Raw genomic sequence first — 72,089 nt, 5'->3', positions numbered from 1 at the left:
CACTCACCATTGAGTTTATAGTTTTATTTACTTTTTCTTAGTGTGACTCTTTCCTTGCTTCCATAGTTAGAATTCATTGTTGTAGCATGTATTGGAACCTTGTGGATGTGGTTGGAGATAAAAAGTGACCACCCATCCAAAAGTTTGATTATGTAGAGTAATTTTATTCATTTTTCACACTTGCTTACCATGTATCTCATCATTCTAACATATTAGTCCATATGCTTCAACTCATGCTCAATCTAAATGAGTGAAAGGGGTTGTTTCATAGGGCTATTTGGGATGATTTTTGAGATTTGATGTTGAGAGAGTTGTGTTTCCATTTTGATTGATTTGTTGGAAGTAAAGTAAAAGATTTTAGGTTAAAAGTGTTGAAAACTCCATTCTCAATCATTTGTGAACATGAAAAGGCGTGAAAATATTCTTGTTCCATGAATAGAAGAGGAGTTCTCAATAGCCTTTCATGAATCTCATACTTTACAGGCAAAGCTTCCACTAAGAAATGATGGGCATTAATCTACTCTCTGAGATTGATAGCATGGATTTGGGTACTAACTTGCCTTTATTCACAAAAAGATTATTGTAGGTTCCTATCTATTTACTAGGCTTGAATTTATTCTTGCTTTAATTCATTTAATTTAATGATTTGTCGTAAAAATCTATTGTATATAGTCATTTGTGTTATTGTTGAGGGTTAAGGCCTATCTACTTCTTCTTTAATTGTTTTTTCTGTAAAAGAGAGAGGTAGAAGGGATGAACACCTCATAAAATATGTGTTTTGCTTATATTCTGGACTTTTTGCATAAAACGGAGTCTTCATCGAATGATATGTTTGGCCAGCCATCTTGTTAATCAGCTAGACCAATTTGTATATAGCTGGATGAATTTTCCAAAGTAGAACATGACAATTTCTAGGGAGTGTTCTCCTAGGTTTTTTGGGAGCTGCTTGGTAAATTTTGTTATTTATTTAAGTGTGATTTGTTAGATTCAACATTATTTCAACTGAATCATTTCATTGTTGTAATAATTCCTTCCTCCATTTATCTTATCTTTTATTTGTATTATTCATTCAAGTGTCATAATAATCTCTCCCCCTCTATTTCTTTTCATTTTGAATTATTGTAATAATTCTTTCATCCCACGTCTTTCTATCACTTTTATTTACATGCTTTCTATATAATATCACATTTTATTATATCATATTTATGACTTGCATACATTTTTTATGTATTCATGTTCGGCTCATTTGCATTTGTGATTTATCATTTCAAACTTGATTATGTGCGCTATCACATGCCTTGAGATAATCCACATGTCATGTATTAGTAGTTGAGCCTCTAGATGCATATTCTGTATGTATTGTATTAGCTATTTGTATATAGGATCATGCATATATTTTCTAACCAATTCTTTTGGCTTACCACTGAGGAGTGCTAGGTGAGTATTTTTTGTTTTAGTATATTGTATGTGTATGTTATTTATCATATTCATTGCTATGCCATGCAGCTACATACTTAATTGGGATATCTATATGAATGCCAGTGGATGGAAGTTGTGTTGTTTGTGTTGGAATGCGATTGACTCTTACACTTCTGAATTTATTTTTTATTCTGAGATATACGAAAATATTTTTTTAAAATTCATGAAATCAAAGCATAACCAACACAAGTGACATAACCTATATTTGTTTGCCTTAGATAGTAATAATAACATTATTAAATAACTGGAACAGCAGCATATATCAACTATAAGAACCACATCATGACTTAGTAAAGGCCGATCCTTTGATCGGGTGAGTAGGGATGCTTAATTAATGTCGGGTGAGTGGTGAGAGGGTGATTTATGATCAGGAGTTGGGCCGAGGTAACGGCCGAGCAGATTGAGAGCCCAACGGTGCATGGGGCCGAGATGATTGACCATCCGCCAAGAAGTGGGCTACCAGAACTTGGGCCGGGCAGAACTTGGGCCAAGTGTGAGCCGCCCCGGCCTAAGAAGGAGCTCGGCTAGATAGCGCTTGGTTGGACCGAGCTGCCTGATCAGGGGATGGCTGAAGCCAGACAAGCTGAGTGACCGGCGCCCGGAAAGGCGTGGTCAACCGAGGAGACTGTTTGACCGGCAGGAAGGCCGACCAAAGGAGGTACCCGGGCTAGGCTCTGCCGGGATGCCGCCTAGCCCGGTCCTCCATGTGTTTATCCGGTTAGGCGCTTGAGTATGAAGCATGGCATGGCCGTGGTAGAGCAGCTCGGCTGCCGAGCTCCAGCTGTGAAGTCAGGCAGTTGAGATTAGGTGATGATCGCCAAGGTTTACGCTGACAGATGGGATAGCAGAGCCACGTGTCAGGAGATGACTGGGAGTGGATATGGGGCTCAGAAGGTATATAAGCATGTCTGCGCCCCCCATACGCGATACACGAACATCTCTGTAAGGAATTCTTACACTAAAACACTCTCTCCCTTCTCTCTATCCATCCTAAGGTGTGTGCTAACTTGATCGTCGGAGGGTTTTTCCGGCCACACACCGCCGGGTAGCTCACCGTTACTTGCTCGCAGGTGATCGGACATCGACGGAGCTCGGAAGAAAGGAGTACGGGCTTGCCGGAATATTTGCTCCCCATACAAGTGAGGATGCTTAATTAATGGCCTTCCCTCTTTATACCTAAGTTCTCAAGCCGAGACACTTTGGTGATGATGGACAGTGGCCTTTGGCATGAGTCATGGGTTTTTTAGTTTTCCCAAAAGATTAGGTGGCAACTCTGAGATCTGGTGAGACAGTTTATTTCTGGCATGTTTTGCAATAAAATGGATTTTCTATCAAAGTTGTCAAATTTGGACTCTCATTTCCTATTTCACATTGCACTAATGAGACCGGATCAAAAGATCGGAAGTCTAAACTGTTAGGTGCGCTTGGTAACACCAAAAGTATCCTACAATATGACGACTAGGGTTTTTGTTTAGGAGAAAGCATTGGTTAGAGAAAGAGTGCATAAAAAGGATTTTCTTCATATTTCCTTTTCTAAATCATAAATCATGGAATCATTATAGAAAATGATAAATTATGGGATTTGTTTTTATTTTTAAATTATTTTTTAAAATAAAAAATTATAAATTTAGTATGGGATGTTGGAGCTCTCATAAACCTTTGCTTGAAATGCCCATTTACTATAATATATAGTATAGTATAGATAGTGTAACAATCCCGACCTGTGATTAGCCTAGAATCCTTAATTAAGAATGCTTGATGGGTAATTAAGGAGAAATCGTGTGTGAATTATGCATTAAATGTGTGAATTGTGTTTATATCTACCCATGGTAGGATATCTGTCTGTATTTCTGATTCGACATGCGAATTGAAGGCCTTATCAGCATCTGATCATGAAATTGACTAAGTCTCTGTGTTATTTAGAATTTTTAGGATTTTATGGTAGGTTTAGTCGAAATTCGATTTGAAACCAGATAATTAGAATAAATTAATTAGCACTAATGGCAATTATTTAGTACAAGCTTAATTGGGCCTATATAAGGCCAAAATGATTTCGAGGAATCTTATATACACTCATTCATCATTCTTGTACCCAACTAAAATGTAGAGAGAGAGAGAGAGAGAGAGAGAGAGAGAGAGAGAATGAGAGGTTTGAGATCAACATTTTGAAAAGAGAGAATTGAAAGGGAATTGGCTTGGAATCTAGCTAAGGACTTAAGAATTGGGAGAGACAACTTGGAATCCTTGCTAATTCAAGACTTTAGGTGAGCAATTAACTTCTAAACCTTGTGATTAAGTTATAACTTATGAGAAATCAAGTGAAATAAGTGATTACATACAAGAATTAAGCTTAGAGAAGTGACTCAAGAGATCATTCCTTTCATGCATGCATAATTCATGGGTTTTGAGTTTAATTCTCACTCAATTCTTGCATGCAAGTGCATATGTTTACTATCCCTTGGGAGTTCACCATGATTTTACATGAAAACACTTCATTTTGCATGTTTTGGAAGCAAGGAAATCATATCATTCATGCATGTTATGTTTCCAAAGTTTCAAGTTTTATTTTTGAATAATTCACTTGCTTTCGGATCTTGATTTTGCGAAATGGCTTTCAAATCATTATGTTACACAAGTTTAGACATGTTTTCTCAAGTTTTGGGCCCAACGGATGTGTTTTAAAGCTTTGAATTCGAGTTTTGGAGTTGGAAGTGCAATCTGGAAATTCTAGAATATGCATTCTTCGCTCGAGCATAAAAAGTTGTGCTCGAGCGAAGAATGAGAGCTCCCAGTACTTTTGTAGAGTTTGAGGGTTGGCTTAAGCGGCAGAACCTGTGCTCAAGTGACCACCATTATTTTTTATTATCAGCTTGATTGTAGGAAGTTGCGCTCGAACGTAAAATGAGAGCTCCCAGAAGTTTTGCAGACCAAGAGAGTCCGCTCGAGTGACCAATGTTGTGCTCGAGCAACCAATGTTGCGCTCGAGCGAATTGCCCTATTTTCAGAATTTTGGCTAAGTGTTTCCACTTACATTTTGGCATCCTCATTCCATCATAGGCATTCCTAAGCGTTAATTAAGACATAATAATGAGGATAAGGCTTAAAACCACACCAAGATAGAAAATAAATAAGCTAAGTGTTTTCCGAGCGTGTGTTTCAATGTATATCCATTATGTGTTTGTGTAGGTCACGCGCCGTAATCCGTCTGATCTATCTTCTCTGTCTGTTCTGTCACTGGAGTTATTTGTGAGTAATAACTCCATAAAGCTATGTTCAATTTTAAGTATTTTCTAAATGATATGATACGATCTGTTTTCTAAAATGTTATTTTATGATTAAATAAATGATTGTCCAACTTTCTGACATGTATGCGTGGCATCCTTAGCATCATGTGATATCTGTTATCTGTTACCCGGTACCGGAGGTTCCATCATGGAACTGGCTAAGCATAACCATTATCTGCTCTATATCTGCTCTATATATGGGTCTTTATGACCATCTCATGTAATCATGAGCCATCTGTTCTGTTAGCGCTAATGGATGTACCACGTATGTTTATCTGTGAACTCTGAATCTGAATATGTAAAAGAATTTGTTTTTGATCTAAATTCTAATTTCTAAATCTGATGTGGACAACATTTTTTAAACCCTTTACTTTGTTATTATTTACTGGGCTCCAGCTCACCGTATTATTTATGGATGCAGGTAACCAGGAGTGTGACCAGGCCTAAGCTGTTGCCTGAAGATTTGTTTTGTCAGCCAGCTACTGTGCCTCTCGAGGAGGTTCCCGAGTCTAAGTGTGGCCATGCTTTATGAACAAGTTTTGAGTTTTTGCTTTCTTCTGTTTGTCTAAACAATTTTTGTAAACTTTGTATATAGGGCTAAGTCCCTTGTTTATTGTATCTGTATTGGTGACATAAGACCAACGCGAATATAACGTCACATATATATATATATATATATATATAAGTTTTATATTTTCTATTCCATGTATGTCTACACAGCTCTATGGACATTATATTCTGATATTTGATTCCGCTAGTCCCTTAACTTTGTTTAATCTGTTCAAAGGCCTCCGGTAATCCCAGGATTACTGGTCGATTACGATACTAAACCTATAGGGGCGGGTTTGGCTCGTGGCAGATAGGTTTCAACAAATCAGGAAAGAGTTTCTTTTAACTTTTCATTTAAAAAACATAAATCATGGAATAATTAGTATGTTTATAATTATTACATTAATGTGTTAGCCAATAGTATTTTGGATGACGTACTAATAAATCCTAAATTGTGAACTGTTAGGTCCTCAAATATATCTTATGGATAGAAAGGTCTCATTATAGCTAATTTTACGCTTGAGGGCAATTATAATGCATGCGTATTTAAAAGATTGATGGCCAAATCTGGTATTTTATACCATGTGAAATTACAAATTTGGGCATCTTTTCTTATTGTGTTCCATTTTTCATTTCTTCATGGTCGATTTTGAAGTTACAAAAATAAAAAGATTCTAGGGATGAATGTGACATCGAGAAACATCGGCGTGATTCGAACGTACATGTAAATGGAAACGTTTGCATTCTGAAAAAATGTGGGACAAAAACCCTAGATTTGGAGAGCCCTAAAATGGAATTCCCATATATGACATTGATTCAAACATCGTGAACATGATTATGGAAGCGTGAATGAAAAGGTGATTGCTGATTGTTATACGACACATCCTATACCTGATTGTGGATGCATTAACGCTGATCACAGTGTGAACATTTTTGTTACAAGCCATAGCATCGAGGTGTTGAGTTTAGGAACATTGTAACATGACAATGACACATAAAGGTATGTATTGTGTTATATGTCTTGCGTATTCATGTGTAATGTTATAGGATTGATGTTTACGTAGTGCGTGTGGTGATTATTGTGGTGATATTCATTTGTATGTCATACCAAAGTAGGTGTTTTTTTTTTTTTTTTATAATTTTTAGGGTGGAGTTAAGTTGAGTATTATGTTGATGTTCATTTATATGCATCAAAAATAGTCTTTGACAAAGTGGTACATTAATCGTGTGTACATATTGTTATGGAATTTAATTGTCGTGTTGCCATGTTGCTGTGTTGATGTAATGTTATGACATTTGAACACACACGCTTGTTTGTCGATGAAAAATAGCACATAATTAACGTAATGGTGAGAATATATTTTTGGTGTTGTTGTTGCAAACCCTTTGGAAGGGATGTTTGGGATTGTTTGATATGTTATTAATCGGTGCCTTGAAGGCATACGAATGTAACACACATGTAAGAACCTTTATATGAATAATGTATCTATCATGCGTGTATATGCGAGTCATTGATTATTTTGATGATGTGCATAAGTATGTTAGACCAAATTAGGGCTTTTAATTTTATGTTGAAGTTGAGTAGATGTAAACGTGCAGTTTGACGTTTGGCAAAATGTTTCACTGATGTTTTTTCCATTTGGTAATGAATTGTAAATGCCCCGTTTGGGTTCAATATTCAAATACACTTATTTGGGTCTTCGCACCCTAAATTCATCCTTTTACAAAATGAGATAATATTAATATAACACTTATTTGAGAGCCTTGCCTTTATGTGCACGTGTCCTGTGTTGTGCCTAGAAATTGTGATGCAAGACACATATTTGTTTCCCTGTTTGTCACAATTGTCAACTCATCATAGTAATGTGGGGTTTGCAACTATGTGATACGAGCTTTGGGAATGTTTGACATTTTGTTTGGATAATTGAAATGTCTTGCAAGTATCGTACGAATTTGGTGTGGTTGTTATTTTAATCATGTTACAGATTGTAGGCACATGGGCATAAAAAATGTGATTATAATATTTTGTTGTATTTTTTGTCAAATTTTTTAACATTAAATTGCAAGGGAGTACATTGTGAAATTACATATTACGCACTCATGACAATTACTTAAACTAGTGTACTTAGCTTTCATACTCCTTGATGCAAGGATCGCCTGGAGGCAGTCACCTCGTAAGAGGTCGAATGGCGTCGCATGTGATTTTGGGGATTCCGATTTCACGTCAACAAATTTGGCAGTGAAAAGGCAGAGTAAACAATCATTTAAAACTAAGAAGCCAAATGTTTTGATGGTGAAGAAACCAGTAGTCTACCCAGCAAGACTGATGTATCACTCTCTAACATTAATATAGTCATTAAAATCGTGCTTGAGGTTAATTTAGGAGAAGACCATAAACAACATTTGCAAAGAACTCCTTTTTGGCCAATGATTGATGTCATCTGCAAACACAATCTAACGCCAAATTCTTTTAAAAAATGTAATGACACGGTATGCCACATAATACAGACATACAACCATACAAATGAGAATTTCTACATTGGTAGGAAAGGCGTGCCACTTAGAAACAGTGACATTCGCTTCATTTTCGATATCCAATGCGCACAAACCACTGGATTTGGCGCATGGGTTGAGACCCCCATCCGATTTCATATAGCAACGCTGCAACATCATGGGGTGAATTCTTGCAAAAAAAATAAAAGAGCTTATGGATAAAGCGCTACAGGCCAACAGCCATCGTGACGAAGAAGACATCACAAAGTTATTGTCTTTGTATATTTATGGTAAATTGTTTTTCACCACACCCGGAGAGGCAAGTAGGTGGTTGTTTGTTCAAGTTATTGACAAACTAAAGACGATAAGATTGTATGATTGGACGTCAGTAATATGCAACGCGCTAATCACGTCATTAAACGAGTTCCAAGACAGGCCAAAAAGGGTAATCAGATGTGTCATTGCTTTGCTCATAAGTACTTGCGACACATGTCGTATGCCATTACACATTTTGTTTATTCTTTATTTTGTTTTTGAAAAAATACTCATTTATCTGTGATATCGTACTCATCAGTTTGTAATTGGTATATAGTTTTTTGTTTGTGAACATACCAACATTATCAAACCTAAACGGCATAACGTATTACCAAGGTTCTGTAGATGGAGCATTGCAATGCTAACCATGAAAATGAAATGATTAGACTTAACGTGTGAAGGTCTATTTAAGGTGTGATGCTTTATTAAGATTTGATTATTAATGTTTACATACTCATAACTGAGGTCATTGATATATATATATATATATATATATTTTTGTTTGGCAGGTTAAGTGTGAGAAACTTAGGGGTGCAATTAGTGAACATTATAAAATTTTCGTGCCAATGGTTGAGGATAACCTTACGCCAACAAAGGGAAATGTTTTGGACATAGAACCAGTCACAATGTGTGATAGGGAGGCAAATGGGGGTTGTGATGTCAATGGTGTTAAGGCCAGTTTTGACTATTTGAAATCGGACTCGCTAACTAGTGGCCATGTTGAATTAGACACAGAGATGGACACGACAAACATCCACACCGATGGCGTTAAGGGTCCTGCAAAACAGGATGTGAATGTGATTGTCGGGGGTGAAGGGTGGCTAATACTGTTTTCCAACTTGCTGAATTTGTCAAGTACATAAGTGACGGAGAAAAAAATCTTGACAAAGTTAGTGATAGTCAGAAGATAAGAAAAGCTTTAAATAGAATTGCAGAGCTAGAGGACCAATCAAGGTAGAAATCTGTACGTGAGCGTGAGTTAGAAGGAAGAGTCATGACCATGGAACGCCTACTCGGTGTGTAAGCTACCAATTTGTTTGTGGGTTTTGACAGTGTCATCAGTATGAAAGATGCTAAAACAGCATGTCTAAACGCGGTTGTGATTGAGTTAAAAACAATAATTGCTCGGTTAGAAGACCAAGTTGACAACTACAAGTGAAGTGATACAATCGGTTAGGAATGCATCTTCAAGTCGGGGTACATCATCTAACCATGTTGTTGGCACTAACTCTGGAAAGTATCACAGTAGCGGTATTGGCAATATGCACTATGCAGCTTTCCCCAAAACCGCATCCCTTGCCGATGCCAATGACACTGCAAAAAGTGAGCTATTTGGAGATGGTGTGGATGTTGCGAATCAATACGCCAAATTTGAAAGTATCATGAAACCGACAATGGATACAGTTCAAAGTATCTGGCCACTGGTAATCACAGTCTACACAGTTCAGCCTCCTAGAGAAACGCATCCCACTTTGCTACCAATAACACTACAGACTGCGTACCCATAGGTGATGGTGGGGATGCTGCAGAGTGGTACGTTGACTTTGTGAGCATCGAGAAACCAACAATGTCATCATTTGTGCAGTGTGTGAAGAACAAAACATGATGAGAGTGGAGATTGAAAGATTACGAGTAACTTGATTTGGTTAGGCGTTCGAAACAACAAAAATATATGTGCAATCCTGGGGCATCCGTTGCTAAAATAGTAATCAACATCGAAGATGATGATGTCCCGCAGAAAACATGGGCAGGTTTTGGAATGACCAACTGACACTCGATGTAGAAAATGCTGGCTGAAGATGAATAGAAGCTTTTGGAGGTCGTGTATTGTTCTAACGATAATAGGTAACTTGTTCCTTTTAAACTATTATGAATGTGTTTGTTTAAAAAATTTCAGTACCATTGAATTGTCCTTATGTGCTTTTATTTTGGTGTAGAGTTATGGTATGGAGCACGATAGATCACGGTATACACGTCAATTTCAAAGACATTTAGTCGCTCATGCAAGAAGATGCCATCACCGGGAATGTAAGTGACATCTTCAACAATCCTTTACGTCTGCCCTTTATTGCCTTCTAATTACGCACAACATTAATATTAACAAAATGCATTTTATAGCCTTACTATGCTCATAAATGTACTAAATGTATGCCAATAAGCTATTGATGCATATGCTGAAATGCTATCTAATTTATTGAACGCGTCAGCTACTAGAATTGTAAATTTTAGAAAGCCTTATTTCCACAGCAACGTATGTTCAGTACGTAGTGAGACCCACCATTACCCTCACACATTCCCCCTATTCGGTTTTATGTAATGTGACAATGATTATGAGTTTTTTGTTTTTTGTGAATGGTTGCAAGACATGATGCAGAATCCTAGCGCGATATCTAAGGATCGATACTTGAATGTACACGCAACGACCACTTCTGGGTACATATACATCTATTTTTCGATATACCACACAAACCACTGGACGATCATGGTTTATGATTCAGACTATGGTACACGGACACACTATAATTTTATTAAATAACGTAGAGGCAGTCAGGATGATCGTTTTACCGAGGCGTTGAAAGTGGTAATTGAAAATTGTTTGTTGGCTTGTGTTATTTACAAATGTATCTAATATCAAACTTGTAGGATACACGCGTACTGTGTATATGTGCTAATCGTATCTGATTTGTTTTTCTGATTAGGTGATGTCATTTCCCCAAAAATAATGGGTGATTGATTACACACAGCGTGTGTGGCAAATTCAGTGCTAGCGTCTGGTGGATTGACATCCCAAAATGTTGATAATCCATTAAATGCCTTGGTCAATTGCCCCTAATAACACCTGGACTCATAAGTGACTGTCATTATGTAGTAAACAATATGTTCCGTAAGCGTCGTTGTAGTATTAATGTTGCCTAACATTGTTACATGTGTCACATTTACAGATCTAATTGTGCAATTATGGTCTATTTTATCATGAGAAAGTATGCCAACAGCGTGGAGATTGAAAGTCCAATGGATGGCTTGTCGCCTAGCGTGTTTAGTGCAGAAATGGTAAAAACATTCATCAACGATCCAAAAAGAAGGCTTCATAACTGGCCTTTGCCTTGATTGTAGTTGCTGCTGATATAATTTATGTTTTTTTGCCTTATGTGTGCTGAAGATAACATCATTCGATTTGGTTGACATTAATTTTTGATGGCACATTGATCCCATGTCCCATTGTGCTTCGCACAAGCTTTTAGATTGCAAGTTTATGCTTTTGTTTACTAACAACATTATGAATTTGGTGATTACAAAATTTGGTATCATATAACTAATTTAAATTTATATTCGTAACCTTACCAATTTGTGCCTTTTTGTGATTTTCCTTGAAGGTGAAATGGATGTTAATTTTAGTTTGTGTACCTTTTTACGTTTTTGTAATGGATGTTAACATCAAAAAGTGGTCAGAATCTATTTTGCATAGTACAGAGCGTCGTGTGTTGTTTATGCTCAACGTAACATCGTTCGTCTTGGTTGGCATTATTTCTGGATCTCGTACTGGTCCTTACCCCATTGTGCTTTAACATCTTCTCCTTTTGTGTATTTCATAACATTATAATTTTGATAATTTTTGTGATGATGTTCATCTATTCATTATATCAAAAATAGTGCTTGTAGTTTTAGATTGGCTTTGAGTTGGTTAGTATGAAATCCATTACCATATAGGCATAACAAATCAAATGTCGCACTTGTTGTAACAACCCCGACCTTTGATTAACGTTAATTCATGATTAAATAAGCCTAATCAATGATTAAGGTGAAATTCTGAATTAATTGCATGTGTGTGTTGTATTATTGTGCTTATATCTGTTTATCGTAGAAAGATATGTTTGCATTTTTGTTTCTTCTTGCGAATTGAAGGCCTTATCGGCATCCAATCATGAAATTGACTTGATTTACGTGCTATTTAGGATTTTTAGAACATAATTAAAATTCGATTCAGAACGATTAAATTAGAATAATTAATGCCAACTAATTAGCCAACTCCTAATTAAGCCTGTATAAGGCACCAATTATGCCTCCACTCATTCTTTTTCTTCATCTCAACACATCTTTGAGCTTACATACACAAACCAAACGTGGAAGAGAGAGGAAGAGGAGCTTAAGCTCAATTAAGAAGATTGCTAGAGAACTTGGAGATTTTGGCTTGGAACTTCCAACAATTAATCATCTAGAGCATCATTGACAAACCTAGGTAAGAATTCAACCTCTAGATTGTATAATTATGATGTATAGGACATGAACTCTAGAGAATTATGTTGGATAATACAAAAATTGAGTTAAAAATGAAGATAATTGAACCATATTATGCATGCATGCATATATCATGGCATTTTGAGTAGATTTCTAAAGAATTTTCACATGCATGTGTCTATCTTGACTTGGTTTTGAGAATTCATCACATTTCTTACCATTTGACCTTAATTGATCATATTTTGGAAAGCCTAAGCTCAAAGTAATTCACGCATGTCATGATCATGGCATATTCATAAATTGCAAGTTGGAGTTTTGGTGAATCGGCATGCTTTGGGGCCTTGATTTAGTGAAATGATTTTCAAATCATAGTATTTTACAAGTTTCTAAGTGTTTTTTGGAATTTTGGCCCAAAAAGATGAGTTTTGATGTGTGTAATTCGAATTCGAGTTTGGAGCTTGGGAGTGCAATATGGAAATTCCAGATTTTGCACGTCTGCTCGAACGGCAGAATCTGCGCTCGAGCGACCATCCTATGATCTTGCGCTTCATGCTCAAGGGACCTAAAGTTCGCTCAAGTGAGAAATGCAAGCTCCCAGAAGTTTTCACATTTTGCAGATTGTTCGAATGATAGAAGTTGCGCTCTAGCGGGGACCTCAGTCTCATGCTCGAGCGACCATCGAGCGGCCATTGAGCGGAGATTTTACATAATCAGTACTTTTGCAGAATTTACAGACCGCTCGAGTGAGGGAATTTGCGTTCGAGCAACCCCTCATATGTTTTCATGTCCGCTCGAGCGAGGGAAGTTGCGCTCGAGCGTGACCCCCTATTTTCAGTAAGTTTTGTTAAGAGTTCCAAAGTGCATTTTGGCATCCACATTTCATCCTAGGCATTCCTAGGCCATGATTAGGACTCAATAAGAGGTCAAAACCTAGAAACACACTAAGGACGAAACGAAAGAAGTTAAGTACCAACCGAGTGTGTGTTTCATTATGCGTTTCTGTTATGTGTGTGTAGGTCACGCGCCACAAATTGTCTGACTTGTCTGTTCTGTAAGCGGAGTCATTTGTCAGTAATAACTTTGTAAACCTATGTTCACGTTAAAGTATTTTCTTATATGATATGACAAGAAATGATCAACTTTCTGAAATGCTATGTTTTGTATCAATGAATGAATGTCCAATTTTTGACAAGTATGCGTGGTATCTTTAGCACAAGGCCCTTGACGGGAAGTAATAATACCGTGGTCTACAAGTACAAGGCCCTTGCTCGGGGGTAACAATACCGTGGTTTCAAGGCCCTTTCCCGAGGGTAATAATACTGTGGCTCAAGTATGATGCAAGTTTCCCGGTACCGGAGGTTCTTTATGGAACTAACAAGCATGATAACGCTAATGGATGTACGATGTATGATTAAGCATGAGCTCTGATTTCTGTATGAAGTTTGAACAAGAATATGAATATACTTCTGTTTTTTATATGAACTCTGATTTCGGAATATGTTATGAACATCATTCATTTAAACCCTTTACTCTGTTTTTATTCACTGGGCTTCCGCTCACTATTTATATTATGTATATAGGTGAGCAGATGCATGACCAGGCCTAAGGTGCTTCCTGAAGTGTTTTGTGTCAGCCAACCACTGTGCCTCCGGGGGGGGTTCCTTTCGAGAAGTCAAGTTTTGTGAACCTCATGAAGATGTTTTGTTGGTTGTTTTGCTTTTCTGTACGTTGGGCTAAGTCCCTTATGACATTATATGTATAGTGATACAAGTCTTATAGAAGTTTGACATTATAGAAGTTTAAAACTTATTTGTCTCATTTATGTCTTCACAGCTTTATGGACCTAATATTTTGTATAATTGCTTCCGCAGCCCCTTATATTTTGTTATTCTGTTAAGAGGCCTTTGGTAATCCCAGAATTACTAGTTGGTTATGTCATTAAACCTAAAGAGGCGGGTTTAGGTTGTGACACTTGTCAACAATGTTAGATGATACATACAGATGAACATCTTATAGAAACTTAATGGAACATCAAATGTGAAATTAGAAAAAAAATCATATTCCACCTAAGTAGCATTACAAAAAAAAATAATAATAAAATTGCAGCACATTCATTAACACAAAAATGTAAACCTCCCTAAAAAAAGGAAAAACGCAATAGGGTAACAGTTGTGCAATGTTTGCCCATGCGACGGTATGAACGAAATTGTTGTTTAATTAGAACTCAAATGTCATAGCACATTTATAAATTGAAAACATAATGTTTTGTGACCTGAGTGAAACGTAAAAACAGTTCAAGACGGTAGATGTGTTCGTCACGATGTGATAAATCAAAACAAACCCACAATCCAAAAAATCAAATTTAATCATATTATGGTACATCTATATCGGCTTCTTACATGTCTTCCTATTATGATTGTCTAATTTTCCACAACGACCATAATGAATACGCCGCACTACTTCGCCGTTTGATGGAATCTTCTTCCGTTTGGACCTTCCAAGTGGACGCATCACCATTGGTGACACAATGATGTAATCAACGGGTGTGAACGTCGATTTCTCCACTGTTGGAATGACATATATGATTTCGCTGTACGAATCTTGAAGCTTATCAATGTGGTAAAACCCCTCAATCAAATTGTATATGTTTCTCTCGTTGTTACAAAATGCGACAACAACATGGGAACACAAGAACCCATTTAGCTGTCACTAAAATTAAGAACATGATCGCTTGGCCACGTCAACCAACACCAATGGATGCAAGTGAACCTCATACACATTATCATTAGCTTAACTAACACTTCATGCCTTACTGTTATTGTATGTCTTTACCAATTTTTTTTTTTTTCATTTTCGAGCATATTACATCGGTCTATGTGATGGATTTTACTCTATGCTTTGCTATTTGTTCCATTATTTGGCCCTTTATCATATCAACCAACCTAGTAATTGGAAGATGACAAGGCTCACGTATCCAATTATTGAAAGACTCGGTAGTGTTCGACCACATCTCACTGTATCATTGCCCCATGAAAACATCCGACATGAATGCAAAATGTCAAAAAAATAAGAAAAATACCCCACCCGTACCATGCTACTACAAAAGACAGAAAAAAAAGAGTATTGTGGACCTTCCATGCCTATTGGACATAGTGTCATCTACCTAAAGTACGTTAATACCTCCGGTTTGGGATTCCTAGTGTTTGGGATGCAAGTCTTTCACAAAATCTTCAATCACCATCGGGTTAGACTCCTTTAATACCTCTGGTTTCTAATTAAAACATGTTACAATAGACATGTAAACACATTCTCGTAAGTTGCGCATCAACTCAATTTTGTGCGATGCATTTACATATTCCATTAAGTCACTTAAATTCATTTGAAGACATAACAAACAAAATGCGTGATGTGCCGATGGGAATATAGTTGGCATAGATTGTAGAAGACCAGCGTGACGGTTAGAGACAAACGTCAACTTCCGTCCGCCATCAACAACTTCTTTCAGATGCTGTAGAAACCACTCCCAATTAGTAAAATTCTCAGAATCAACAATTATGAATGCCACCAGAAACAACCCTATGGATATATCATACATGTTGAATTAAAGTACACGAAAGGTGTAATAAAAATGTTAATGCATTTTGTCATGTCTACCAAACCTATGTCTATATTTCAAATAAGTTCAAAAGAATAAAATGGAAATTTTAATGTATTTTACATTAGCAAATAAGGATGATACCCCCTTACCTTTATTGTCGTCCTTAGCAATAGTTGCAAGCAAATTTCCCTTAAACCTGCTGTTTAAGAACGTCCCATCCAAAAAGAGTAAAAGCAGACAATGATTGAACCCATCTATACACGTATGGAATGATATGAAATACCAAACGAATCTTTCAATTTTTTAATCAAATTCAAGGTTAATATAATTGTTTGGGTTTTTTTCCATCACAAAATCGCTATACCACCTAAATTAGTAGAACGACATAGCATGATCCCTATACATTTCACCTTTTGCTTTCTTTACCCTTAACCATGCGACCCGGTAACTAATCTCCAATCCATATTCGTTTTTCAAATCAAATACCACGTCCATAGGGCACGTTAATGGCTAATCACGCACACGATCCGCGACAACATTATATAGTAAATCAGACCTCGTACGTGGGTTCTTATAAGTTTGTACAACAGCGCTACAAGTGTGCACACTATCGAACCTCTTAACGCATAAAACCCTATTCGATACTAACACTCTCGCATACTTCGACCATGTGCAGGCCATAGACGCTGCAAACTTACATACTGTTGTAGTGCGTACGAAATCATTTTTCACATACTTGAAATCTACGTTCTACGGCATACTTGCATAGTATTTCTTGGAATTCATTAGCCCTCCCTTTGAAACATTGGCCCACATGAGTAATCCCATACACCTATTCAGTAGACAAAAATGTCTTCAATTTGTTAGGCCAATATGTTGGTAACAAATCCATTTAGTCGTTCACACTGAACGTCTAATTACCATTATGAGAAATTTCACCCTCCTCCGTGCAATCCACCACCCCACAATTACCACTCGCCCCGATATTCCATGTCTGAATAAGGACATCAATGTGATTTAGGTCAAATAACTTAGCAAGGTACGACATATTTTGGATATTGTCATTACTATCCACCTTCAACTTCTTGTACCCGGGCACATCAAATAACATATACACCACCCCTGGGACCAACACATCAAATTTCCCACATATAGCATCGACTAACTGTGCGAATGTCAATGTGTGGTGCAACCAAATAACAACATTGGTTTGTCCATAAGTGCATAATAACAAAATAGCATCATTCATTGTTATCACACAACTCGTTACAAAGTCAACATATACGAAAATCAAATGAAAAAAATTTGACGTGCCAATCACAACGCCAATTGTGCGTGTGATGTTACGAGTGCTCCGTATGATGTCACCTAAACACACAAACTTCACACCACACAATCAATTTACACAAAATAAATAAATAAATAAAATCACTAAAACATTAATGACTACCGCACGACACAAAAACAATATCACGCACAAACACAATACAAACGTGAACAACCTACAAACCTAGCACGCACCTATTACAGTGCGACCATCCAAGGCAACAAAAACAAAACTTGCAACCACAACCAAAAAGGTCATGCCATCGGAAAATAGAACATATTACAATCATCAACCCAACACTCCCTCTCCCAAAATCCAGCCAATGTTAAATAATCAAAAACCCTAGTAGACGTTAACATTTCCATTCCTAGCTAAAAATCGAACCAACCATTTTGGAAAATGAATCACACAAAGTGTATTCATATAAATTCAAATGGAACCAAAATCAACTAAATAAAACTTACCAAAAAAAAAAAGGACTAATTGGTGCATAAGAAAATTATCGGGACTAAATGGTTCAACTTTCTCTCATATAGGATTTATGGGTAAATTTTCCTAGCATTTTTTTTAAAAAAATTTTAATTTAAAAATTCAAATTTTTTTTTGAAAGTTTTGGAGCTCCCACAAGGCTCCTTATAAAAAGTCACTTTGCTATAATATATATTATAGATAGATATCACTTTCACATGTAAACATCCTCAAAGTGGTGTATGAACATGTATTGCTTTCACCCTTGCGAACCCTTCTAGACTTGTTTAAAATAAATAAACCCTGTAGATCACTTCTAAAAGTGGTGTATTTATGTGATTTTCATAATTGAGGGAGTCGAAATGTACGAGTTCGTAAACGAATGGAGTAAAGTAATTCAGTAATAGTTGAGACTCTCAGGGTTGGTTTGGGATAGGTTATTTTAATAATTTTTTGGCTGGAATAAGAGATGAAAAAAACTAATATATTTGAGGTGATTTTTTTGAATTTTTACAAAAAAAACATGCAACCAGTACAGAGGAAAGAGAATTTTTGACTTTTTAGTATAATTTTTTGACTTTTTAATTTTTTTTAGTGACTTTGACTATTATAGGAAGTTCATGAACCAAGCCTTAGTGTAATTAATCCTAATTTTTTAATACTTAAATGTATTTAACTATACATTTAATAATTTTAAATATAAATATATAATTTTTTTTACCAAAAAATATCAATAAATATGCCAAAAAATATATACATATTTTTATTTTGGTTATAAAAAAATATTCACAATATATTTACTAATTTAAAAAATAAATAAATAAATTGGCAAAGTGACTCATGAGGTTGGGAGATGAACCAAAACAATTCTCAAAAAATTATATTGTTCACATAAAAAATCAATCCAAATACAGCTTCAAAGCTACTTTTAGTATTTAATCTACTGACACTTTCAAACTAACTTATGCTCATAACAAATTGAAAATTTATGATATATTACCAATTATTTTTACTAATTGACCAAGCAATTTTTTAGATCAAATCCAAGATAAGGCTAGCACAAGATTGATATTTAGGAAAATTGAATTTCAAAAAAATTACATTTTTATGATGATACAACTCTTCTGTGTACATGGTGCAAATTCATTCCTATATTTAGTGAAACTCTTCCTGTGTGTCAGAGTTGCACCAAAAAAGTTTCTAATTTATGATGCAATTATTTTGTGACTGGCGTCTCATCTATTTGCAATTTTCACTTGATATTTTAGGGTTGCCTGATATTAGATTGTTTTTCCATACACAAAAAATGCTTAACTATTAATGTAATAATTTTAAATATAAGTAAATATATATTTTCCCAAATTTACTTTTTTTCCAGTAAATAAGCATAGTCATAAACATCTACATATTCCTTGGTTTATCATAAAAAATACTAACACATATATACCAATTTAAATATAATAAATAAATGAGTTAAATAGTTCATGCGTTGTGCATAGATTAAAACACTATTTTAATGATTAGGTTAGGTCAAGTTGACGCTGAGTTGAATGGATTCTATATCACATTTAGGAAAATTATCAGGTGTTTTAGGGTATTACGTGTTCTTATCATTAGCTAATCACCAATTGTGATGCTTCCTACTATTCTCCTATTCTCTAACACAAAATCGTGGAGACCCACTCCTTCCACCAATCACAAACTCCTTGGGGCACTACCTAAGGTGGCCATGAGCCTGATGGCCCGCCTAACCCACCTAGTTTAACTTGAAATTTTTAGGATTTTAGAAAAATATTTAGCTCATAAGGTTGAATTTGACTAAGATTTTGAGGTCATTTAGTTTTTTCGTTGGGTTTAGAATAAAAAGTTTTAACCTAGCCGGCTTACCCATTTATAAAATATTAATTTTAATTTTTATATTATTTAATAACAAAATAAACTAAACAAACAATAAAAGAAAAAAGAAAACTACATATATACTTCTTTCTATTACTTAAATTAAAATATTTGTAATTGATAAAATAAATTTTTAAACATTTTTCAAAAGATCATATTCATTTTACAATTAAATTTTATTAATGTTCCAAATTCAAATGATTATTAAAAATGTCCAAATAATTTAATAGTCTTGAAAAAAAATTTATTAAGTAAAATTAATAACTCAAATCTATTGGGTTAAGTGGTGGGTTTGAAATTTATATATTATTGTAGAAATGGGTTTGGAATGATTAGATTAGGTCATCTTGGCTTGGGTTTGAGCCAGCATCCTACTGTGGTGGAGATCTAAGTTGAGGCTGAGTCGCAGTCTACTTGTGGTATTTGGCGCTATACTTTTAAGAAAATAAAGTTAAGCTTTCGCTAGTACCTATGGGTTTGGGTAAGATGGTAAATGCTTGATCCTACAATTAATATCGGAGTGAGGTTCAAGTTCGATTCCCCTAGATAGCATATTGCTTGCGGGCAACTACTATGGGGGATTGTTGGCCTAGGTTTGGGCCATCATCCTGCCGTGGCGGAGGTCTAGGTTGAAATCGAGTTACAATTGATTTGTGGCGCTTGACGTTGTACTCTTTAAGATAATAAAGTTGCGCTTTCATCACTACTTATGAGTTTTGGTGAGATGGTAAGCACTTGATCCTATAGGTCTAATGTTGTAGGACAAGATTAGGGATGCCACATATATTTTTATTAGATAGTGTTGATTTAGTCCGAACCCTACTTGACTCGATATTTGACCACCCTTGCCACGTGGCCATGTCGCAAGACAATTGAATAACCTCTTCACATTTAGTGTCTAGCTCAAGTCTGATTTCTTAACCCAACCCTTATCCATTCTTACTTGAAAGTTATAAGGAAAACTTAATTTAATGTTTAAGGTAGTGTTTGATAACATAATTCAGTACTTAAAATCAATTAAGCCCATTTGTTAACCATAAATGGTATAACTTTAAAATTTAAGTAACTCTTAAAATGTAAGCTACAAATTTTATTTTAAAAAAATTAAGTGATTAAAAATTTTCTTAATTTTGATTGAATTTATAAATACTTATATATAAACATCAACATACATTGTTATAACCTCACAATCGTCGTTATGATCGTTGTTGTTGCTGTCGCCTCTGCCACCGCTATAACCACTATCATTGCTACCACTACCATTCACGATCACCACTACAGCGATTTTACCTATTTGATATTCTGGACTCGGGTTTCATGGTTCTGGATTGTTGTTCTGGTCTTATTCCTCTTTTCCCTCATTGAGTTTGGCTTTTGGGTTGTATTGGTTGCGTTTGGAACATGTTGGCAGCTTGGTTTTCAAACTTTTGTTGCCCAGAATTTTACTGTTCCGCTCGAGCGTCACTTCTTGAGCTCGAGCGGGCTTTTGTGAACTCTCAGTACTTTTGCAGGCCTGCAAAACTACTGGGAGAATGTATTCTATGCTCGAGCGGTGTTTCTTGCGCTCGATAGGTGGTGCGCTCGAGCGGCCTTTCTTGTGCTTTAGCGATAGTCTTCTATTTGTAAAACTACTGAGAGTGTGTATTCTACGCTTGAGCGTCACTTCCTACGCTCAAGCGGTGATGTCCTTTTTTATTGTGTCTTGGCGCTCAAACGTCACTTCTTGCGCTCGAGCGGACTATGCGTATATCAGTTCGTGATCAGGCCATTTCTCTTCACTTTTCCATCTCTCTCTTTCTCTAAAACATTTCAAAACCCTAGATCTAGAGCTTCTCTCTCTAAAACTCCCCCCTCTCTCTCTCTACGTTTTCACCTAGATTTAGTGGTTTCTCTACTCTATTCCATTTGTTAAAAAGGTAGAGCTTACCTAGAGCTTCATTTTCATCCGATCAAAGTTGAGTTTCAGCGTTGTTGAAGTTCCTTCACTCTCTCAATTGTCTTCTAGCTTTGAGATAGGGATTCTCTACACTATTTATGATTTTTAACGTAGCTATTTGTTTTTCATAAGCAATATTGTGATTTTGAGGATTTTAAACAAACCTAGGATTTCGGTTTAAAATTCAAAAGAGGGATTTTCAAATGGTTGTATGGAAAATGGTTGGGGAAGCGTAAATGAGGTTGAGTTATGAGAAAATTGTTGATTTTGATACTTGGAATGGAATTTGGATGAAAAAGGGGTTTTTGTCCTAAATGTCTCAATATTTATTTTGTATAAATAAATGAAATTAATGTTGGGAATGTGAAATTGGATGGATATTGATATGGATTGTGGAGTTGGATATGTATTGTCGCTCACATCTTGAATTTTGGAAAGTTTATCTGTATTGGAGATTTTATATCTGTTTAGAAATATCTGTTTTGGGCTATCAGTGGAGGATAGCTATGATTGTTGTAGAAATTGCATGAGGATTAGGTAAATTGAAACTAATTTCTCATCCATGTGCATTGAGCATTGTTGCTCATTTAATACATTGCAAATGTATATAATTCTAATAAAACGAGGTGAATATTGGAAATAGGTGTGGATCACCAAATTACGTTGCCCTATGTGTCCAGGGTGAAAGTCCCGAAAATGCACGTATACATGGGTGCATGTTCCCACGGACGAAATATACATAAAATGGCAATAATAGCGCTTGCATAGGCTACGTTTATATGGGTGCCGTTTGACTGTTTCCCGCGAACGAAATATTCGTGAAAGGTTGTATCAATTGAGAATCTCCCTTGCTTTCTATTGTAAAGAATACGAATTGGGAATCGTGATATAAATTGAGCATGGCATGATTTTAAGAAATGTAAACCGTTTTGTCATGAGCATTGCATATGCATTTCACCCTTATATTTTTGTTAAGATTCATATACTGTGTTAGATTATCTTTACTGGGCTTTGGCTTACCCTATGTGGGAAAAATATTTCAGGTACTGATGATATACCTCCGCTAAGGCACTAGCTTGGGAGGATCTGGAGTAAGAGCTTCTTCTGTTGTGTTTATTTTGTATAGCCAAGGGCTTTAAACGTATTGGACTTAAAGACTACTTTTGTTGTAACCAAGCCTTGTCTTGGAAATATGTAAGCCCTCAGGGCATTTTATCTGTTTATCTTCCTTTTTCTCTCTTAATTTGCAACATATGTTATAAATTCAGGACTAGACTTTATGAATGTATGATGCATATGTTTCTTTTATATATCATATTGGATTTAATAGAAGATACCCTTATTATTGTTGTTGTCATATATTGGATATTGTGGATGGATTATTGTAATTATTTTGGGACGTTACAACCATTTTTATCCCTAGTGTCATTGTTACATACACACCATTATCATTTCACTACTACTACAATAGTCACCACTGTTATTATCACAACAACTATAACTCTTTACATTCACAATCATTGCCACCATTGCCATAATCATCTCCATCACCACCACCAACAGTTTAGCACTTAAATTTGTATCAAACAAATTTTAAACTTAAAAAATTTAGCATTCATTTTTTCAAATTTTAATTTTTAATTTTCAATTTTATCAAACACCATTTAAGTAGACAAAATATTAAACTTTACAAACTAAACAATCAATAATTAGTAAATTGACAATGTGATTTGTTATGTAATTGGAGAAACGTTGACATATGATAAACTACGATTGAAAAACTTATATTGCATAGAATGTAATTTTATTTTATCATAAATACAATTTTTGTAATTTATTTATTTATTTTCTTTATTTCTACCAATTAAGCTATAAAATCTATTTCTTATTGACATCTTAAAATAAACAATTAATGACATGAAAAAAAAAATTCAATAAAAATATTTAAAATTTATTAGATTTAAAATTATTATTTTTACTTAAATATATATATATATATATATATATTTCAGTATTTACCCACAATAGATCCAATCAGTGTATTTTCTTAAACCTTCAGGGGGGTGAGTGTAATATACCAGAATGCTGTATATAGTGAAAAATAGCAAATTATCAGAAAATGTTGTTAGGGTTTAAGAGTGTAGGGGTTGGAACTACTTGGGGTTTTGCTCTTACATGATTTCCTGTAACTTCTAGGGTTTCACTTTCTCTCTCACCAAATTCCTCTCTCATTTCCACATTAGGAGTTACTGTTTCATCTCTGAGACTCCAACATCACCATGTGGGCGCTTCGCCGTGCCGCTAATCCTCTCAGGTAACACTCTCTTTTCTGGTTTCTGTTTATAACTTCGTTAATTATCGAATTTTTCTTTTCTGGGTTTTTTTTTTTTTTTAAAATTTTTTTTATAGTAACGATAAATTATTTCTGTTGGCTGAGAAAGTGGCGGAAAAGAAAAGAAAAGAAAAGAAAAGAAAAGAAAAGAAAAGAAAAAGATAGTGTAAATTTTGAGTCTTCTGGCTAGTTTTATGTGGAATGCAAAAACTTGGACTCTAATAAGGCAAATAGTTCAAGTGTTGAAGTTTTAGTTGTCTTATATTACTATTTCTAAGCAACCAAAAAAACATAAAAAAAAAAAATTTAGGTGCTCATTAATTTAAAGTGTTTATCTGCATTGGCTTCTCTTCTTATTTTAAGTTAATTCACTTCCCTACCCGTTTATTGCGCTTTTGTCCTCAGTTTTACAATCTTCTTTTATTTATTTTTGTTGTTTATTTCAGTTAATATTCGAACATGGGAATGAAACATTTGCATTTTCTTTACAAAAAAGGTTGCAGGAGTGAAACCAAGTAGGGTATTAGCTCTTGTTGTTGACTGTTCTTCTGCAAACAGCATTGTGCTGTACATCTCTTGGTTACGAACTTGGTAATTGTAACCAGCATCTACCAGGGGAAAACAGGGCCTTATTCAATCTAGAGGTTGGTTAGGGAGGAAATAGAGTACAAAGAATGCATTACAACATTTCTGAGAAAGGGAGTTCCTCCAATTTTTAAGTACCTACCCACATACAAACAAGAGAGTAAAGCAATTTTGATTACTTGCACTGTCGTCAAATCGCGAATTGAATCATGAATTTTTTTGCCAAAATAATATATAATTTCTAATATGTATATACATATAAAAATGCGCACTCAGCGCATGTTTGGTTTGTCTCTCAAAGCATGTTTTTGGAGAAAAAATTCCAAAAACATGTTTGGTTGAAAATATAAAAAAAAATTCAAAATCACTTTTCTCTCTATAACACATCAATCAATCACTTTTTCTCTCTTCTCTCTCCTTCTCAATCACTTTTTCTCTCACACTCATCTATTCAACTACAAAAAAATTTCAAATCATCCAAGACTCCAAAACTCCAAAACTATTTTCAAAATATACAACCAAATAAATTTTCAAATTTTCTAAACTTTCTCCAGAAAATTATTTTTGAAATAATATCTCAAAACACAAACCAAACAAGGCCTTAGTGTTTAAAATGAAACAAAAGTCAATATACTTAGATTGTATATGTATATATATATATATATATAACTTATTGATCTCTTATATATCTTGATAGTTTGGTGAAAATGACATTGTATCATGCATTACGTAAACAAAAACAAAAATAGAGTTGAATCACATTGAATTGAATTGCACAATTCACTCAATTTCTGATTCAATGGCACGATTTAAATTGGTTTTTGTTGAAACTCATATCAAATGATGATTTGTATGATTCTAACAACCACTCTTCCTGGTTGCATGTTTGTTACTTATGGTTATACACATGGTGATGGAACTGGTTTTGTGTCTTTTTTTTTTTTGGGCGGGTGGGTAGTTAAGTGTTTAGTTATATACCAAAAAATAAAGATATTACAATGATATGACTCCAAAGGGAAAACAACTTCAAAACAAGCAACACACAGGCCATAGGTCTGCAAGGGAAACAACATACCTAGCCTAAAATATAGATCTCTTACCGCCTGAGAGGCTAGGCGAACCAAACACACCCTAAGTCATACACAAAAAAATGGGCACGAAATAGAACAGTAACGCATAACCCAAAGAGAATATAGTACGGGGAGAATAAGACAATCAACAAAGCTCAACCCAAACATGCCCAAAAAAAAAAAAAAAAAATGCCAACATCTCAAAAGGAGACAATTGGTGAAAGCACCAGACGTTAGCTACAAGTATCCACAACCGTTATGACTCTCACACTACTTAACATGACAGTACCTTCGGCAGTGAAAGCCATCATTATGACTCCCACACTGTGCAAGAATTGGTAGTGCTCCAACAATATAAATATAGCTCTATCCGGCCTTCACCAGTAGTTGAAAATCCCTTCTAAATGCATAAATACCCATAGCCACACTTCATCAGTAATATTATTTATTATGATGGTTATTATCTTCAACGTGATCCTAAATTACTGATATTTTTTAGAAGGAATAATAAAATTGTAATTTTTTTATTTTATTTTTTTGATGCTATTGTAACTTGTAGGCTGGTGGCAATAGTCCAAGCCACCATCTAATGGTTATTTGAGTCTCAAACTACTTTGTGACGTCCTTAGAAAATTTAGACATTTGTCTCTTGCTGTATTTTCTGTATTTGCATCAGTATTTGTAGCTGTAAGTATATTTTGTGCTGTCAGGGGGATTCTTCTTCCCAACCGGTTTATGGCTACCATAATCAGGATTATTGTTTTAGCACTCTGGTCTGCTTTTTCATATTCTCTTTTCTAAATCTCTGAATATCTGACTGTTTTTTTGTTGGCATTCAGGAATCGAGGATTCAGCATCAAAACTTCTCGAGCTTCTTGTGTTAAATCAAAAGTAACAAGTTGTTATTTAGATGACAAAGCTAGTAATGGTGATTCTTGCCTTGTAATATCTGATGGATGCATGTCTTTGAAGAGATTTTACAGCTCAGCACATGGTTCTCCAAAATTTCTTATGGGTACGTGCAGTTTTTCCTCTCAGGCGGACACAAAAAGCAGTGCACAAGAAGAAGATGATCTGGAGGATGGGTTTTCTGAGCTTGAAACTCCAGCTAGTGCTGACATGGTACAAGACAGCAACGTGGACGGAGAAAATGAAGATGAATTGATTTCTGAACCAGAGCTCTCTGAAGAAGAAGATGATGATGATGGTGTGGAAGAACCTCAAAATGAGCTAGAATTATCTGATACTGAGGCAGATGTAACTGAGAAAAGATCTCCACCAAAGAGAGCTTTTTCAACATTGTTCCAGGCTATCGTGGATGCTCCGGGTTTGTCTGTTCAAAGTACTTTGGATAAATACGTTGAGGAGGGAAATGACTTGAGTCGGTCAGAGATATCCTTGGCCATGCTAAACCTTCGGAAGCGTCGGATGTATGTGAGGGCATTGCAGGTGATTTGATTCTAATTTTTTCCCCTTGCATAAGATTAAGTTGGCTTGTATGGCATGTATTTTCTTCTTTAATCGTTACTTTTAAATTTTGTAGTCTGTATCCTGGTTCCAATAAGTAGGTATATGAATTTGTTAGTCAGCTTTTGCATTGATTTATTTATTATCTTTGTTTTCTAAAATATATGGGGCTCTAAATCACGATAACGTTGTTGGGAAAATGTCTTAAAAGAATAAAGACACTTGCAAAAGTTTTCTGTCTTGAAAACTATTGTTACGTTGTAGCTCTTAATCATGATAACAATGTTGGGAAAACTCTTGAAAGCATAAAGACCCTTACAAAGTTGGGTTATTTGGCCAAAACCCCCTTGTTGAGCCCCTTGTTAGTGAAAAGGACAGCCTCAACTATTTTACTTTGTAAACCCCCTCAAGAAGTAGCGTTTCCTTCCTCAAGGACAAAAAAATTTGTTTCCATTTTTTCATGCTTGAGCTTGCCCTTCGATATATACGGTATAGATTTGAATCAAATCTTTCAACGCGCTCTTTTCTTCATCAATCATATTCCATATAGTTTGTATTCCCAACAGATTTGATCATCAACCTTACAATTCTTCAAAATTTGAAAAAAAATTCAATTTTGATTCTGATGAAAAGTACACAATTATTGAAGCTTTTTGAAATGAGATTAAAGATTGAAGAATGTATATTTCGTTTACTATGATTGTTTTTTTATTGAATTTGATTCAATGATAGTATTTTTGTTGCCATTAGATTTGTTAAAATTTTCACTTCACCTACTACCACTACCACCTCACCTACTCCACTAAACCTAACCCACTACACCACTACCACCTCCACTTCACCTACTCCACCTCTCCACCTACTCCCAAACACACTCCTATATAATAGGAATCCTTGTAATTGTAATACATACAATAAACATCAATATCAATCAATAATACAATTTCTCCATTTCTCTTTATACATTAAATTTCTACATGGTATCAGAGCAGGTTTAGAACCTAGTATTTTCGCTTCACCGGCGGGCGGCAACCTCACCTTAGCCGTCCGCCGGACTTCAACCTATTCCGCTTATTTTCTACACATACCTGCCATCACGCAAACTGAAGAGCTTAGTCAACTTCCTCAATTTTGGGACCAGCACCACTACCACCAGTAGGAGGAGCATCATCATCATCCATAGCAGTACCACCGGCACCCTGGTACATCTTGGCAATGATGGGGTTGCAGATGCCTTCCAGCTCCTTCATCTTGTCCTCAAACTTTCTTCTTGTGGTCCTCATCCTCAGCCTTGTATTTTTCGGCCTCTTGTACCATCTTCTCGATCACTGTAACTATGCTGTCAACAGCTACTTTCAGAAGAAGAGTCAAGTTACTGGCAGCTGTGATTTCACAGGCACTGCCACCACCACTCAGACCCTCACTAGCTCAACTTCTGGATGTGTTTATCCCAGCTCTGCAGGGAGTAGCACCACCCCATCAACAAGCACAACTCCATCCACAACCACAACTACTCCCTCCTCTATATTTGGCCTGGGCCCCACAGGAAGTGGCACCAGCATTACCAACACTGACAGCAAGGCCAGTGTGACCCTCCACCAAAACAAACACTTGTTTTTCTACTCTTTAGCTCTAACCCTTTTGTTCTCAGGCCCTATCTTTTTTAGGCTTTGAAAGATTATTGGGGTTATTGATGTGAGGGGGGTATGATGTGTGGATGATATTCTGCCGTGACAGCTCGAGCAAAGCATGTGATATTCTGTTCCCCACTCCTCTTTCTTTTCTTTTCTTTATTTTCCACTTTCAAACCCTTTATTTTTTTATTCTCTTTGATCACCCACGGGTAGGACCTTTACACCCAGCAGATTCTCCCCTTTCTTCTCTTTTCTTTATTTTCCACTTTCAAACCCTTTATTTTTTTATTCTCTTTGATCACCCCCATGTCTGACCAAACACCACTCTTCTTTTATTTCACACTTTTCTTTTATTTTAAGATATATATATATATATATATATTTTATTATAATCTATTTCTCCTCTCCCTACTTTTATTTTATTTCATTTTATTTTTTTTCTATCTTTTTTTTTCCATCAATATTTCATTATTATACCACTCGTTAGTGAGCATCACCCTTTTTCCATTATCTTATTATTATTTTTTTTTATATTCCACAAAAAAAAAAAAAAAAAAAAAAAAAAAAAAAAAAAAAACCACACAAGATCACCATCACAACAACAACAGATTTGTTTTCTTTTCTGCAGACGGCCACCCACCGACCTACTCTGCCGCCGGTCTCTTCTTTTTGCCTCCGTCCTGGGCGGTCCTTGACGGTGCTGCCTCCGTGTTTCCCACTCCACTGGGCACGATCACTAACCCCTGCTCCTCCACTGCAGCATATGGTGGACCTCCAAATCGGAACATCACGGTGGCCTTCCGTTTCAGCTCCTTGTTTTCCGCCTTTAGCACACTTATCTCTGCTCGCGCATCCTTATACATGCGTTGGAGCAGAGCCAGTTGGGCGTTTAACTGCTGCACCTCATTTGTCCTACTCTGCAGCCGGTTCGACAAATTTGTAACCGCAGTCATGGTTTCCACACATGACTTCAATGTATACTGATTAGCCTCCACATCCGACTGCACTGCCATTCTTTGCTCCACCGACCGCATCGGAAAGTTCAACGGAGCAAACTCCGGGGCGCTTGGTTGAGGTTCCAGTGCCACCGCACCAGTTATCTCTCTTGTTGACTCGTTGAGGTCGGGAAAGAGAGTGAGCTGACCACGGGAAGATGAGGCCATGTTCTGGGTAGCTGAACGGGAAGAAGAGGCCATATTTTTTGGGTTGCTGAGTGTTTCCGAGAAGGGTTGGATACAGAGTATTTACAGATTGTTACAGAATGGCAACAGCGTGTTCCAGAATCTCTTTCTCAGAAATGGAAGAGTTTTTTCAAAGGATTTTCGGCGGTTTCAGACTGGTTTGCACAGCCTCCGCCTCAACCTTGGTTAAATAGCCGAGGCCGACACGCCACTCTGTCGCTCACGTGCCACGCCGCGTCTCCGGCTCACCTTTTGATGGCTCGACGCTTTCTGTCAGGCACGCCTTTTGATGAAGTGGGCGCGCCTTTTGAGGGCGCGACTTTTGAGGGCTCACTATATATCTCCATATATATATATATTTGGGCAGCTTATATACACCATCCTACAGTGTATTTTTCAAGGGTCCGACAAGACTCTGTAAACTGTCCCGACATTGATTCCGGTTAGCTCCTTCATGGGTCCGACAAGACTCTGTAAACTGTCCCGACATTGATTCCGGTTAGCTCCTTTATGGGTCCGACAAGACTCTGTAAACTGTCCCGACATTGATTCCGGTTAGTTTCTACAAGGGTCCGACAAGACTCTGTAAACTGTCCCGACATTGATTCCGGTTAGTTTCTACAAGGGTCCAGCAAGACTCCGTAAACTGTCACCACAACTGTCACAACATTGTCTGCTACAACGGTCCGACATGACCCCATAAACTGTCTTCTACATCGGTCTGACACCGCCATCCAGTGTCCTATACACCGTTATGACACCACCATACAGTGTCCTCTACATGGTTCTGACACACCCATACAGTGTCCTCTACAACGTTATGACACCACCATCCAGTGTCTTCACCAATGGTCTGACCCGACCATACAGTGTCTCTTATCCTCTTTTATTTTTATGTATTTTTCTTGTTTGTTCCTCTCTCCAAACTCAAGTTGGTTAGTTCCTATCCCCCTTGAGTTTGCGGGGGGCTGTTAAAATTTTCACTTCACCTACTACCACTACCACCTCACCTACTCCACTAAACCTAACCCACTACACCACTACCACCTCCACTTCACCTACTCCACCTCTCCACCTACTCCCAAACACACTCCTATATAATAGGAATCCTTGTAATTGTAATACATACAATAAACCTACTACCACTACCACCTCACCTACTCCACTAAACCTAACCCACTACACCACTACCACCTCCACTTCACCTACTCCACCTCTCCACCTACTCCCAAACACACTCCTATATAATAGGAATCCTTGTAATTGTAATACATACAATAAACATCAATATCAATCAATAATACAATTTCTCCATTTCTCTTTATACATTAAATTTCTACAAGATTAATTTTACTTTGATTTGCTTTGGTAATATAAGTCCAGTGTTTTATTTTTGTTGATGCTCTGTTTAAGAGCGAATAAAATTTTACTCTGGTTTGCTATAGTAATAAGTTATTTGTCTATTATTTGCTGATGCTCTGTTTAAATTAACAGTAAAATTTTACTTTGTTAATGTTATTGGCCGTGTTTAGTTTGTATTTGTGAGACAATTTTGAAAAACAATTTTCTAGAAAGAGTTTAAAAAATTTGAAATTTGTTTGGTTGTATGTTTTGAGAATAGTTTTGGAGTTTGGGATGATTTAATTTAATTTAATTTAATTTATTTTTTTAGATGGGTGTGAGAGAAAAAGTGATTGATTGATGTGTAGGATGTGAGAGAAAGAGAGAAAAAAATGATTGATTGATGTGTATTAGAGAAAAAAGTGATTTTGAAATTTATTTTCAAAAAATATTAACTAAACAAATTTTTGAGATTTTTCCTCAAAAATTGTATCCGTAGATACAAACCAAACTAGGCCATTATTTCATTTTACTATGTTAAAGTTATGTTTTTGTAATTGTTTATTAACAATTATAGTGACTATGATGCTTAGTGATGATGATGGTATTTCACTATTTAAATAATAAAATTTTACAATAAAATTTATTATGAATCAGTGACAAATTTAACTGTGTGATACAAGTAAAATTTTACAGTTGACGTTAATTTTGATGGTAAAAATTTTACTATTTTTTGTTAGAGAATTTCATAGCCAACATGGATCTTATTTGATAGATCTTGATGAAAGGATTATAAAAATACTAATTTTATTTAAAAACAACATGTAGATCAACAAAGTTATATTATTTTAAAGTTTAAAATATTAAATTAGTTACTAAGGATATTTTGATAATAGTAGTGTGTGTTGGACTTTTAAAGGAATTTTTTTTGTGCTTGTTCCTAATGTATGAAAGTTTTATTATGAGGAGGTTTTGACCAAATTCTCTTAAAAAGTTATTTATCTACAAAACCACCTATAAAATTCCCCTAAACTATTTATTTTTATAAATATATTTGACCAGAATTCTAAGTTTTACTGCCATACTAAAGCTAACACTCCTGAGGTAAAGACTACCATGTGCACTCCAAAAAGGGTGTATATGGTATGCACCTTAGCACAAAAAATATATTAGCACAAAAAATATAACTTTTGTCACAAAAAGCATAATTTTACCATTCATAAATTTAGGGGTGCACATCATAATTTCGTCATTCATAACTTTTACCACAAAAATCATAACTACCATCACAAAAAATCGTAACTTTCATCACAAAGATCGAAACTTTTTTTTATGGTGTGCACCTTTTTAGGGGTGCACATTGTAGCATTTCCCTTCTTTTTCTTTGTTGGAGTCGATAAATGTTGTAAAAAATTTCTTCTTGATTAGGACAAAAATGGCAGTTTTGGAAGCTTGAGTTTGAATGGTATTATGTTTTTCTTATCTCAGCCACTTATCATGCAGTGTGTTTTTCCATGGCAATCTCCTTATATAATCATGCAACATGATCTCCTTAGTAAGATGGAAAATATGGTGGTTGTACATCTACATCTGTCTTTTTCAGTCCATTAGTTGTACCCTTTTTAGCTTTTGTTAACAATTCAATCTTATTTGTCTTCTCTTTTTGTTTTCAATTTTTTGTTTTGTTTTGTTTTGTTTATTTATTTAATTTCGTTTGTTTCTTTGTCAATAATCTTTCCTCAGATCCTTTTGGGCTTCAATCTAGCTCAGTTTTATCATGCATGTTTAATCATCTTCAGCTTTCTCTTTTTTTTTTTTTCCTTCTTTTTTTTTCCCCCTTTTTTAAATTGTTATATAGTTAACCCCCCCATAACTTGATGATAAATTGAATTCTATTCTAGATTGCATAAATCTTCTGCTTTTTGTTATTGTGTTGACACCCTCATTGCTGACAACAAATTTTACTGTGCTAATTAGTCTGATAATTCCTTCATTTTCTCTGGTGTGAGATGACTGCCCTAATAACTTTGGCTGATTAATCTGTTTATTCACCATATGTTTTGGTGACAGAACTGGCCTACAATTTTTTTTTTTTTGGGTAAGTCAAAGTTTTATTCCAAAACAAAGCAACTAATACAACTCAAGGAAAAAAATTACAAATCCAACACTCAAGATTACAGAAGCGCAGCCCTTCAAAAATTGCGAACAGAAATCCCCCAAGAAGCTAAAAGATGCCTATTATCTAAGCTATCCACAACATTCTCCCAAGAACTAACCTTGCATCTAATACTGCTAGAACTCTGTCACAATCCAATGAGTGCCCTCTGAAAATTCTGGAATTCCTCTCTTGCCAGATGTGATACACTGCAGCTGCAATGGCTAATTTTAGCATATTAGTTTTTAAGCAATCTTTTCCTTGGCTTATGGTAGCTCCCTCAAGTTCCTGAACCAAGTCACGAGGGGTTCGGAATATCTGAAGGAGACTCAAGAGCTTACCCATGATTACAGCAGAGAAGGCACAACCAAGAAAGAGGTGATTATGATTTCAACATAGAGATTACATAGAATACAAACCAGGTTGGCAGAAACTCCCCATTTATGAGTTCTGTCAGGGGTTGATAACTGTTCCATACCACCAAGCCATACCACAAAGGCCCATTTAGGAACATATCCAGGAAACCACACAGCCTTATGCTGAGGAAGAATCTGATGGAGAGTTCTGATGGCATTCCAAGCAGAGTTCACAGTGAAGTGACCATTAGCATCTGCTACCCACACAAATTCATCTTGACTATTAGAAGCAGGATTCAAAACGTGAGGAATTAGATCAATAATCTGCTGCAAGACACTAGATCGTCTGTTAGGCCACCTCCATGCCCCATTTTGGAAAACAGAAGCCACTTTACCATGCAAGCTCCTAATCAAGTTCAGGCCAATACGAACACCATATCTAGGAAACAAAGGGCCATTGGGATGCCAATTATCAAGCCATAGAAAAGTATTTTCACCATTCCCAATCTTCTTTTTAATGAGAGAAACAGCAATAGTCCTGTGCTTGAAAATTTTCCTCATAGTCCAAGACATCACTTGGACAACTTATGCACCAAAAACAATGGCTTTTAATCACATATGTATGAATCCATTTAACGCAAAGGATATTAGCTTTCATACTTGAAGCCCAAATATTTTTTAGGATAGCTGCTTTGTTCCAATCAATAAGACATTTAAACCCCAAACCACCTCCCCTTTGAGGAGCAAAAATATGCTGCGAACTAATCTTAGCATGGCCTTTTAGCTCTGAACCAGTCCATAAGAAATTCCTCATGATAGGAAGAATAAAAATTGAGGACCAATAGACTTGGATACTGAACAAAACAAATTGAATTAATTGAATGGTTGAACCCTGCCCCCATATGAGAGTAACTTTGTAGACCAATGCTTGATTCTAGCTAAAATCCTGTCAATTAACTGGCAACAATCCTCAGTTTTAAGTTGAGAAGATATAAGGGGAACACCTAGGTATTTGACAGGAAACCTCCCCACTGGAATAGGTAAGAGAGAGAGAGAAGGTATTATCATCAACTCCACATAGAAAGATAGAGCTTTTACCCAGATTAGGCTGCAGCCCAGAAAGGTTATGAAAATTCTGCAAGGTCTCTTTAATGATATGAAAGGATCCGCTATCAACTCCACAAAAGTTGAGGATCACTTCAGAATAAAATTTGATTCTATATCTTGATCTTCCAATTATTTGTTACTAAGAAGCATGGACACGGACACGTGACACGACACGAATACGACACGGACACGCCGACACGTTAATTTTAAAAAAATGCAGGACACGACACGTGGAGGACACGCATGAAATATATAATTTTATATATTTATTATATGTTATATATATGAATATATCATTCAAAGATAATAAAAAATGCAATATAGCACTATTTCCTATAAATTTATATGGTTTTTGTTTTATTATTATATCTTAAGTTGTTTTGTTCAAACTTATAATTAGTTTTACATATGTATAATCAATAGACACATGTGTTTAAACAATTGACACGTGTCCTCCAAGTGTCCAAAGAGTGTCCGGATCTTTAAAAATATTTAAAAAATAGGACACGTTTTGAAGAGTATCGGACACGTGTCCTAAGAGTGTCCAAAGAGTGTCGGTGTCCGACACGGACACGACACGGATACGTCACCTTCTTAGAAGTGTCCGTGCTTCTTAGGCCTTTATTAGTTGGTATTCTCAATTACTCCACAAAAATCCACTATTAGTAGGTATTCTCAATAACCCCACAAAAAATGCCCCAAAGCACGAGAGAGCTTATTCCTTGGCATGTCTTGGTCACGAAACTCTATATTTGCAATCATTTTGGCTCAGCTTCTGTTTTATTTTTGATATGCAGTCTAACGTGGTATTGAAGTTACTATTCTTAATGAAAGTTTCTCTGTGCTGGTGGTTTTTGAATTTGTCTGCTTTGTAATTTTACTTCAATTAATGGTATGATTGATTTTTTCTTCCACTATTAAACGATTACACATTGATTTGTAGTAGATTTCGAGTTCTTTCCTCATCAAACGAACATGGAGTAGAATGGTCTGAGCATGATTTCATGCTCACTTGATGCACTATTAGTTTAGGCAGTTTTGTATTTTCTTTATAAATTTTGTAGCTTTGGGCTATTGTCCAAATGAAGGTATGATGTATGATGAGCACAGAGGAGCCCTCATACCAGCTATGATTCTAAAATGATGTGGGGTAGTGGTGGAATGGCTTTATTAAGGTTGATTATATTAATATTATGTGGTTAAAACCTATGTCTAAAACCTATGTGGTTAAAACCTATGTCTTTTTGGGCTTCGGCGAGTCCTGTGTTCCGTGGGATCCCTTTGTTTTTGATCGCTTCAGATTGGGTGTCGGTTTGCTTTGAATAATTTGTGGTTGATGGCTTTTTGTTTTTTGTTTTGTTTTTTGGATGTATTTTTCCTTTTTCCTGTTTGAGGATGCCTCATCCTCTTGGCCTTGTGCCTTAATAAAATTTTCTTGTCTGTTGTTGATCAAAAAAAAAACCTATGTTTAAGGACATAGGGGGAAAAAGGCCTTTTGAATGTAAAACGCTGTTAGAAGTGAATGGTCCTAACTTCGCTGAGGTGATGCTTTTGCCGGAGCTGGAGGGGCTTCATTGTTGGCTGATTTTTCTGGGTGACCGATCTTTCGAATTCAATGAAGGGAGTGCAGATGGGAGTGGTAGGAGACGGGTTGATATTGTGGAATGTGGCGTAGGGCTATTGAGTTGTACGAAGTTGAGATTAAATGGGTGGCACACCAATTGCGTAAGGCACCAAAGAAGGTTGCTAGAGGGTTTTTGGGTCGGGTATATGGTGAAAATCGTAGTGTGGCTGTTTGGTTGCGGTCGGAGGAGGTAGGGGAAGCCGTCCAACTCGTGGTACAAAAGGGGGCTCACTGAAATCAGATTTTCTTACCGCAATCTTCCTTTGGGGATGCATGGGATGGTGCTGCTTCAGTGTTGGGAGGGTTTCTCAATAGGCAATGTTTGGGTTAACAGGGGGTGGGTCCAACTGAGTCCAGAGGCAAATCGTGGCCGATTGGAAGGGTTGAGGTGATCCCAGGATCAGAGGGATGTGATGTGCAGGTTGGGCCGGGGTCAGAGCAAGGGTGGCTGTCGTTCTTGGACTCATGTTTACTGGGGCATATGGGGGAGAAGGGAATGGAGATTTCTCGAATTGCAGCATGGGCAAATCGGTTATGGAGGATTAAGGGAGGGGTACAAGTGACGGCGACTGGGGGCCAATTTGTGCTATTGGCTTTTCCGACCAGGGTGGATGCTACATGAATTCTAAAGAGTCGTTGGGTTGTGGATGACAGATCTTTAATGCTTAATTGGTGGTCGCTGGTGGTGTTGTGCGTAAGGGGCAAAGACTCTTCACATGTTCAAAGCTTCTGGGTACAAGTGTTAGGGCTCCTGGTTCACTTACGTAGAGAGCAGGTGTATCGAGTGATTGGCTATCGGTGTGGAGACTTTGTGGAGGTAGATGAAGCAACATTGAAAATGGAATCCCTAGGTTGTGTCCGAATTAGGGTTTGTGGATCTCCGAATGGTGCTCCAGCGAGAGTTTGCATTCGATGGGGTCAGTGGAGGTATATTTTGCCATTTTGGTTGGAGGAGGGACCGGCGGTGGAAAATTGGGAGTCGCCGGAGCTGCGGGTTCGCTGTGGGCCAATTGTGGTAAGGAGTGATCTTCGGAGATCTGACCAACGCGAAGAAGGGTGTGATTTGAGGAAGAATATCATTATGAATCAAGGAAATGATGGGAGTGGGCCTACCCAGGTTTGGCAACAACAAGAGAAGGAGAAACGGGCCATAAATTCAAAGGCCTAAGTTTGGTTTGGGCAACGCATAAGGCTAATTAATGCTAGGCCCAAGGAGAGAGGTTAGGCACCTACCTTTATAAACAAAGGGGTGGGTTATGCTGGTGGAAGAGCAAAGGTTTGGGCTCCACTTGGAGTGGGCTTGTCAGCATAGGGCCGAGGCTTACAGGTTGGGTCTTTTACCTCAGTAACCCGTATATTCAATACACTTCATTAGGACCTAAATTCAATAGATGTGGGTCGGGTTAGTGCTTTGAGAGGGCTGAAGACGGGTCGACTGGATGCTCCATCCTTGTCGGGCTCTTGTCTTCAACAGGCAGTGAATGGGTATGAGTTGAGTCAACAATCGGAGGAGGATGGAGCTCCATCGCAGGCGGAGAGCACTATGTATGGAGATGAGGCAGTCCAATAAGGGGAGGAGGCGCTTGATGCTAACTTATGGTGGTCCGACAGATACGACACACATAGCAATAGCGTAGCTGAGGAATTGTCACTAGTGGTACTTTCGCTTGCAGTGGAAGGGGTGAATAGACAGTGTGATGAGGTGTTGGGCCAAGCGATGGATGTATTCGATGGTGTTAATGATTTCAGCAAAACTACGGAACTGCTAGCAGAGGTTGTGTCGGATTGGGTTTTGAGCCGAATCAGCGAGGTGAGACGGATGTTGGGGGTTTCGTTTGAAGGCTATGAGTATGAAGCTATGCGATTGCTTACAGCAGTTAAAGCCTCATGGAGGAATGGTGTCCCAGGTAAAAGAGGAGAGGCTTGATCAGTGGTAAATCGCAAAAGGGTCTGGGAACTAAAAAATTTACAGTGTTCTATTAATTATGATCGGGGAGGAGCGGTGGAGATGCGTGGGTCTCAAAGAGATCGGGATGGCCCTTTATTGTTCAAATGAGATTAAAAATTCTATCATGGAATGTGTGGGGTTTGAATGATAGAGATAAGCGTATGGCGGTCAGATTAGTGTTACAGGGTGCGAGAGCTGATGTGGTGTGCTTGCAGGAGACTAAAATGGAGGTGTTGGGGGGTGAGGGGGTGAGAGAGGTTTGGGGTGGTCGTTTTGTGGAGTGGTCTTACTTGCCAGTAGTGGGTACGACCAGGGGGGTTCTTCTTTGTTGGGATAACAGGGTGGTGGTTATGGACGGGGAGAAGGTGGGCTATTCTGTATCTTGCCTGTTTCAGTGTGTGGAAGACAATTTATGATGGGTGTTCACTAGTGTTTATGGTCCGGTACAGAACTCAGAGCAAGAGGCTTTTCTTTTGGAATTAGAGCATGTTGCGTTTCGTTGGTTCGAGCCGTGGTGTATTGGAGGAGACTTTAATATGGTAAGGTGGCCATCAGAGAAGGTGGAGAGTAGCAGGGTTTTGGGATCAATGCGGGCATTTTGTTCATTCATTGATGACATGCGTCTTATTGGTTTGCCTCTCAAGGAGAGGAGTTTCACCTGATCGAATGGATAGTAGATGTCTCGGATTGATTGCTTCCTGGTTACCACTGAATGGGAGTAACATTTTTCTGAGGTGGTTCAGATTTGCCTTCCTTGACCAGTATCAAATTATTGGCTGTTGTTATTGGATAGTGAGGGTATTCGAGGTGGGCCAACGCTTTTTCGCTTTGAGAATATGTGGTTGCAGTCAGAAGGCTTTGTGGACAAGGTTCATGGGTGGTGGAATAACTATGTGGTTAGTGGGACACCTAGCTGTATGTTGGCTCAGAAATTAAAGTTACTTAAAGAAGACCTGAAACGGTGGAATAAGGTGTTTGGTCATTTGAAGGTTTAGAAAGCGGAAGTGGTGGGTATTCTACAAGCATTAGACGAGCAGGAAGTTTCTGGTGGGCTTCCAGAGGCGGACATTGCTAGACGAGAGGCGGCTAGGCAGAATTATGTTCGTTTGGCTCGGATGGAGGAGGTGTGCTTCAGACAGAAATCTAGATGCTTGTGGTTGAAGGATGGTGACCGGAATACAAAGTTCTTTCATAGGATGGAAAATGGGCATCGGCGGGTAAACCAAATTGTTAGGATGCGAGTAGCTGATTGCGACTTGGTTTCTGGTGAGGAGATTAGAAGGGGTAGGATGAGAGTAGCTGGTGAGGAGATTAGGAGTAGCTAATTACCACAATAATTACAAGCAACCCTAGGTTTTTCAGGACCACAATCATCAAGCAAGGTGAAGTGTTCCCAACCACAATTTTTTTTTTTTTTTCAATCTAAATTATTAGTAGGGCATGGACAAGTTCTACCAGAATTTTTGGTAGGCATTGTGGTAGTGGCAGAACTATAGCAATAGTAGTTGATTATGTGGTTGGGACTTGCACTTGTGCAGGAGGGTTTTCACCATCAGAGCAATCATCACTTGTATTCTCTCGTCTATTATTTATTACGAAATACAAATTTTCAATGATGGTAAGTAAAATATTTCCAAGGAAAAAAAAAGGAGGCACCTATGTGTCGCACTTTGAATTTTCAGAATATGTTTTGTGAAGAAAAATTAAAAAATTAGATTCGTGAAGAAAATGAAAAATAAAGAAACATTTCTAATTTTTTCAAAAAAAAATATTCTGAAAACTCAACCAAATAAAGCATTTGGGCCCCTATTTCTCTCCGGTAGTGAGATAAATAATTGTAAGTCTTTTTCCTATTGTAAGACTCAGCCAAATAATGCATGTCTTTTTCCTATTTTCATGGATCTGGTGCTCCATCTGTCTGAAGCTCACTGTTCCCTATTTTTTTGGGTATTAAATCACTTATTTACCTACAAAAAAAGAAAAAGAAAAAGAAGCGTAGATCTTTACTTATACCTACTTCCAAGTTACAAGTGTGTGTGTAGATCCTTTTTCTGATTTTTTCTTGTGAAAATTTTAGATGGAAGAAAGTTCTGATTTTTTCTTGGTAATAGGTCCTTATTGTTGTCAAGAGACAGACATTGAGGAATGGAGAGAGAGCAGAGAGAGATCAAAGAGAAAGAGAGAGCAGAGAGAGAGCAAAGAGAGACAGCCACGTACCAAATTGGTGAGCAAAGGAAGAAGATGTGGTGGCAAGCGGAGAAGCAGTGGCGGCGACCGGTAAGGCTGGCAGCGGTGGTGGTGATTGGCAAGGTGAGGAGGAGGAGGAGGAGCAAGAGGGGAGACAAAGCAATCAGTGATGAATGCAATGACATGTTGGGGTGTGAATTAGGTTTAATTGAGAATTGATTGTGTCTGTATCTGCATTTGGTTTGATAGAATTAATCTAATGGTTGAAATGGTAGAAACCTGGATATATATTTTAAAAAAAAATAGTAAGATGGCGGGTTGGGTCGGTTAGAGTCGGTGGGTTGGCTTTCTCAAACCACTACCCGTTCCGACCCGCTAGGCCTGGAACCCCCACCCGCCCCGCCAGGATTGAAAAAATGCATGGTTCGGTGTGGTTCGGATGGTTTTGGCGGTATTTTGCACAGTTTTAATTGGAAGACTATCACTTTAGTGACCCCACTTCCAGCTCTAGTTGATAAGCTGGATTATTGATACAAATAATCTTCATAAACTAAATTTGTATGACCCCATTAAAGTAGAAATAGCTCTTGGCAAGGTCAAATAAAGAACTTATTCTCCCTCTATAAAGGAATTCTTTGAATAATTTCAAACCTATAAACTTCTTGATTTCATTACCCAGCACAACCCTTATTTCGACATGGTTCTGCATAGAATAGGCTAAGGGTTGGGTCTACAAGATCAAATTCATTTGGTGTGAGGCAATCTGTTGTGCAGATTAGGTTGGCCTAGGGAAACTTGTGGATGCCCACAGTGGTTGTGCATCTTTAGGTATCCGGTGGACTCTGTAAATCCATTCTCTTTGTGGATATGTGTGGGGCACCTGTCTTGTGTGGTTAAATTTTAAGTCTTTGCTTTTGGCCCTCTTTTGTCCAAAAATAAATTCAACAAGAAGAAAAAAGGAAGCATATACAGTTGTTATTTTTCGAAACAAACTCCTTGGCTTCAAGCACATGAAATTCGAACATGTACTTCATTTGATGAAACCTTAACCACCCCTCTTGTTTCTTTCTTTCGTTCTTTCTTATTATTATTATTTTTTATATAAATACTGCTCTTCTTTCTTTCTTCTGAGGATATATATTATAAGTTTATGATAATGAAAAATATTTCTTCATGGACATAAAGAGTTGTGGATAGAGGAGATAATTGGTAATGATCCGGAGATTGGGGAAATGATACAAGATGGGTTGTTTATTCTTTTTCCACACTCATTTATGTCCCAAATCTCCTAATTGTTGGGGTAGCAAGTGGGAAGCACCTATATTTGGGGGTGGTAGGCTTCTAAAGTACATACATTAGTGTGCTTCACGTATGTGATATTTGTTCTTCGATCACTTTGAATTCTCACTTTACTTTTTAGGTCTAGATTTTGTCCTCGTATGTAATTCCATTGAGGTTCCCGTTGAGTGCTTCCGTTGGGCTAATTTTTATTTTTTATTAGAGAGCTTGATATTTTTGTGGAATGTTGCTATTGAAGAAAAGTTTAAGCTATTGAAACCATAAGGGAAGTTGATTGCTATGTTTCTAGTGTGCTAGCTTACTTAAAATGTTTTTCTTAATCATTTTCTATATGCTTTATGATGCTCACTTTCTCTCTCTGTCCTTCCCTCCCTGCCTCTATTTGCTCACTCTTTGTTTTGCATGATGCATGGTATTATCTTCCTTTTCAATTGATTTTCCTGGTTTCCATGTATTAAAAACTAACATCTCAGTTTACTTCACGTAATCTTTGTGCATTTGCCTGTTGTTGAACTCTGTTTGCTAGTGAAGCATAATTGCATTATGAATATTCAAAAACATGGATGTCAGATGGATATTGGTGTTCCCTAGTTACCGGCTTTTACAATTCTATCATTAAAATTTTATTGAAGCAATAAACAATAGAGAACTGAAGCCAAATCGGTATCAAATTGGAAAATTCTCTCTAATTCATTAGGATGTTTGCAATACCTTGATTTGGGTATCTTTGCTCTCATTTGGTCAATTTTTTTTTACAAGAATACATGTTGGTTTACTAAAATATATAAACTTGCAATAATCGCTTCTGCTTCATATTTGTTTACATAAGATGTTGAGAAATGATGTTTTTAACTATTTTTCTTGTAATGATATGATTCCTAGTTTATCGAAAAATGAAATGACCCTTGCCATTTTTCAGTTTTATTTACAGTTCTTTGGTTTTGCAGCTCTCGGAGTGGCTGGAGTCAACCAAGCAGCTTGACTTTGTTGAGAGAGACTATGCTTCTCGCCTTGATTTGATTGCCAAGGTGCGTGGTCTCCAGAAGGCTGAGAACTACATTGAGAAGATCCCAAAATCCTCCAGGGGGGAAGTAATCTACCGCACCCTTTTGGCTAATTGTGTTTCTGCCAATGATGTGAAGAAAACAGAGGAAGTGTTCAACAAAATGAGGGACCTTGAATTCCCAATTACATGCTTTGCGTGCAATCAATTGCTTATCCTGTATAGGAGATTTAACAAGAAAAAAATAGCTGATGTGTTGTTACTAATGGAGAAAGAGAACGTGAAGCCGACTCTCTTCACTTATAAATTCCTAATAGAGACCAAAGGCCAATCCAATGAGATAACCGGGATGGATCAGATTTTTGAGACAATGAAAGCTGATGGGATTGAACCCGACCTCGACACACACGCCATATTGGCTAAGCACTATGTCTCTGGTGGGCTCAATGAAAAGGCCGAGGCTGTTCTGAAAGAGATGGAAGGAGACAACATTAAAGAGAAACGCTGGGCTTGCCGTGCTCTGCTTCCTCTGTATGCTTCTCTTGGAAAATCTGATGAAGTGGGTAGAATTTGGAAGGTTTGTGAGTCTAATCCCAAACTCGAGGAGTGCATGGCTGCCATTTTAGCTTGGGGAAAATTAAAGAAAATTGAAGAAGCAGAGGCAATCTTCGATAGGATGTCAAAAACATGGAAAAGACTATCTTCAAAGCATTATTGTACGCTCTTGAAAGTTTATGCAGATAATAAGATGTTGAACAAGGGAAAAGATCTTGTGAAGCGAATGGTAGATAGTGGGTCCCGGATTGACCCTTTGACGTTGGATGCGCTCGTTAGGCTTTATGTGGGAGCTGGAGAGGTGGAAAAAGCTGATTCAATTTTGCAGAAAGCTATCCAGCAGAGCCAGATGAAGCCAATGTTTGGTTCTTACATGTCTATTTTGGACCAGTATGCGAAGAGAGGCGACATACATAATTCTGAGAAAATGTTTCATAGGATGAGACAGGTCGGGTTTGTGGCTCGGCTTCCACAATTCCAAGCTTTATTACAGGCTTATGTTAATGCCAAGGCTCCGGCTTATGGTATCAGAGAGAGGATGAAGGCGGATAATGTATTCCCAAATAAAGTGGTTGCAGGGCAGTTGGCTCAGGTAGATGCATTTAGGAAGACGGCTGCCTCAGATTTGCTGCTCGATTGAACCAATGTTCTTCTGGGATGGTGAGGGTTCTGAGAAGCAAATAATGAATTAATCTGAGAAGCAAATAATGAATTAACCTTACATTGTTTAGGTACTTATTATTGACTCTGTTTTCACAGAACTAGTATTGATTTGTTGCAGGTTGAGCATTCGGCTTCTGTTGAAGTTTTTAACATTGCAGTTCTTGCGCACGAGGAATCTTTATCGAGTGTTCTTGTTACTCTCTCTCTCTCCCTCCCCAAATATGATTTGTTCTTGGTGTTTGGTTGGTGATAGTTTTGCTCTTTCAGATGTAGAAATGTGAATGTGTCTAGCTTCTGTAGATCATTTCGTACCTCTACTGGAGATGCAAATGAGCCATGCTGGGTAGTAAGTCTGACTGTAGTGTCATCGATTGCTGCATGACCTTAAATTTTTGAATGATAAATTTTGATATTAAATAATTGTATGAAACCAAATGAAAAATATATTTTCTTAACATGAGAGGATTTTAAATTGCTTTATTTGATTTGTTTACCAAGTTTTTTAATAACAAATTTGCAGCAAATCCTATTGTTACTAAAATTGCTGGCAGCGGTGGTGGAGGTAAAGTGGAGGTGACAAAGGGTGGTGGTAATGAAATGACTGGTGGGTGGCAACAATGATGGATTGGTGGTTGGTGGTAGTGGTGATGGTCATAGTGGAATGGCAACATATATAGTAGTGTGGTAGTTGTGGTGGCGACGATGGTGGTGGTAAGGTAGAGGTATTGAAAGTAGTGCTAACAATGGTGATGAGAAGTGGTAATGGAGTGACTATGACAGTAGTGGTGGGACAATAGTGACGACAGTGATGGTAGAAGTAGAATAGTGTTGGTGATAAAGTTGGTGAGATGATTGTTGTCCATTTTAGCAGTGACACTTGAAAGTAAAAGTAGAGTAGTGTTGGTGATAACGGTGATAGAGTTGGTCAGATGATTGTTGTACATCTCAGCAGTGACGCTTACAAGTAAGTGGTTGGAAAATCAACATTAAACATTAAATACGAAATTTGCTACTTTAAATTTTAGTTTATTTTTAAGAGGTGGTTAAATTTGCTGGTGACACTTGAAAGTACGTGGTTGGAAAATTAACATTTAATATTAAATAAAAAGTTTGTTACTTTAAATTTTAGCCTATTTTTAAGAGGTAGTTGAATTTGCAAGTAAAATGAATTGTGATTATTAAATGTCTTACATTTATTTTCACGTTTAATGTTAACTATCGAATTGATTTATTAAAACTCCTTATATGTTAAAAATTGAAATGGTTGACGTGAGTCCGAGTTGAGTTGAATTGGGCTATTAAACAACTCTTTACTTATATATAACAATTCTAAATCATTAGTTATATGCCAAAAAATTGAAATGTTGGCTTGAGTTGAGGTCAACTTTAGAGCAAAAGAGTCACAGATGTGAAATTGTCGCCACCTTAAAAGAATTTTTATGATGTCATATTTAAATTTTGGTTTTATTAAGAGAGAATATGAAAGTTATCCTTTTTGTTTTTGTAAGTAATTAAACAAAATATTTTTGGCTCAAAACTTTTATTTTTCTTCTCATTTTCGAAATTCAACTGATCCAAAGAATGGAGTTTATTTTTAATTTTTATTTATGTAATTTCATTTTATGTATTTTTCCCTCAACAAAAAGTTTTTCCTTCCCAATGTAGAGCTCTCCATAGTGCCAAAGCGGGCTCAGGTAAAGAAATGCCTCTTCAATTTAGGGCAAGAGTGTTAAACAAACTCAACCTCGGCTTGTGTTCGCCTTATTAGAGGTTTATTTTTGATCGATTCGTTATATAAATAAGTTAAAGTTGAATACTATTTAAAACTCGTTAAGTTTTCAAGTAAGTTTGAACAACCCACTACTCTATTCGATAAGCTTATACTATAAAAAATAAATTTACTCGAGCTCAACTTGTGTTCGACTCGTTAAAAATCCGTTTTAGATTAGCTTGTTACGCATACAAGCCATGATTAAACATAATTTTAAACTTGTTAAGTTATCAAAAGTTTGAACAACTTACTACTTGACTCGATTTCAACTCCACCAAAGACTTCAAGAAAGCAATCTCCTTGGGCCATAAATCGACAGTCCAAAGAACATGAATCAGACAAATGACAATGGAAGAATTACTTATCAGTGGAAAAGTAAAAAAATATTTTCAAATTGGTGATATTCTTTATAAATATTAATATGTAAAATCATAAACTTTTCCATTATTTTGTAATTAATTTGAAAACATCATCAAGAAGTAATTTTCACAAGGGACATTTATTTATAAATCTCTCTTTACCTAATTATGTTCAACTTAGTCCAAACTATTTTTTGGGTAAATTATACTTATACCTCCTAAGATTTGGATTTATACATATTATCCTCTGACGTTTGAGAAATTATACCAACCCCCCTTTCATTGTAATTATTTAAACGGAATGAAAACATTGAACTCATGTACTCTCTCTTTTCTTGCTTTGCTTTACTTCCTCTATTCCTCCATTTTTTTCCCAATATAATTTCCTCTATTTTTCTAGCAGGAGTTGTTACATTTTATATAAGTAGGGAATTTGTGAAATGAGACTATTAATCACAGAGGTGGGAATGTAATTTTCAAAACATCAGGGGGTGGAATGTAATTAGACCAAATCTCAAGGAGTGTTCATGTAATTTACCCTTATTTTTTGAGAAATTCTATTTCCACATAACTATTTATTTTAGTATATATTATTTCTCAGTACACACTTATTAATTTGGTTATTGATTATTCTTCTCATTCTATACACTTTATGTTTCAATTATACCCTAACTCATATCTTTATATACATACCACCTAAACCCTCATTCCACGCACCTTTACCCATTTGGTTGAAAGCCTTCTCCCACACACCTGATGTATGAAAATGACCCATTGAAGAAATAATGAAGACCCATTGATCTCCATTAAAGACCTATTGACATCTGCAATACCCTACACTTGACAACTCCATTGAAAACCCTCCATTGCATTCTTGAAGGTGAAGATCTCCCATCTATTTCGAAATCTTTTTATGTGTTATCATAGCCCAACTACATGGGTCTACAGGGTCTTCGTCCCAATTGTTCAGAACACCATGAGGGTCATTCATAGAATTTCTGATAGTAATCAAAGAAGAACAAGAATACTAGTTGTGAATATGTATTTGTCCCATTGCATTGTTCAGATAGTTTTCGTCCCATTGTTCAAAGAAGAACAAGATTACTAGTTGTGACAACTTCCTTGTGATAGTCTTCGTCCCATTGCATTGTTCAGAATTTCTATGTGGATATGTATGTATGTATTGAGATATATATTTGTTTTTCTCTCTATGAAATCAAAGATTACTAGTTGTAACCACTACATAGAGTAGGTGAAGAAGAACAAAAAGAGATTTGAAAGAGATTTTTGATGTGATAGAAAGAAAACAACAATATGGGTTTTAGCTGCTGTAGAATTTATGATTCTTGACACAACAAGAAGACTAATCGTTTTTACATTTTAAATTAGGGTTTTTCTTACTAAAAAGATGTGCATTGAGATATTTTTATTTTAAAAAGATGTGTATAAATAAAATTAGAATATAATATTAAAGGTGTATTTTAATGTCTATTATAGTTATTTTATTTTAAGGTATAATTGTTATTAAAATAAAATTTCATTAAGTGTGTGGACTGAGGTAAGCAGGTGTGTGGAAATAGAATTTTTCTTATTTTTTATGTTTCAATAAATCTTATGAGTGACATAGTTACCAAAATATCTCTAATAATAATAGGATGAAATGTGCATTAATATTCATATTGACAGCGTGAATGTTTGGACATTCACACAGTCAAATTTATTTAATGTGAATTTTTATATCATGGAACATTCATACTATCAAATTATTTATTTATTTGTATTTTATAAAATTTCATATTCAAATGAGATCTTATTTGATAGATCTCGTTAATTAGGTTTCAAAAATATAAATTTCATAAGAAAAATACGAACAAAAATTATGAATTTTTAAAGTTTAATATAAAAAGTACAAAATAGTGCACACCAAGTTGGTAAGGGTTCAAAAAATATTTATAAGAGTAAAATTATTCATAAAATACCTTAAATATTAGAATTATAATTAGAATTTGGTGGATCAAATATCCAAATAATATGACTTATTGAAATACAATAATATGTTATGGACTAAGGTGCAGTTTAATAAAGCTGAAAATTGAAAATTGAAAATTAAAGTATTGAAAACTGATTGCTGAATTTATTAAGTTAAAAAGTTTTTTGATAAAAATTTAAGTGCTAAACTAAAAATAAATTGTTTGATATGTATAAAATTAAATTTAAAATTTATTATTTTCAAATTATGTATTTTAATTTTTATACTGTGATGGTGGTGGTGATGGTATGATGATGATGGTTGGTGGTGGTGGTGGTGGTTGTAGCAGTAGCGATGGTGGTGGCAGTGGTAGTGGGGGCGGTAGCCTGGTGGTGGTGGTGGTGGTGATAGTGGTAGTGGTAGCATTAGCGGTAGTGATTGTCGTCGTGGTGGTAGCGGTGGCATGATGGTGGTGGTATTGAATTTATAATAGTGTATACTGATATTTATATTTAGTATTTATAAAATAAATGAAAAATTTAGTTAAAACTCCTCCATTGGACTCTTGTTTAGTGAAAAGGACAACCCAATTGATTTTGATTCATAAATCCTCTAAGGAGAAAACACATAATTGAGGAAGGACAAAGTAAAACATCTTTTTTTTTTTTTTGGACAATATTACCAGTGTCACGAGACCCAAACCTGCCCCTTTAGCTTTAGTATTATGACCAGTCAGTAATTATAGATTACCTACAGCCTCTATTGACAAAACATCCTTAATTTAATTTGCGAGACTTAGCAGAAGTAATACAAAACTTGAAAATAATCAATTAAGCTGTGCTTATATGAAACACCTCATATTATAGCTGTGCAACCATTCTTTATATACATACATCACAAAAGTTTTAAACATCTAATATAGTTGTCGAACATCTATAACTTATATTATATTAAAAAACTATCCCATTATACAAAATTAAAGTACCAAAACGAGATTACAAAAAAAAAAAAAAAAAAAAGGGTTTAACTTGCTTGTCTCTACACGGGACCAACTTGCTTAACTTTGGAAGTTCTTCAAAAAGGCTGACATGGGGTAGACTTCGAGGCTTTCCCTAACTTTGGCGTTCAACTTGCTCACCTACACACACACACATAAATAGTGAGTTAGGGCCCAGTGAGTAATAATAAGATAAAGATGTTAAATGAATGAAATTCAATAATTTTCAAAATAATTCTCATTTCAATTCCATTCAAAATGTTCTTCGATATTTCAATAATAACAATCATCTCATTAACAATTTACGTGGTACATCCATAGTGTAACAACATTACGATAACAATGGACCACAAGGGTCAATCGCTGGACCACAACGGGTTATTCAATAATCTAATGGACCATTAAGGTCTAACATCAGAGATTTCTGTATTTCAATTAATCCAATAGCCACGGTATTATTTTCCCCAAACAAGAGCCTATAATCAATGGCCGTGGTATTGTTTTTTCCAGATAAGGGCCTATAATCAATGGATGCTACGAATACAATTTCAAAAGGAACTTCATTCAATAAGGAATAATAGCACTTCATTTAACCATTCCATCAATCATATATCGAATCCGAGAACAATAACAGTTTCGAAAATAGATATAACTTGAATATATCTTTATAAAATTATTACTTATAGTGGGTTAAGTCGATGCTAGGCCTCGAACGTCCACCTAAACAAAACACATAACAAATACACAATTGAAGCACCACTCAATATCCATTTTACTTTAATTTAACTTTCCCTATGTGTTTCTAACTCATTCCATGATTATATGAGTCTAGTTAGTACCTAAGAATGCTTGAAATGATATGAGAATGCAAATATGCACTTAAAAGAGTTAGTCAAAATCTGTTGAAAATAAAGTCTTCGCTCAAGCATAACTTTAATCACTCGAGCGGTCTGCAAAACTTTGCAAAAGTACTAGTTGTTTGATTTTTACGCTCAACAGTCGCTCAAGCCAAGGACTGAGTAAAAGTGGGTTCGCTCAAGCACACACTTTGTCGCTCGAGCCACCGTGCAATTGTTTGCAAAACTACTGGGAGCTTAAATTTTATGCTCGAGTGACACTTTCTTCGCTTGAGCGATCTACTCAAATTTTGGAATTTCCAAAATTGAGTTTGAAGCTCAAAACTGATTTTTCAAGTGTGAGACTTGCATGGCTTGTTCCAAAAACATAGAAAAACATTGTGAAACATGAAAATACAATTACTTTGAAATTAATTTTTCACAATCATGGTTCAATTTCCCCAATTAACATTCAAAGCATCAAGTTGAAACCATGTAAGCCATGATTCAAACTCTTTTCTTTCCAAAACACAACAAAGTGGTGAAAAATGTATGAAATCATGTAAGACCTTAAAGTTCATGCCTTCCCGACCTCATGCATGTACGAAATTCATGAAATCTTAACTCAAAAATGTAAAATGAAGCATGCATGTACACAATGCATCTCAATTCTTCTAATTCATGGTAATTCTAACCTCCATTATACAATTACATGCAAGTGAACTCAAGAACTAGATGAATTCAATTTTTCTATGTTTTATCTACAAGGATTTATCTACAAGGATTAAGGGTGAATTTCATACCAAGAGTGTGAATTCAAAAGTATGTTAGCTTATTTCTTCAATCTCTCTTCAAATTCTGCACCAATCTTTCTTCTCTCTCTATAAGCTTGTTGATGCCAAGTTTCTCTCTAATTTCAACTCAAAGATGCTATAAAATGAATTCTTAAACTCAATTGGGGCCTTATATATGTGTAGATTAACTTGGACTAATCAAGGTTGGTTAGTGATAATTAACTCCACTTATATCTTTTTAATTCTAATTATTTTGATCCAAATCAAATTTCAATTAAAGTTGTCATAAATTCTAAATATTCTAGTTAGCCTATTGGGCTAGTCATTTTTGGTTTCTGAAGCTGTTTAGGCTTTCAATTTTTGATTTTAAGTCGGTAAGTAAACAAATATTCCATGTATCAACAGATGATCACGAAATTAAACATGTAATTACACATGCAATCAGACAATCATGCAATTATGCTTATTAAAATACTATAAATACTGTAACATAATACTACAGAGGTTGGAGTCGTCACAGTCAGAGTAACATGTTACTGTGAATCAGAGTAATATGTTATTGTCAAATAGAGTAACATGTTACTGTTACTGTTTACATCAATTTTGACGGTAATAATTTTTTTTTTAAAAAAAGAATTTTATAGCCAACATGGATCTTATTTGATAGATCTTGATGAGAGAATTTAAAAAATACTAATTTTATTAAAAATCGATATCTACATCAAAAATTATATTATTTTAAAGTTTAATGTTTTGAAAATAATGGTATATGTTGGACCTTTCAAGATTTTTTTTTTTTTTTTTTTTTGTGATTATCCTTAATGCATTAAAATTTTATTATGAGGGTTTTTTTTTTTTATCAAATCCCTTAATTATTAATATATGTATGACAAAAATTAGATACGGTAATTGTTAAGATTGGTAGCCCCAGCCCAAAATGGCCTGGCCCAATTTGACATCATTGATCTAATTATAGGCCCAAACCAACCATTTAAGCACATACCACCCCTCAGCCCAATATCCAGCTCAATGACCCAATTCTCAATCCTGTCCAAGTTTGACTTGGGATAATGACCATAATAGTTGGACTTAATTCCTATAAAATTCTATTGAAAATAAATCTTGGTAAAATTATCGTTAAAAATAATTTTTTTGACACCTTTTTTAGGGTAAACTACTAATAGGTCCTAATAGTTGGATTTAATTCCCATCAAATCCTATTGAAAATAAATCTGGGTAAAATTATCGCTAAAAATAAATTTTTTGTGACAATTTTTTATATATGTCATTAAAAATTGACAATTGTGACTTTTTTGTCCTGATTTTTATAAATTGTTGCTAAAACTTACAATTAGTGACTTTTTTATGACAAATTTTTCCTATAAGACTTATTAGACAATAAGTCCACTCATTAGGACCTACACGCAAGTACCCCTTATATAATTTATTTTAAGACTTAAAAATATGACTTTTTTACATTGTCCATGATATACTAGTTACACGTAATGTTTTATTTTTAATTTTATTCAAAGTTAATTATAAAATTTTATATGAAATATTTTTGTAGTAATTTATTTAAGTTTTTGTACTTAACATTAATTCAAAAATTATTATTATCTTTTTATTGTTGATTATGAATTTTTTATTTTTTTTAAAAAAAAAGTATTAATAAGCACTCATTATGATTTAGTTTTCTGACTCCATCGCTGGGAAACGTTCCCAAGAAAGATAGGTCAGGTGACATTTCCCAAGAGGTAACTGAGAACAAATCTGCATGAGCTAAGCAGAGAGGGAGGTATGAAAAACCCTAACCATGCACACACACAAGACCATTCGATTCCATTCAAGCAAGATAGCTAACTTCTCCATCGGAGGGCCTAAAGGGTAGACACGCAACGATGAGACCCTCAAGGCTTGTTTTGCAGGTGTTCAAGGACACAAAGCTCGATCAAACACTACCGGGCGAACCCACTACTTGGACCACCAACCACCGGACATACTAACGTCATCAAAGGGTGAACATGACTTGGTTTGATTTTGTTTAGGATTAAATCACAATTTATGGTTCCATAAAATTATAACAAAACAAAATCAAATCATGAAAATCTTGAAATTAAATCTGACCAAACAAGTAAAATACAGTTTGATTCGATTAGAATCATAATTTTAGAAACTTGATATCATTTATAATATAATCACAAAATATTGTTCACAATCTGTTCAAATATCAAGTAATTTGTCATCTTTTTTAAACAAAAAATTGTTTAGATGATAGTTGTATAATTTTTATTTGGTATTATAATTTTAGATTTTGTTTGATATTTTTTTTCTTCCTTTTCTTTTGTAATAGATGGGGTATTTTTTTTTCTTATTGTAAATTGAATTTGCCAAATTATAAAGCAACAAGACCAAATTTTTATGTTTTTGAGTTTGGAATAATTTTCTTCATGTCTTATCTGTGTAAGTGAACTTTAATATATAATTTTAATGATTATATATGCAAAACATATTCTGTTTGATTACCAGTATAAAAAAAACAGTTATAAATACTTATCATTTGACCCACAATTTTTTGTTGTCGTTGCTGTTGATAATTATGTATACGGCAATAATATTCCTAAAAGTTAACCCAAAAAAATCTATATAATAAAGCAGGACGGATTTTGAAAATATCCTAGAGACATTTGTCCTACTAGGACATTTTAAGGGTCATGATTCATTTGTATATTAACATGGACAGCTCAGATGAAAACCTTCTCTCTCACTCTACCTAAATTTCCCGCCTAAGAGTCCCAAACTTTGCAACCACCCATCCTTATCTATCCTATGATTTATGAATTTGAAAAAGATGAGTATCAACATTTTTCTTTATCTATATCTATAAAATAAGAAAACTCAATATCTATCCATCCCATGATTTATGACACCCATCCACTCCCTACAAAACAAAAAAAAAATTAATTGGTTAGCCCATCAAGCAATAAAATTTAAAATTCAAAATTGACGACACTATTATCCCATCGTTTATGAATTTGAAAAAGATGAGTATCACCATAAACAAAACAAAAAAAAAAATTAATTGGTTAGCCTATCAAGCAATAAAATTTAAAATTCAAAATTGGCGACACCATTATCTAATTTGAAAAAGATGAGTATCACCCTATTTCTTTATCTATATCTATAAAATAAGAAAACTCAGTATCTATCTATCCCATGATTTATGAATTTGAAAAATATATCTGTATCTATAAAATAAAAAAACTCAATCTATATTTATCCCATAATTTATGATTTTGAAAAAGATGAGTATCACCATTTTTCTTTATCTATATCTATAAAATAAGAAAACTCAATATCTATCTAAGAAAACCCAAATTCAAAATTCAAAATTGTTATGTTATGTAACCAATCTATCTTTCAAAATTGTTATGTTATGTAACCAATCTATCTTTCTATATGTATGCTTCTCTATTTGAAAATAATTTCTATATAAATTAGGTGCAAATATTCTTTTTCACTCTTTGTGGTCATCTTAAAATTTTTCTTTATAGGATTCAGTTAGGGACCACCACCAACAGAATTCAGGTACATATTTAAATTTTGTGAATTTTTTATTGATTTTATTTTATGTTGAAAATTCTTAATATTTTTTTGACGTATTTTTATTGGGTTTTGTTGGTTTATAGAAATATAAAGTAGACGAATTGGTAGATAAGAGTGAAGGATAAAAAATGGAAGAATAGTAACGTTTTGTAATACCATTTTTTGTTTTAATTCTAAAATTTAAATCTTTAATATTTTTTTCTTTGTTCAGTCCAAATGGATTTCTTCAGCAAACGACAATTGGCATGGGAGGATGCATTTCGGAGTCTTTACTACATGCTTCGGAAGAGTGTGTGTGAGATTTTTTATGGTAATTACCTTTATTCATGCTTTTGCAATTTTGTTCATCAAATCCATCGATCGTAAGAATTTTGTGCAATAGGTGAATGATGACTTCATCTGTGTATTCTTCGTGATCTTCCATTTTAAAAGTCTGTTATATCTGCCTTTATCTACCTGCCAAAATAAGTACTTACATTGATTTGCTCTTATAATTGGAACTTTTCCAGTGTGCACTGCACAGTTTGTGGTGATGTTCATTGGTGATGATGGTTCGAAGGAATACAAGAAGTTTAAGGTCATTGTTAAGAGAGCATGTAAGATTTTATATCCTTATCTATCGTACCTCACCTATCCCATTTTTAAATTTCAAAACACACCCATCCACTCCCTACAAAAAAGAGACCCACGCTTATATCCTTATCTATCGCACCTCACCTATCCACTTTTTAAATTTCAAAACACATCCATCCACTCCCTACAAAAAAGAGACCCACGCTTATCGAACTCTCTCTATAAACTCTCCTCTTTTTTTCTTTCAGTCTCACTCCAAATTTTCAATTTTCAAAACACCCACCCTCAGCCATGGTGATGCTCATCACCTCATCCAGTCATTACCTGTGCCACTTTCTCCAGTCATCTCCACGCCAGTTCTACCCACAAGCAGGGTATGAAGAACTCACTCTCTATGTATCTATCTCTCTCTGTGATTGTTCTGTTTTTTTATTGTTGTTTTGTTTGTGAATCTGCAGATGGATAGAGCACGATCCGATGGAGATTATGGAGAGTGTGAAGATTTGTATGAGCAAGGCAATTGACAAAGCCACTGTAGATGGGCACAATGTTGACAGTGGACTTAAGGCAATCGGACTCACCGATCAGAGAGAAACAACGGTCGTTTGGAGCAAATCTATTGGCCTCCATCTCTATAACACCATTGTTTGGATGGATGTTTGTACCAATTCCTTATTCATTCATTGATTCATCCTGTTTCTTTTTTCTTTTTTTTCCTTTTAATTATTATTATTATTTTATCATTTTGTTCGTGCAAATTGAAGATCTAGAATTGTGTTTGTATTCTTATCAATACCCATTTCTTGAGTTGTCTGATTTTTTTTTTTCTCCTTTGTGAGGATATTTTGTTCTTTGAATGTGATTTTATATTGTGTGATTTTATCAAAAACTATTGCATGTCTTCATTTAGGGATTTTTTTCCTTCCCGTGAATTCATTACCTACTCTTTGAAAAGAGAAAAAAAAAACAAAAAATTTGAATACATCCCTCTCTAATTTTGATTTATATTTTAATGTCATCATTAATTACACCGTACCTTCAGGTACGGGCATACGCTAGTATATTTATGAATCACAATTAGTTACAGCTTTTAGGAAAGTCAGGGCTTGATATTATATAATTTTAGATTTTATTTGATTTTTTTTTTCATTTTTAATAGATTGGGTATTTTTTTTCTTCTTATTGTAAATTAAATTTGCTAAATTATAAAGCAACAACGCCAAAATTTTATATTTTTGAGTTTGTAATAATTTTCTCCATGTCTTAATGTGTAAGTGAATTTTAATATATAATTTTAGTGATTATATATGCAAAACATATTCTGTTCAATTACTAGTATTTAAAAAATAAAATAAAATTATAAGTACTTATGATTTTACCACAAATTTTTATTTTATTTTATTTTATTTTATTTTTGGTTATTGATGATTATATATACAACAATACTAGATATATCCCTAAAAGTTAGCCCAAAAAAATATATTTATGAATTACAATCAGTTGACTTCCTTACTAAGCTTTCAGGAAAGTCAGGACTTGATATTATAATTTTAGATTTTATTTGATATTTTTCTTCTCTTTTTTTCTTCCTTTTTTAATAGATTGGGTATTTTTTTTTCTTATTGTAAATTGAATTTGCTAAATTATAAAGCAACAATACCAAATTTTCATATTTTTGAGCTTGAAATAATTTTCTTCATATCATAATATGTAATTTTAGTGATTATATACATGTAAGGCATATTGTGTTTGAGTACCAGTATAAAAAAAAATAAAAATTATAAGTAATTATCATTTTACAAGTTGTATATATTTTTAAAAGTTAACTAAAAAAAATATATTTATGGATCACATACATTAAGTATCGCTTGCTTTTTATTATATTAACTTTAAATTTACATTATAAACCTTCAAAATAAAATTTTAAATGAAATAATTTTTTTTAATACATAAAGGGCCTCAATTTAAAATTTCGCCTTGGGCCTTGAGGATCTCAGGGCTGACCTGTGCACTGTTGGCTTTTGTGGACCCTGATAAGTACTATTCACTAGGCCTTGGATCCAATTGAGGGTTTGGGGGAGCATTCCCCAAGGGAAGGGGGGTCAGTTAAGTCTTCACTCAAATTTTTGGATACTATGATAATTTCTTGTTTCTTTTGCGTTGTCTTTATTCTATATTTATAAATAGATGAAGGTGACATCTCTTGTATTTATGAGAGAAAGTTGTATTGTATAACGATTCTGGTTTAGACCGGACCCGTTTGATGTTGTGGATCCGGGTTTCCTTACTTTTAATGATTGTTCATATCCTTGTTCATCTTATTCCCTGTTGAATTGGGTTGTTTGAGTATTGTGATTGCGTTTAGAATAGGTTGGGAGTCTGTTTTTCAAAGAAGTCATTGCCTAGATTTTGGCCTGTTTGCTTGAGCGGTCCTTTGGTCGCTCGAGCAGTCTTTGAGAACTCTCAGTACTTTTGCAGGTTTGCAAAACTACTGGGAGGGTGTTGTTTTTCGCTCGAGCAATACATCCTGCGCTCAAGCAGTTACTCTATGTCTGCAAAACTTCTAGGAGTATGGTATTCTTTGCTCAAGCGGTCACTTTGTTCGCTCGAGCAATCTCACTTATTGTGTCTGATTGCTCAAGTGGTGCTTTGGTCGCTCTAGTGGTCTGTGCATATATCAGTTCGTAAAAGTCACTTTTTCATTTCTCTTTCTTTCTAAACATTCTAAAACTTTAGATCTACATACTCTCTCTCTAAAACTCGTCTCAAACCCTAAAATACACCTAGATCTATTGATCTATGCACCAATGTTTTGAAAATCGGACCGATGAGTGAATTGGAAAAGGGACTGGGTGGACGGGTCACCGGTTCAATCGTCGGGTCAAAACGGTCGAACCGTGACGTCATAATTAATATTATATAATTAAAAAATATAATTATAAATTATAAATAAATAAAAATATATATAAATACTTAAATAAAAATAAAAATTGTTGCATAGTATTTATTAATAATATTTAATAAAATCATAATTGATAAAAAAAAGTCACTTATTTTAAAGAAATTAAAATTTTTAAACATTCATTCCAAACAAATTGATTGAATGCTACATTTAATTTTAGAGGGAAATTAAATTTTCAACTCTCCCTCCAATCAATATGTTTCAAATAATTTGATTGAATCCCACATAGAATTTTGTAGGTTCTGTTTGAAAAATCTTTTCCTATGAATAGAAATAGACTTTCATAATCTTCTCAAGCTTCTAATGAGTCTTCTCCTTATGAGAGGAGACTCTTGAAATAAGAATTTTTAGTCAAAATTTTGAAATATATATATAAGAAAGAAAGAAATAGAAAAGAAAAGAAGAAAAAAAAAGGTTGAAGACAAAAATAAATAAAGAAAAAAAAAAAATCGGGCGGATCCTCAAAACTTGGTTTGGGTCGCCAGTTCTGTCAGTTCGATCGTTGGGTCTTTCAGTTTTTCATTTTTACATCGGTTTTGCTCTCACTTCGGTTTTAAGGGGGTTTACCAGACTAGAACAAGGCCCAGTTCTCGGTCTGACCAGTCCAAACGGTCGGTACGGTCTGGGTTTCAAAACATTGCTTTACACCCTAGTCTCTTTGTTAAAAAGGTAGAGCTCACCTAGAGTTTCATTCTAATCGGAATAAAGTTGGTTTTCGGCGTCGTTGAGATTTTTTCACTCTCTCTCTTGCCCTCTAGCTTCGAGGTAGAGATTTCTTCATAATTTTATGTAATTTTTAACTTAGTTATTTGCTTTCTAAAACAACATTGAGATTTTGAGATTTTTGAACAAATCTAAGGTTTTGGTTTAAAATCAAAAGAGAGATTTTCAAATGGATTCTTGAAAATGGTTGTGGGATGGTAAATGTGGTTGAGTGGTAATGAAATGATGGATTTTTATCCTTGGAATTGATTTATAAAGAAAATGAGATTTTGCCTTAAAATCTTGAATGTTTGATTTGTAAAGAAAAAAAATGGAATTGATGTTGGATTTTTGTGAAATTGGAATTGATGATGATGTTGATAAGGATGGTGGAGTTGGATATGTATTATCACTCACATCTTAAAATTTTGAAAAGTTTATCTTTATTGAAAATTGTTTATTTGTTTAGAGATATTTGTTTTGGGCTATCGGTGGATGATAGTTATGATTGTTGTAGAAATTGCATGAGAATTAGAAAAATTGAAACCAATTTCTCATTCATTGCATTGAGCAATGTTGTATATTTAACACATTGGAAATGTATATTGTTTTGAGAAAAAGGGGGCGAATACCTTGGTGAATCTGGGTAGGGGGTGTGGTTGTGGTATTATGCGTGTCCTTGGTGAAAGTCCAGAAACCCGAGCGGTTAGGTGTTGAGCCTTCCGATTAATACCGGTAAAAACGACAATTGGTAGTGCTTGTATAGCCTACTAGCAGACACGTACCTAGAGATTCCCAGAGTCTGTACTCACTGCCCTGTTTTTGTTGTAAAAGAAATGTTTTCATGAATTGTGAAATAAATCTGGCATTGCATGGTTTTGAAAAGAGATGTAAAATATTTTGGCACGAGCATTGCAAATGCACTCACTTTATACATTTGTTAAGATTTATATACTGTGTTAGAGTTTCTCTATTAGCTTTGGCTCATCCTATGTGGAAAACCATTTTCAGGTGTTGATGCTATGCCTCCGCCAAGAACATAGCTTAGGAGGAACTTGGAGCTAAATGCTTTTTTTTGTTGTTTGTTGTATTTATTTTTGTACAAGCCTAGGACTTTAACTATATTGAGCATAGATTCACTTTTGTTGTAACCAAGTATCGTCTTGGAAAGTTGTAGCCTTTAGGGCATTTAATTATCTGTTTAATTTTTTTTTATTCGTATCTTTTACTTATGGCACATGCTATAGATTCAGGGCTATGACTTATGAATGTACAGTTGCATGTGTCATTTTCTGTACAAATGAAATCATATGAATGGTTGAGTATTGGTATCAGAATGCATTGTCTTATATTTAATATTGTGGATGGTTTATTGTTATTTATTTCAGGGCGTTATATATTTTTTTCAGATCATAGTGAAAACTGTAGCAGCCATAGACGCAACCTTATTGTGAGGTGAATTACGTAAATCCTTGTGTTCTTATATGTGTATAATTTTTTCGATTCATTTCATCTTTCTTGATTATTATTTCATGTTTCACTAATCTTAGTTAGGCAAAGTTAATTCCTAACATGCACAACATCTAGTAGTATATATATAACCAATTTAGTTTGATTCTAAATTCAAATCATAACTAATAAAACCATGGACCGAATATCATTTGTATTTTTAGCAAATCTCAAGAGGTGTCGTGACATCTCAAATGTTTAATTAATTTTAATACTGCATTAATATCAACTAATCATGAAAAAAAGAAGAAAATAATAGTTAATTTTATAGTTGTATGTGTTAAAATGTAATTTAGAAATTGTTTAGGATGATCTGAATAAATATACATTTTAACTTTTTACAAAAAAATATAAAATGTGATAGAGAAATGATGTGACCAAAACAAGATAAAAAGATAAAAAGATGTGATATTCTAGCACATTCCAAATAAGGCCTTAATTTAAGGGTCATTATGTTCTAAAAGCGAGTAATGTAATTAATTTAGTATTTGGGCCATGGAATAATTAACTATTTGTTTGGATAACTTTGCCTTTGTTCTGGAAAAGAGAAGATGGAGCAAAGAGAAACAGAGAAGTATGGAGCAGCAAAGAGTCGCGGAACAACGAATAGGGAAGATGGAGGATGGATACCTGTTTTTCGGTAAAAGCCAAGGAGGAATATGGGAAATACAAACATTCACACATTATTTGTGGACAATCTTCCAGAGTCCATGGATCCGAAAGGTCTTTACAACATGTTTACAAAGTTTGGCGTGGTCAAAGATATGTTTATCCCAATTAAGAGAAGAAAAACCACAAGATCACGATTTGGTTTTGTTCGTTACGATTGCCATATTGCAGAAAAGGTGGCTATACATAAGGCAAATGGAGTTTGGTGTGATAATAGAGCTTTGGTGTGAAGAGTGCTGCATTTAGAAGAGATCAGAAAGGTAAGGTACAAAATCTAAGTAAGCAAGACATGCAAGGTAAAAGGAACGATGTGGGGTGAGTGAATAGAAGACCATCGTTTGTAGAGGTGGTAAAAAGAGGGAAAAAACCAAAAGAATTGGAAGCTGTAGTTATCGTAGAGGAATATGGGATTGGGTGGTTATATGAGAGTGCTGTAGCTAGGCTCAGGAATAATTGTCAGTTTTCAGACTTCATGAAGGAATTTTTCAAACGAGGGCTGAAGAATGTACGAATTCGAGAAGGTGGAGGAAGGTTAGCGATACTATCTTTTGATTCGGTAGAGGCATTAAGGAACATGAGAGAGGTGTTGGGAGAATGGATTAATGATTGGTGTGAAAACGTCGTAGAATGAAGGGAAGGTCTTATGTTTGAACAAGAAATGGAGGTATGGTTACGGTGCTATGGTATACCATTGAATTTACGGAATACTACAAATTTCAGAAAAATTGGAGAATTATGGGGAGAGGTATTAGAGGTTGAAGATGTTACTATGTCCATGTCATTCTTAGCACATGGTAAGTTTAGAATCTTGACAAAGTCTATGGAGACCATTAACAAGTGTGTTAAGTTGATTAGTAAAGGCTTCGTAAGCAACATTAGGGTGTATGAAGAGTTATGTTTCTGTCAAGAGCATCAGAGAGAAGATAACTCATCAAATTTCCAATTCAGTGAAGCTCAAGGGGCTGACATGGAAGATGGGAACGAGGAAAATAAAGATGACATGGATGAATTAGAGGATGAAGTGGATGGCAATGATGATGTGGCACATGATCATAGGGAAGGGCATGGTATGCCAAAGGAGGGCAGTAGTGGTAGTTCATTTGCTTTGTCAGTAGTAAATGAGACGTGCTATGAAGTGGGAGATCCACGAGTAGCTGTGACAGGTCTGGGAAAAGAGCTAAGCATGCACAGGGTATTGATTAAGAACAATAACAGGGGAAGTAGAAGAGTTTTAGAGTGTGGGCCTTGTAGACACCCCATTTTTGACCGACCTTAAGACTTAGACGTCACCAGTTGAGCGCTCGGTGATGCTACATATCGTGCTTGTTCATAAGTCTCAGAGTCGCGGCCATGAGCCCTGCCTCCAGACTTCCGAACCCTCTTCTGTGCCTTGTCTCGGTTTGCGAACCAGGCTCGGTTTTCTCTGTTTCTTTTCCTGAGGGGAGGGAGAGGTCCCGTAGACCATCTCTCAGTGGCCGTGGGCTACATTTGGTGGCCGTAGGCCATTTTGCCCATTTCGGAGCCCGGTTTCCGGTTTTTCGGGACCGTCAGGCCGTGTGCCTCAGTTCGGGATCGCTTAACCATCTCCGTTTGCTCTAAATTTTGGCATACATCTTATTTTCTCCCTTTCAAGGGACACTGGGGCCTGAGAAACCCACTTCGAGGTCGAATACTATTTTCGGTGTTTAACGGGCAGTTTCCGGGGCCCCGAACTGCGTGTTTTGGCCCCCAAACATTCGTTTTGCATCGGTTTTCGTTCATTTTTGGCAGGTACCTCTGTTTCATCACTAGGAAGGTCATGGAAGGGTGGAAGGCTAGTAATTGTTGCAGCAACCAGTTATCTCTCCTCCGGAGCCTCCCAGCGCCCGTTTTTCCAACTTCCGGGCTAATGTTGAACACCCTAGGGTTAGTGTTGCCAACTTTCAACCACATATTTGTGATCTACACACCTGGGAGGACCCTAAAAACCCATGGCCGGCCAGTAATTGTAAAATTACTTTTTTACCCCTCTCTTCTGGGCTAATGTTGAACACCCTAGGGTTAGTGTTGCCAATTTTCAACCACATATTTGTGATCTACACACTTGGGAGGATCCTAAAAGTTTATGGCCGGCCATTAATTTTTCTTTCCATTTTTGCCCCTCCTCTTCAAATGCAATGTTGAACACCCTGGAGTCACTGTTGCCAAACCCAAACCACATATATGTGATCTACACACATGGGAGGACACCAAAAGTTGGTGGGAGGCCAGTAATTTTGCCGAAAAGCCAACTTCTTTTTGGTCAAAAGTGGTTCAGCATGAATCCGGGAAGGAGAAAAAGCTGCGCGGCTTCACCGAAACGGGCGTAACTCTTTGCACAAGAGGAATTAAGATATGAGGCCACTACCATTGGAAAGCTTACTTCCGGGGCTTCATTTTGCACTCAAGAATCTCCCAAGTCCAAGTCCGGGGGGGGAGAGATGTGGTTGGTTGAAGTCCGCTTGGACTGAATCTGCGCGGCTTCACGGAAAGGGGCATAACTTTTTCTATAGGAGGAATTTTAATGCAAGGTTTGCGCCATTGGAAAGCTAACTTCTGGGGCTTCATCCTAAGAGGTGGCCGGCCACTTTTTCTGGCCGGCCGGCCGTTTTTTTCTTTGATCTAGCCGGCCGGCTATGTTAAGTGGCCGGCCGGCCACCTGGAGCAAAAGTGATAGGCCGGCCTGCTTCTTCAGGTTGAGTGCATTCCAGCTGTGCCTTGGTTTTCTCCCAAAAATATCTACATCCGGGGGGACCCTTTTGGGGGAATTTTGCTCTCCTTTATGCCCCACATTTACACCCTCCTTTTGGTCCATATAACCAGCTGCCAACATGCATTAGAGAAGTTAGAAAAATTCTCCTTCAAGCCTCCATACACAACTCCATCTCCATCCTTCTCAATTCCTTGAAAAACCCTAAGTCCCTAACCATCATTCCTTCTACACCACCAAGCTCTACCACCACCACCTCATTTCCAGCAATAAGGAAGGTTTTTCAAAGGTCAAAGAAGCTGCAAATTCATCCAAGAAGCAACAAAAGTTTGAGTCTTCAAGGGTAAGTAATGCTTTTACCCTTTTGACCCTTTTTCTTGATCTATTTGTAAGCCTCACTTGCTTTTTGTTTCAAGCTCCGGCCCTAACTGAAAAGGGCCCTCTTTTGAGCTCATCTTCACTTTTCATTAAGGGCTCAACCCTGTTTGAGCCCTCCATGACACACTTGCTTCATTGATCCTCTTGTATGTCATAATTTTGCATTCTATTTTTGACCCATGAACAATTTATTTTCGAGCATGTTGTAAACTGATATTAGGCTTATTTTGAGCCCCTCTTCAAAATTGAAGAAGGGATCAACACCATTTGGGGTTTCCATGTTGTACCTACCTTTATACTCCTCTTTTCTTCCCCATTCTTGCATGTTTAGTTAGCCTACCATGATTTTGTTTTTGGCCATTTTACAGTTCTGAAAAAGTTCTTATTTTGGTCCATAATTCATGTTTCATTTAGATCCTTTCATGGTTTGGGGCTTCCATAGGTCACTTCATGTTATATCCCTCTTTTATTCCCCATTCTTGCATGTTTAGTTAGCCTACCATGCTTTTGTTTTTGGCCATTTTACAGTTCTAGAAAAGTGCTTATTTTGGTCCATTCTACATGTTTTATTAAGGGTATTTGGCTGTTTGGTGATTATTTTGTATACCTCATGTTATAGCCACTTTTGAGCCTTATTTTGCATCACATTTCTATCATGTTTGTATACTGATTTTGAGGCTGCCATATACTGTAAATATTCATATTTTTGGTCCCTCTTCAGTGTTGTAGAAGGAAATTTTTCAGTTTGGGTTTTGCTTATATCACTTGCTTCATTACCCCTCTTTTGGCCCCTATTCTTGCATGCCATTTTTACCATACCTATGCTTGCTGTTTGGCCATTTCTATAACTGTGAAAGTGCATTTTTTGGGACTTTCTAGCTTCTGTCTTTGCATTGCATGTTCATATTGTGCATGTTTGGCATAGCTATAGGTCATTTCGGGTGCCTAAATTCGCATTTCGGGACAATTCCATGCATTTCATGTCATTTCGCCTCATTTCGGGGCTGTTTTCCCCCATATTTTACTGCTAAAATTCCATTAGAATGATTGCTATCATTTTCATGTCATTACATCGCATTTTTGCATTGCCTCGGTTTGCGTGCCCGTGTGCATGCATTTCGAGGCACCCCATTTTTTATCCGTAGGCATCCTATGTGAGTGTGGCTGAGGCTCACTCATGTTGGTATAAGCCCATTTGTCATTTCCATGTCATTTCATTGCATTCTGTCACCGCCTCGGTTTGCGTGCCCGTGTGCACGCATTTCGAGGCACTCCATTTTTATCCGCAGGCATCCTATGTGAGTGTGGCTGAGGCTCACTCATGTTGGTATAAGCCCATTTGTCATTTCCATGTCATTTCATTGCATTCTGTCACCGCCTCGGTTTGCGTGCCCGTGTGCACGCATTTCGAGGCACTCCATTTTTATCCGTCGGCCTCTTATGTGAGTGTGGCTGGGGCTCTCTCATGTTAGTATAAGTCCATACTTCATTTTCCATGTCATTTGCATTGCATATGCATTGCCTCGGTTTGCGTGCCCGTGTGCACGCATTTCGAGGCACCTCATTTTCTGCCATCGGCCTCTTATGTGGGTGTGGCTGGGGCTCTCTCATGTTAGTATAAGTCCATGTTGCATTTTCCATGTCATTTGCATCACATTTGCATTGTCTCGGTTTGCGTGCCCGTGTGCACGCATTTCGAGGCACTTCATTTTCTGCCATCGGCCTCTTATGTGGGTGTGGCTGGGGCTCTCTCATGTTAGTATAAGTCCATGTTGCATTTTCCATGTCATTTGCATCACATTTGCATTGCCTCGGTTTGCGTGCCCGTGTGCACGTATTTCGAGGCACTTCATTTTCTGCCATCGACCTCTTATGTGAGTGCGGCTGAGGCTCTCTCATGTTAGTATAAGTCCAAGTTGCATTCTGTATGCCATTTTAGCCATATTGCATTGCGTATGCCATCGTCTCGGTTTGCGTGCCCGTGTGCACGTATTTCGAGGCATCCCATTTTCACAGCATTGTGCATGTTAGGATTGTATCTTAGTTGCATTTCATGCATATCATGTATATTGCATCATGTTCGGGATAGGAGTTAGCCCGGGCACGGGAAATGAGGCACATTTCGTACTCCGAGTGACGAAATGTATCTCAATTCCCCAGTCACCGACGCTCCGGATTACCCATGATGGAGTTAGGTTTTAGCTATGTTTTCATGTGCATGCATCCTATATTGAATTGTGCATTTCGACTCCTCGGCCATCATGCCTCGGTATGCGTGATTGGTGGCACGAGGATCGAGGCATGCATATATCTGTGCAAATACATTGCTATGCCCCTTTCCTGCTCTCTGTTGCAGCAAATAAAGAATCAGCAACTTTTCGGAGCTTGGCGCGCTTTCCAAGAATAACTGCTAAACAGAGGCTAATTGGGGCATCCCGGTGGATTTCCGCGCGAGATGACCCGGACATGCATCATCCATCCGAAGCAAGGCAGTCCCTGGCTTGCATGCCAGTTTTTTACAGTTTTCTTAATTAATCTGTTAATTAATTAGGAATTTGTATATTATTTGGACTGTAATATTTTTTTATTCGGGACTGTAATATTGGGACTGTATATTTATTCGGACCCTCCGAGTGAGGGCACAACTGTAATAAGTGTGCGTGAGTGGGATGTGTGTCTTCCAACCTCACGTCTTTCTCCCTTTTATTTATCCGCTTATGATGGTTAGATTAGGGCATATTTAAATTAGCATACAGTATGACAGCATGTTTGCATCATTCATCTGTATCGCATGCACCGGGCTCGGCGCATCATACTAACTGCATTGTACATTCAATTCCAAATTGAATACATGATAGTTGTAGCATTTCATATACCATCTTAGAATAGCTGAGCCTGCTATAGTTGCATTTTGCATGTGTTGCATTAGGCATTTCTGTATATTTAGGATCATGCATGATTTCTAATAAATTCCTATTTTGGCTTGGAGTACTCGGTAAGTTTATGCTTTAGCATCCTTGCATGCGTGTAAGTGACTGCCATGATAGCATGCTTACCATGAGGCTATGTGCTTATCTGATATAACTGCCTGAATGCCTGTGGGTGAAGGTTGGGTTATCTAAATTGGAATAGATCATCAAATGTTTCAAGCCTACCTGCGGGTAGCAAAACCTCTTTCAAAAATAAATATGAAATGTTTTGTTCCAATTCAGGCAATTCAGTCTATATTTATATGCTGTGCGCATCACATAGTAACCTAGGCTAATAACCGGAACAAGAACTCACAATGTTTTTTCAAAAATTGATATCATGGTTAGTAGAGGCCGGTCTATGACCGGGCGAGCGGGGGTGCTCACGAAGTGACCTTCCCCAATCGTACCCAAGTTCCCGAGCCGAGGCAACTTTGGTGATGACGGACACGTGGCCTTTTGGCACCGAGTCAGGGTTTCCTAAATTTCCCAAAATAAAATATTTAGGTGGCGACTCTGTATCTGGCAAAGCAGTCCATGTTTGGCACTTCTTTCAAAAAATCAGTTTTCTCAAAACAATTTGCCGGATTTGGACTCTTTGGTTCAGATTAAGAACCGTGACTACAAAAGTCGAGTCCGAGCTGTAGCGAGGTCCCCCGCGGGCTTGTTACAGGCCTTTAGTGGGTTTTATGAAGAGCATAAGCACCTCTGATCCACCCAGGCCCAGTATTAATTTAAATGTGGTGTTGGACTAGGCCCAGTTCAAGGGACTAATTGGTGGTCTGAACCACAGAAGAGGTGAAGGGAAACAGGATGAAGCCTAAATCAAAAGATATTAATTACTAGCCCAACTATCTACTGAGGAGATTGTAGGCCCAATGGGATCAAAGGGGCATCTAAATCAAGATGAGGCAGAAATGCAGCAAAGAGGAGTGCTCAATAGAAACCAAGAACTGCTGAGTAGATACAGTGACGAAGATTAGATGAGTTATAAGTTGCCAAGGAAAAGAAGACTGGGGAAAAACAAGGCATGGTCTAGGTATGGTTTTTGAAGAGGGGCAATTTTTAGAGCAGCAGTAGTGGCTCTCTCATCTTCAGTGTCACAAACCAACAAGCATAACAGAAGAAGGAAGGAAATAGATCATCAGTATTTGCTAAATGAAGCTCAAGCTACAATCCATATTGGGAAAGGTCTGGGAGTGGATTTTGAAGGTAAGGAAAGAGAGGTGACAGAGAAAATTATTACAATGGAAAGAAATGATAGGTCCCAGGCTCCAAAGAGGACTGTGGGGGTGTGTGCTTGAAGAAGCATTTTCAGAGAAGTAGGAGTAACAATATTTTGTAATGAAGTTAGTATCTTGGAATATCAGAGGGTTAGGTATGATTGAGAAGAGAAGGAGAATAAAAGAGTTCATAAGGCAGAGAAAGGTTGACATGGTCTTGTTGCAAGAAACAAAAAAATTAGAAATGACCGAGTTATTTGTCAAATCACTATGGCCAGAAGAGTTGGTTGGTTTCATGGAAGTGGATGCTGAAGGAAGTGCTGGAGGGTTGCTTTGTGTATGGAGGCCTGAGGTGTTTGCCCTGATTGACTACTGCAGTAACAGAAATTGTATCATTCTCTCAGGTAAAATGTATAATTAAATTGAATGTGTGGTTGTAAATGTTTATGCACCCAATGATAGGGGTATGAGGAGAATTTATGAGAAATTTTGGGTAATCTTAAGCCTAAGTTTCCCAAACCATGGTGCATTGGGGGAGATTTTAATGAAGTTTGAGCAGTGGTTGAAAGAAAATGTTGTATTAGGAGGGATGGTAGGATGAATGAGTTCAATGATTTTATAAATACATTGGAGTTAGTGGATGTCCCAATGATTGTGAGGAAGTATACGTGGTGCAACTCTTAGGAAGGGGAGAGGTGGAGTAGATTGAATAGATTTTTAGTTAGCCCAGAATGGTTAGAATGGTTTAGTTTCAAATTATGGGTTCTTTCTAGGTCATTATCTGACCACTGTCCAATATTATTAATGGAGGATGAGAGGGATTTGGGGCCTAAACCATTTAGGTTTTTAAATGCTTGGGTTCTCCACCCTACCTTTCTGGATAAGGTAAAATCAGTTTGGGAAAATACTCAGGTGGATGGATGGGCTGGGTTCAGATTAAAGGTTAAAATGAAAGCCTTGAAGGAAGCTTTGAAAGTATGAAATATTGAAGTGTTTGGGAATGTTGAATACAAGCTCAAAGAGGCAGAGGATGCAATGCATGTACTAGACTTGGCTGGTGAGGAAAGGCCTTTGAATAATATTGAAATATCCAGAAGAAGAGAGGTTAAAGGGGAGATTTGGAAGCTGAGAAAAATGAAGGAATGGATTTGGGTGCAGAAATCCAGAGTAAATTGGGCTTTAAAAGGAGATAGAAATATTAGGTATTCCCACATTATGGCCACAAAGAGGTTGAGTAGAAATCTAATGGATTCCATCATAATCAAGGGTACTTTTTACAACAATCCTCAAGAAATGAAACGGGAAATTGCAAGGTACTTTGGAGAGGCATTTGCAGAAACTTGGAGGGTTAGACCAAAGCTTGGTGGAGCTTTTAGGCTAATTCCACACTGTCTAGTGGAGTTGATGGTGAAAGAGTTTTCTAAATCAGAAGTATGGGTTGCTATTAAGAAGTGTGATGGGAATAATGCCCCTGGACATGATGGATTTAACTTGATTTGCATCCAAAAGGGATGGAGGATAATGAAGGATGATATTCTCAAATTTATGGCAGATTTTCATGAGAATGAGAAGCTGGTGAAGGGCCTAAATGCTTCTTTTGTATCCTTAATTCCTAAGAAGGAAAACCTAAAAAGTATTCAAGATTATTGATCAATCAGTCTCATAAATTCCATGTATAAGATTCTATCAAAAGTCCTAGCTAGTAGATTAAAACAAGTATTACCAAGTATCATTAGCCCAATACAGTCTACATTCTTGAGTGGAAGAAGTATACTGGATGGAATATTAGTAGCAAATAAAGTGATAGACTGGTGGAAAAGATCCAAGAAAAGTGGGCTAATTTTAAAACTTGATTTTGAAAAAGTGTATGATACAGTAAATTGGAGTTATTTGTTTGATATGTTGGGCAAGTTTGGGTTTGCGACCAAATAGGTGGAATGGATGAGGTCTTGCCTAAGTTCAACTTCATTATCTTGTCTATTTAATGGTTCTCCATCCGAGGAAATGTGTCCCCAAAAAGGGTTGAGGCAAGGGGATCCAATCTCTCCATTTTTGTTCATTATCGTAGCTGAAGGGCTGAATATGTTGTTATCAAGAGCCAGAGAAATGAGATTGATAAAAAGGGTCATGATTGGTGATGAAGGAGTGAAGTTATCTCACCTGCAATTTGCTGATGACACAGTCTTATTTTGTGAGGCAGATTGGGTAGAGGTCTCAAATGTGAAGAGAATTTTAAGATGCTTTGAGGTAGTTTCTGGGCTAAAGATTAATTATCACAAAAGTGCTGTCATTGGAGTGGGAATTGATGAGGATACAATTGCTGATTTTGCTTCAAGACTAAATTACACAAGTCAAACACTTCCTTTTAAGTACTTGGGTATGCCTTTAGGGGCTATTCCTAGAAGAAAGCAATTTTGGAAACCTGTGGTGGACAAGTTCAAGGCAAAATTAGCTGGTTGGAAGAGAAGAGTGCTCTTTTTTGCTGGCAGTGTGACACTAATTAAATCTGTGCTCTCTAACCTGCCAATGTATTACATGTCCTTATTTAAGATGCCTCAAGGAATAGCCAAGGTGATTGATAAGATACAATCAACATTCCTATGGGGTGACTCTGATCTGAAGAGGAAGATACACTTAGTGAAGTGGAAGTAAGCTACAGTGAGTAAGAATCTTGGAGGCCTAGGTATCAGGGACATTAAGATAGTAAATGAGAGTCTATTGGTCAAATGGTGGTGGAGGTTCGGGGTTGAAGATGATGCACTATGGAAGTTTTTGATTTGTAGAAGGTATGGTACTGAAGGTGGCAGATGATTCCTTTTTCACATGGTTGATTGTAATTGCTTCAAGATCTGATACACTATCAGTAGTTCATTCTAATACTAGGCTCTTTAATTTTCTCATGGAAAATGTTGAAATCAGAGTTGGGAGTGGGAGCAGGATTAAGTTCTGGGAGGATGCGTGGCTGGGCAGATTCTATTTGAAGGATAAATATCCAAGAATGTTTAGCATTTCCACTGATAAAGGGGTATCACTGAAAGACATGGTGGTTAGAAAAGGTAACATTGAGGATTGGATTTTCAAGTTTAGAAGACTTTTACTGGCATGGAAGGAGGAGGAGTTAAGAAAGTTGAAAGAGGAATTAGGCTCAGGACCAAGTCTATGCTTGGAAAATTTGGATAACATCAAGTGGAAAGCTGATTGTTCTGGGTGTTTCAGTGTTAAATCAATTTTTAATTGGTGTGAGCAGCTTACTGGTTCTAGGCAAAAGCTATTTGGTTTGATCTGGAACAATGCAGCAGCTCAAAAAACACAGTTCTTTGCTTGGTTGGTATGGAAAGGGAGAATGAAGACAATGGATTTTCTATATAAGATTGGGGTTGTTGATCCAAGAGTAGGATTTTTATATGCTCTGTGTGGAACAGAGGAGTCATTAAATCATATAATGTTGCACTGTCATTTTTCATGGAATATATGGTCTAGCATAATAAAATGATAGGGTATGCAATGGGTAGTGCTTGGTACAGTGGAAGGGCTCTTTCAGTGGTGGAGTGACTGGAAGTTTAAAAAAGGGGAATTACAGATATGGAAAGCAATTCCTGTAACAATTTTTTGGTTTGTTTGGAAGCACAGAAATGATGTCCTCTTCAATGAGGTTCAGCCCAACAATGAAGATCTGTGTGAGATTATCAAGGTTAGGGTGGCCATGTGGTTGAAGTCAAATATGGTGGGAAGATATTATTCAATTAATTAGTTTGTTTCAAACTTACAACAGATCATGCGATGTATGAAGTGATGGATACTAGTGTATAAAGTAGAAAAGTTGTGATGCTGCTAAGTGGTCTTTTGGGATGAAGTAGTGGAGGTGTTAAGCTGAGGATGGTTACTGGACAGACACAGATTCAGGTGAAGGGTGAATTCTAGTTTTTTTTTTCTTGGTATTTATGCTCTGTTGCTGGTAT

The 72,089-nt window shown here is 36.3% G+C and overlaps 2 protein-coding genes and 1 long non-coding RNA gene across 7 annotated transcripts in view; all 3 read left to right on the top strand.

Moving 5' to 3' along the window:
• Positions 1 to 23,602: 23,602 nt before the first annotated feature.
• Positions 23,603 to 44,543, top strand: LOC114319414 (pentatricopeptide repeat-containing protein At1g80270, mitochondrial). 4 transcript variants are annotated; one of them, XM_028266422.2, is made up of 4 exons: positions 23,603 to 23,895; positions 26,408 to 27,017; positions 42,815 to 44,085; positions 44,207 to 44,543. In XM_028266422.2, the coding sequence occupies exons 1-3, from the start codon at positions 23,861 to 23,863 to the stop codon at positions 44,063 to 44,065; spliced, it is 1,896 nt and encodes a 631-aa protein (XP_028122223.2). In that variant the 5' UTR covers positions 23,603 to 23,860; the 3' UTR covers positions 44,066 to 44,085; positions 44,207 to 44,543. The 4 variants fall into 4 exon arrangements, with proteins under 4 accessions (XP_028122223.2, XP_028122224.2, XP_082754742.1 ...); XM_028266423.2 differs by having other exon boundaries at positions 23,608 to 23,895; positions 44,185 to 44,543; XM_082898616.1 differs by lacking the exon at positions 23,603 to 23,895 and adding an exon at positions 24,360 to 24,557.
• A 9,669-nt stretch (positions 44,544 to 54,212) lies between these two features.
• LOC145788657 (uncharacterized) lies at positions 54,213 to 55,808 on the top strand. 2 transcript variants are annotated; one of them, XR_014345772.1, is made up of 4 exons: positions 54,213 to 54,727; positions 54,927 to 55,013; positions 55,239 to 55,364; positions 55,449 to 55,808. It is a non-coding gene; the product is annotated as an uncharacterized LOC145788657 (long non-coding RNA). The 2 variants fall into 2 exon arrangements; XR_003631209.2 differs by having other exon boundaries at positions 54,927 to 55,364.
• A 15,110-nt stretch (positions 55,809 to 70,918) lies between these two features.
• Positions 70,919 to 72,089, top strand: part of LOC145803574 (uncharacterized) — a 1,282-nt gene continuing 111 nt past the window's right edge. The window contains exons 1-2 of the mRNA XM_082896880.1: positions 70,919 to 71,521; positions 71,627 to 71,821. Coding sequence (XP_082753006.1) covers positions 70,919 to 71,521; positions 71,627 to 71,821 — 798 coding nt within the window. The remainder of the gene's footprint in view (positions 71,522 to 71,626; positions 71,822 to 72,089) is intronic.

The sequence above is a fragment of the Camellia sinensis genome, chromosome 12 (assembly GCF_055761805.1).
Source record: "Camellia sinensis isolate YWXY chromosome 12, ASM5576180v1, whole genome shotgun sequence".
NCBI classification, from domain to species: domain Eukaryota; kingdom Viridiplantae; phylum Streptophyta; class Magnoliopsida; order Ericales; family Theaceae; genus Camellia; species Camellia sinensis.
The sequence above is the reverse complement of the archived record's forward strand: the minus strand, read 5'-3'. Positions and strand labels throughout refer to the sequence as shown.

Coding starts and splice junctions, on each gene's coding strand:
- LOC114319414 (XM_028266422.2), top strand. CDS start 23,861: ATGTGGGCGCTTCGCCGTGCCGCTAATCCTCTCAG. Junction 23,896..26,407: donor CGTGCCGCTAATCCTCTCAG/GTAACACTCTCT, acceptor GTTGGCATTCAG/GAATCGAGGATTCAGCATCA. Junction 27,018..42,814: donor TGTATGTGAGGGCATTGCAG/GTGATTTGATTC, acceptor TTGGTTTTGCAG/CTCTCGGAGTGGCTGGAGTC.